The sequence below is a fragment of the Delphinus delphis genome, chromosome 8 (assembly GCF_949987515.2).
Source record: "Delphinus delphis chromosome 8, mDelDel1.2, whole genome shotgun sequence".
Lineage (NCBI taxonomy): Eukaryota > Metazoa > Chordata > Mammalia > Artiodactyla > Delphinidae > Delphinus > Delphinus delphis.
Genome location: NC_082690.1, coordinates 23,714,659 through 23,786,747, shown reverse-complemented (window position 1 = coordinate 23,786,747; position 72,089 = coordinate 23,714,659). Strand labels below are relative to the sequence as shown.

Below are 72,089 nucleotides of genomic sequence, written 5' to 3'. Positions count from 1 at the left end.
ATGCAGGATAATCTCCCTATTTCAAGGGCTTTAGCTTAATCATATCGTAACGTCTTTGTCATTTAAAGTAACATTCATAGGTTCTGGGGATTAGGACATGGACATATCTTTGGGAGTCGTTATTTATCCTACTACAGGGAGAAAAGATAAAAGCATATGGTCAGTCCACTGTATGTAATGCGGATTCTTTCTATGCTTTCTTTCAGTACCTTTAGATTTTCTTTTGTACATTTACCTCTTTGATCCAGTTGGAATTTGTTTCAGAATGGAGCTTCCCTGTTATCCCAAACACTAGTTATTAAATATTTTTTCTTTCCCCCTTAGAGAGGAAACAGAGGTGAGTAGCTCTTAAGAGAAAAAAAAATAAAACACTCACATTTATTTTTCTGTATTATTTTTCTGTATTTTTCTGTATTTATTTTTCTGTATTTCTCCCAAACAACAGTGGGAGAATGGTGTGGGGTAGGAAATGATACCCTTAGCTTCCTTCTGGCTTCCTAGCCTCACAAGGAACAATAACAATACCCTTTGAGGCCTGCAAGCCTGTCCCTGCAAAACATGTAGTGGGTGGTAAGAAGACAAAGGAAACCAGGTCCCTAGTCTGACTTCCCAGGAACCACAGGCTTGGCTGCTCCCCAACCTGAACCTGAACAAGTGCAAAATGTTCACATTTTCATCCCATTTCTGACACATCCTGGGGCAAATAGCCAATTGCCTCCATAGGGGTTTTTGTGTAGGCTATGAATAAGGATTTTTGTAACTCTGTCTTCTTTTAACTTATTTAAGGAAAGTTTAGAGTATGCCAGGAATAATTGTTTTCTTTTAAAGCCCTGTAATTTAGTTCCTTTCTGGACTTTGTATGTATGAGTCTCATTTTGCAGCAGTGCCAGGAGATGCAAATAGAATATTATTTCTGAAAACTTGAGATTTTAAGCTGGGTCTTTTATTTCTATTTGTTAGTTTTAGTCTTAATTGTGACATTCATATTATTAAAAGAATAACAGATTCATATCACATTTTTGTTCCAAGTACTAATGCAACAAGTTGCTTCTCAATTTCACACTATTTCTTTTATATATGGGTTATATGAAAGAAATAAGGAGGTTGCCCTCCCCATCAGGGCAAGTTTCCTCTCTCTCACTCACACATACACACATATTTCTGGGATCCCAGATCTTTCTCTATAGGTGATACAGATTTTGGGGCATTCTAATTTTTTTATTTGTTTTTTTACTTTTCATACCTTCTCAGTACCCCTCTTTGTCTAAGTTTGACTGTTTTTTACATGTCCTACACCCGATCATCCTTCTTGTAATAGTACAGCAACTCAGTCTAATTCTGTATCTCTGTTTAGAGTGTGCCCAGAGAGCGAAGAAGGGATGTGGTGAGTTGAAAGGAAGCATGAGCTACAGACAAAGAAAGAAGAAGAGGGAGGTATGGTGAGAAGGGATAGTGGCCCTTAAAGAAGATCTTGGATCTTCTCCTTTGAAATTTGAACCCAATATCAGAAAGCACATTTGATTTTGAAATGTATGGAATGTATGGGGTGCCTAGCACATGAGCAAATGTCAGAGCAGTAATAAAAGTTAGGGCCACAGCCACTTTTCTTGCATCTCCTATTTTTTTCCTTGGCTTTTTGTGAAAACCTTGGCATAATGCACTATTGCTTAGTTTACAAACTACTTATTTATTTATGAAAGCTGCTAAGGTGAGAGCAGAGGTTTTAGAATCAGAAAGACTTAGTTATAATTCTTAGCTTTGCTATGTGCCCTTGGTCAAATTATGAACCTATTAAAGCTTTAGCTTTTTCATAGTGAATGTTTATCTCATGAGAGATAAAGGAGAAAATGTAAGTAAAAGCCTTAGTATAGTGCTTGGCACTTGAACCAGTCCAGAATATCAGTTAATTCATTCAACAAATATTTATAGAAGGTTTCCTGTGTGCTGGACTGTCTGCTGGGTGCTAAGGATGCTGTGGGAAATGGAACAGATGAGGTCCCTGACCTCATGGAGCTTATATTCTAACAGAAGAGGCAGATAGTAAACATGCAAACAAATAAATGAAATAATTACTGGTGTGTGACTGGGAACAGCAGAGAGGACCTGTGTTAGCTGAGGAAGTCACAGAAGGCTTCACCATAGCCTGAGGGGTGAGAATGAACCAGTGGACCCAAGAGTTGTTTAAGGCAGGGAAACTGAATCACTGGTTAGAGATTGGGTTCTACTCGCTGTCAGAGGCCATCAGGGCAAGGTTCCTCCTTGCTTTCTTATGGCATTTGTCCTTCTATAACCCTGGACACTGAGAATAGGCTCAGACTGTGCCTGTGACTTTCCTTTCTCATTTATCTTCTTATCCAACTGAAATTCAGTAGCCAATCATTATAATCACCTCCTTGAATATACCCTAACCTCCCTTTTCCATCTCATGGTACTTTATTCCCTTGGCCCACCCCAACCTTGTTAAATCCAGGTATCAACCCTATGCCCTTGTCTGCCCCCATTGAGTGTAGCAGAAGAACAGCATGCAACCTCATTGACTGGTCTCACTTTACATTCCTGGAGGCCCTTATGCAGCCCAGGAATCTTATGAAATTTCCCTGGTTCTCTCCCCTACTCTCCTCACAGGTTGATGAAGAGATAGGATGGAGCATTATGATCCCTGCCCTCCCCCACCAGCTGGATAAGAGAGGGACAGGCCTATGATTCCAAGCTCTTTTAGCCCCAGCTCCCCTTCCTGCCACTCTTTCTTCACCAACACCATGTCATCTCACTCCCCAAAGCACAGCTCCCCTCTCTTCAGAAATGTATTCTTATTCAGTCACACCCACAAAATCTGTTCAAAGAGTCAAGGGGGAAGGTGACTCTTGGTGGTTGACAGGAGCTTACAGCAAAGGAGTGCAGGTACATAAGACAGGGTCATTTTTTACTAATTGCGTCGTTAATCTTGAACTAATTATCAATTTCTGCCTCTGAGGTTTGCTGTCAGGAAGATCTATGGGAGACCATCTTAAAAGTGGTAGAGTACTAAGTGCATCCACAAACTATAATCCAATATTTGTAATTCAATAGATTTTATTAGCATCACAATGTTCACATTTTGAATAAACTTTATGTATCTGGTTATTAATCAGTCAGTAATGGGAATCACAAGACTTCTTTTACACTTTTTTTCTTTCTTTCCTTCTAGTACACATGTGTTTACCATAAAACCACATCCCTATGGCTTTAATTTTAATACAAGGACTAGCCCTATAATTTTAATATAAGTACTAATTTTTTATTTCTAATCCAAAGAGTGTCACAAATCCACCTCCATCCCATCTCGGTTCCTAAAGTTCAAAGTTTTGCACACTTGCAAAAACAAACCCTTGGTGTTCAAATTAAAATCAGATTTGTTTTCTTTCCATTGCACATTGCTTTTCCCTGCTATATACTCTATGAGTTCATTGAGTTCATTTCAGGCTCCTTCCCCTCCCCCCACACCAACCGACTGGAGAGAGCCCTGGCTGGATGCCTAATGGGCTCTTAGGGGCTGGAATCCACAGTAGATTCCCCATTCTAATCTCTCTGTGAGATTACAAAATCTGCCAAAAATTGTGTCTTTTCTACTCTGGCTCCATCTATTGGACGAAAATGACCAATGCTGCCTAAATTTCCCCATTATGGCTTTGTCTGCAGTCTTCAAATTAAGCAGAACTCTACTACATCTTCCCTTAACATTATACTTAAATGTGACTCTGTGAAGCTCTATTCTTGGACAGAAGGAGTTTAAATAGTTTTTGATCGTACCTCCTGGACACATTTTCTTCTTTGGAGGAAAGTTCCAGCGTTCCTTAAGAGTAAATACTTACTTTGGTTAGTGGGAGCTTATGGAAGCTGGAAACTTCCATTCATTTTCAGCGATCCTTGTTTACTATTTTCAATATGTAAAGGTTCCCTTTCTGGAAGATCTTCTGCTGATAATTGCTACCTCTATTAGAATCACAGGAACTGACCTGGGTCTTGAGTTCTAAGTGAACACATTGCTTATATAGCTTTCTAGTCCCTTTGCCTTCCTTATCTCAGGGAAATCTGGTCCACCATGTTATCTACATATTTCTAACCTTGGAATTGCATTTCTGGCGGTTTCACTTTACTTCTACTCTCAAGTCCAAGGATAAATATCTTTAGTTCATTAATTCTTTCAGCTAATATTTACTGACTGCCTACTATGAAAAAACATTGATTTATTTAAATAAGAGTATTAATATACTCATTGGGAGTATATTAAAATTGCTACCTTCTTGGTGGGGAGCAAAAGGAACACTTCTACACTATTAGTGGGAATGTAAATTGGTACACCCACCAACTATGGAGAACAGTATGGAGGTTCCTTTAAAAACTAAAAATAGAGCTACCATATGATCCTGCAATCCCACTCCTGGGCATATATCCAGAGAAAACCATAATTCAAAAAGATACATGTACCTCAATGTTCATAGCACTATTTACAATAGCCAGGACATGGAAGCAAACTAAATGTCCATCAGCAGATGAATGGATAAAGAAGATGTGGTATATATATGAATATTACTCAGCCATGAAATAGAATGAAATAATGCCATTTGCAGCAACATGGATGGACCTAGAGATGATCACACTAAGTGAAGTAAGCCAGACAAAGACAAATATCATATGATACCACTTATATGTGGAATCTAAAAAGTGATACAAAATGAACTTATTTCCAAAACAGAAAGAGACTCACAGACATAGAAAACAAATTTATGGTTACCAAAGGGGAAAGAGGGGTGGGGGGAGGGATAAATTAGGAGGTTGGGATTAACATATACACATACCACATATATAATAGATAACCAAAATGGACCTGCTGTATAGCACAAGGAACTATCCTCAATATTTCATAATAACCTATAAGAGAAATGAATCTGAAAAGGAATATATATATATATATATATATATATATATATCACTGTGCAGTACACCTGAAACTAACATGATATTGTAAATTAACTATACTTCAATTAAAAAATTAAATTAAATTTAAAAAATTAAGTTGCTACCCTCCTGAAGAGTATATTCTACGAGATGGGGAAGGGTGGGTATGGAGACCAACAGTAAATAAGCAAGTAAACATAAAGAATGTGAGATAGCAAATAAGTGCTGTAGAAAACAGTAAAGCAAGGGAGAGGAGATAAGGAGTACGGGGTGGTAGGCAGTTGCTATTCTGTGATTTTCAAGGACCTCACTAAAAATGTAATATTTGAAAAGGTACCTAAAGAAAGTGAGTGAGTGAGGCAGGTAGTTATCTGCAGGAAAACATTTTGGGCAGAAGGAACAGCAAGTGAAAGGCCCTGAGGTAGAAGACCTGAGTGGCTGGAACAGAACAGGTGAGGGGTAGGAAATAAGATCAGGAGGGAGCAGACCAGGTGGGGTCTTATAAGCCACTGTAAGGCTCTTACTCCTGCACTGAATGAAATGGGAATCCATTTGAGTATTTTGAGCAGAGGAATGACATGATCCGACTTAAATTTTTAATAAAACTTGTGTTGAGAAGAAACTACAGGGATAGCAAATGTATAAGGAGAGATACAATAGGGGGATATTACAATAATCCAGGCAAGAAAGGATGGTGGCTTGCTACCAGGGTGGTAGCAGCTGAAGCATAAGAAGTGGGCTAATTTTAAAACATCCTAAGGATAGAGCTGACAGGATTTGCTGGTGGATTGACTGGATGAGGAGTAAGGCCTCAAGGATGGCTACAAGGTTTTTAGCCTGAGAAAAGCAGAGGACAGAGTTTCCATTAGTTGAGACAGAGAAGACTAGGAAGAGGAAATTTTTCTCATGGAGATGATTCAGAAGTCAGTAATGTGATTTAGCATATGTTAATTTGAGAGGCCTTTTAGACATTCAAGTAGAGATGTCAAGTAAGTAGTTAGAAAATCAGGTTTGGAATCCTGACTAGAGGCCTGAGCTGGAGGTATACATTTATGCTTGTGTGTGTGTGTGTGTGTGTGTGTGTGTGTGTGTGTGTGTGTGTGTGTGTATTTATTTATTTATTTAGCTCACGCAGCTTGCAGTATCTTAGTTCCCTGACCAGGGGTTGAACTGGGTCCCTGGCAGTGAGAGCACCAAGTCCTAACCACTGGACCACCAGGGAATTCCTTATAGATACACTTTTAATGTCAGGAGCCTGCATGAGATCACCCAGCAGAAAGAGGACAAATAGAAGGTTTGAGGACTGATCTCAGGGGCACTCCAACATTTAGGGTTGGGGACATGAGGACAAACCAGCAAGGGAGACTGAGAGGGAGCAGAACCAAGAAATATGTCCTTAACATCCACATGTAAATCAATGAAGTTAGAACACTCCCTTACACCTTCCACAAAAATAAACTCAAAATGGTTTAAAGACCTAAATATAAGACATGACTCCATAAAACTCCTAGAAAAGAACATAGGTAAAACATTCTCTGACATAAATTGTAGCAATGTTTTCTTAGGTCAGTCTCCCAAGGTAAGAGAAATAAAAGCAAAAATAAACAAATGGGACTTAAAAGCTTTTGCTCAGCAAAGGAAATTATCAACAAAATGAAAAGACAGCCTACGGAATGGGACAAAATATTTGTAAACAATGTGACTGACAAGGGCTTAATTTCCAAAATATACAAATAGCTCATACAGCTCAATATCAAAAAAGCAAACAACCCAACAAAAAAAATGGGCAGAAGACCTAAATAGACATTTCTCCAAAGGAGAAATACAGATGGCCAATAGGTACATGAAAAGTTGCTCAACATCACTAATTATCAGAGAAATGCAAATCAAAACTTCAATGAGGCAGCACCTCACACTGGTCAGAATGGCCATCATCAAAAAGTCTACAAATAGGGCTTCCCTGGTGGTGCAGTGGTTGAGAGTCCGCCTGCCAATGCAGGGAACACGGGTTCGTGCCCCGGTCCGTGAAGATCCCACATGCCGTGGAGCGGCTGGACCCGTGAACCATGGTCACTGAGCCTACGCGTCCGGAGCCTGTGCTCCGCAACGGGAGAGGCCACAACAGCGAGAGGCCCGCATACCGCAAAAAAAAAAAAAAAAAAAGTCTACAAATAATAAATGCTGGAGAGGGTGTGGAGAAAAAGGAATCCTCCTACACTGTTGGTGGGAATGTAAATTGGTGCAGCCACTATGGAGAACAATATGGAGGTTCCTTAAAAAGCAAAAATAGAGTTGCCATATGATCCAGCAATCCCACTCCTGGTCATGCATCTGGAGAAAACTCTAATTCGAAACACACCCCACTGTGCATAGCAGCACTAGTTACAACAGCCAAGACGTGGAAGCAACGTAAGTGACCATCAACATAAGAATGGATAAAGAAGATATGATATATATATATACAATGGAATACTACTCACTTATATATATAATGGAATACTAGTCAGCCATAAAAAGAATGAAATAATGCATTTGCATTATTTCCACATGAATGGACCTAGAGATTATCATACTAAGTGAAGTAAGCCAAATATATGATATCACATCATGTGGAATCTAAAACATAAATGATACAAATGAACTTATTTACAAAACAGAAACAGACTCCCAGACATAGAAAACAAATGTATGGTTACCAAAGGGGTAAGGGGGTGGGGGGAGGAACAAAATAGGAGTTTGGGATAACAGATACACACTACTATATATAAAATAAATAACAACAAGGTCCTACTGTATAGCACAGGGAACTATATTCAATACCTTGTAGTAACCTATAATGGCAAAGAATCTGAAAAAGAATATAAACATATATATATAACTGAATCACTTTGCTGTACACCAGAAACTAACACAACATTGTAAATCAACTACTATACTTCAGTTTAAAAAAATGTGTCCTTGGGACTTCCCTGGTGGTCCAGTGGTTAAGACCCCATGCTTCCACTGCAGGGGGTGCGGGTTCAATCCCTGGTCAGGGAACTAAGATCTTGTATGCTCCCGTGTGGCGCGGCAAAAAAAAAAAAAAAAAAAAATTAAAAATTTAAAAATGAGTCCTTAAAGACGAGGGGAGGAAGCATTTGTAGAGGGGAAAAGTAATTAACATGACAAATGCTGCTGGTCGATCAGAGAGGGCTGAAAATTGACCATGATATTTACCACGAGGAAGTCATTGATTACCTTGATTCAGGCAATCTCAGTGAAGTGATGAAGTGGAAGTCTGACTTTAATGGTTTGAATAGAGAACGGGAGAAGAGAAAAGGAACACAGAATACACATAACTCTTTTAAGGAATTTTTCTGTAAAAGGGAAGAGAGAAATAGAACAGTAGATGGAGGGAGATGTGTTTTTAAACCAACTCCATGGAGGCATATTTTATATACAATATAATATAAAATAAAATGCTTACATTTTAAGTATACTCTTCTATGAGTTTTGATAAATATACACAAACTAGTTATCTCCACTACAATGAACATATGGGATATTTGCGTCACCTCAGAAAGTTCCTTCACACTTCCTGCTGTCAGCACTTCCTCATCCTCAAACCCAGGCAACCACTGATCAGATTTTTATCACCACTGATTTTGCGTCCATTCTAGACTTAATATCCTGGAATCATACAATATGCAATCTTTTGTGTTTGGCTTCTTTCTCTTCTTTCTCCCTGTTGTGTTTATCAGCAAATCATTCCTTTTTTTATTGCTGACTTGTATTCTATTGATGGACATAACATGATTCGGTTATCTATTTACTTGCTGATGGGATATTGGAGTTGTTTATAAATTATATAAAAATATATACTTATAATGTATATATGAGTATAGTATATACAGAAGCAAAAAAAATTGTAACTATGTGGTGGTGGATGTTAACTAGACTTATTGTGGTGATCATTTTGCAATACATACAAATATAGAATCATTGTTATACACTTGGATGTTAATTTCTTCACATTTTTATAATACAAAGACATTTTATTGAATTCTGCACATGTGCAGAAATTGTAAACATGTAAACATTTATATATAATATGTATACTTTTATAAAAATAATATATATCATTTATGTGTATATAATTCATTGTATCATTTATACATAAATAATTTTTACATACTTGTATTTATATATATTATACATTTAATCTTGTCTGGATTAAATCAGCTTCTTTATGTGAGAAAAACCTTTTCTAACCACCAATTGGATGTCAATGAATATAATGTTAGCATACACAAAATAATTAATATTTATTTATAATCTGTTAGATCCTATGATGACAACAAAATAAAATCTGATTGCATACAAGAGATTTTTTCCTTTGCTCCCATCCAAATACATCAAGTTATCTTTTCTTTTTTCTACAAAGGCTCATATTGACTGAGCAAGCCAAAGTAGAAAAACTGCTGTAATGAGAGGAAAACGAAGTGCATTGAATCTAAGGATTATATAGGGATGGAAAGAGTATGAGAATTTTAAGTGAGAAAAGCTAGATTGAGTTCTTGACCCACCACTTCTTAACTATGCGTCCTTGGGCAAGATACTCAACCATTCTCCCAAATCCCAGTTTCTCATCTGTAAAATAAAAGCAATAACAGAAATAACATTCAGGGAGCACATGTTAGGTGCCAAGCTAGCGCTTCATGTGCATTACTCCATTTACTCTTCACATCAACCCTTTCAGGTGGGTACTGTTATAGTCTCAATCTGCAAATGAGGAAGCTGAGGCTTGAGAAGTTAAATAATTTGTCCAAGATCTCACAGCGAGTAAGCGATGAGGCAGAGATTCAAAGTTTGATTCCAGAGCCCACAATCTTAACTATTACACTATACTACCTTACCATAATAATATAATGTGATAATCAAACTAGTTAATGTATGTTAAAACGCTTAAGTTACTTGGCACGTGTTATTTTCACCTCATTAGAGGGGGTATCATTAATCAATAGAGAGCATCAAGATATAAAGAAATGAGCCCTGAGATTGTTAATCAGGGGCCCTGGGATTGTCCGTAAATCAGAGCAGTGGTTGTGGCAACACCGCTTAACACTTCCAGCCTCAGTTTGATTAATCTGTAAAAATGATTAGGTAACATTTAGCTCTTTCTAGCTAGAAAATTATGTCGCTTTGTCATTTTATGACTTTCTGGACCTAGCTTTCTCTCATCTGATGGTTCTAAGTTTTCTTCTCGGAGACTTTGTTGCGTTTTCCTCCCTTGTTCACACCTCCTGAATGCCTTGAGTTCATATACAAGATTTTCAAAACATATAACATGCTTAGAAATATTTGTGAACAATGGAATGACAAATCTTTTTTTCCTTTGGAAAGTTTTGCTTATTTTGTTTTGTTTTGCGAAGGTAATGCATTTTCACTGTCCAAAAGTCAAAACCCTATCACAAGTCATACACTGAGGAGTTTTGCTCTCCACCCTGACCCTGTCTACCCTTTTTCCCCTGCCTCCATTTCTTACTTTCTGATTCATCCTTCCAGTGATTATCTATCTATGCAAGTTCAAGCAATATGAGTATAAATATCCCTATTTTCTCCCCCTTTTACACAAAAAATGATGCATTATATTGAGTGTTCCACACTTTGCCTTTTTCTCTTAACAATGTACCTTGGAAGTTACCTTACATCAATACACACAAAGAGCTTCCTTTACTTTATTAATTTTTTTACTTGTGTATTATTCAATTGTGGGACAATACCATCATTTATTTAGCTAATCTCCTAATGAAGGACACTTGAAGGGCATTTCTAATATTTTGCTATTACAGACTATGCTGCAAATGAATAAAACTGTACACATATCATTTCATATTATACACAGCTGTATCTGTAGGACAAATTCCCAGAAGTGGAATTCCTGGGTTTTAGAGTAAATGAGTTTGTAACTTTTATAAATATTATCATATTGCCCTGCATAGAAGTCAGACCACTTTACACACCAGCTAGGAATATATCAGAGTGTCTACTTCCCCACAGATTTGCCAACATCGTGCTGTCAAACATTGGATTTTTAAGAAATCTGACAGGGAAAATGGTATGCAGAGTGAGTTTAATTTGCATGAAGATGTAGCTTTTAAAAAAGAGTTGGAACCGTGGTGGGGTGGGGATGGTGGTGTGATTGGGCAATTGGGATTGACGTGTATACGCTGATATGTATAAAATTGATGACTAATAAGAACCTGCAGTATAAACAAACAAACAAACAAACAACTAATACTAAACTTCCTTTGGGTTATTTGTATGGAAATATGTTAATATAAATGTTTCAGACATTACATGAAATTTCTAAAAATCTTATATGTTCTGGTATAATGTTATAAGTCATAATTCTAGTTATTACTTTAAAATGTATACCTCAGAAATAACTAAATTTCCTTGTCAATTGCTATGAACTTTCGTAAAATCTTTAACCGTGGTCATTTTTAAGTCTTTTGTCATTTACAGACAGTTCTGGGTGTACTCTGATGCTTTTGCAAATATGTTCCTATAAAAGGGTTTCATCCTCAAGGAATTCATGGAAAAGACTTTGACAAGTACAGGTTTCTGGTAACTGACTGTACTGCTGAACTGAATGGATAAGCATTTTCAGAACTCTAATGGAAAACTGATGAACTCATAAAAGTGCTAACAAAAGATCGAATTGAAAAAAAATTACATGGGACTGAGTGAACTGATGAGGATGATTATAATTTTTGTGACTTTCTGTTTGAATAAAAAAAAAGATAAGTACTAGAGATGTAATGTACAACATGATAAATATAATTAACAGTGCTGTATGTTATATATGAAAGTTAAGAGAGTAAACCCTAAGAGTTCTTATCACACACACACAAAAAAAAGAGTTGGGAAGTTGAAATGCTGGTCAAAATTCAAGGTAAATTTTGGTAGAAAGGGATTCTTCAAAGCAGACCCTAAGTCTAAAGCTTTGCAGCAGACTAATACGTAAAACTGACTTTGGAACAAAACAAAAATATTTTTCAGTAACTCAAAGATTCATGTCAAGGAAGTTCATGGAAATTTGGCAACTGCTCTGTAGTTACTCAATCTTAATCCAGAAAGATCAAATGCTGCATTCCTGCAGACTGGCCTTGAGCTCTCCCGCAGCCCTGTTAACTGAATTTTTTTTATTGTTGGGTTCTAGTATGGCCTGCATATTAGTAACTCCAAATTAATAACTGCTTATTAATAAACTCCAAAGGCAAAATAATACACATATAATGTCTTGAACAGATATCATAGAGCAAAAATGGCACAAATGATGAAAAATAGAACTGAAGGAAATCCCTTTTGTTAGTGAGTCAATCTCTCCCTCTCCTTCCCCCTTCCTCTCTCTTTCTCTCTCTCTCTCTCTCTCTCTCTCACACACACACACACACACACACACACACACACACACACACACAATCCCAGCAGAAGCATTTCTTTCAGAATCAAAGAAACAGAAATGTGTAGATTCTGTTCTACTTTTCCCCTTGACTCCAAGGGAGGAAAGGAATAAATCCATTTTGGGGGGTAGAATGTAATGTAAAATATGTAGTGTTTCTGCTATGTTTGTATGTTATAGAAACTACTGTACTGAAGGTCATCTAGTATCATTTCTTTTGGTAACACTTCACACCTCATTTAATTTAACTACAAATTATGCCTCATCTTATTCATCAAAATAAAATGGTAATAATGCTGATAGCCACCTCATAGGGTTTTTGGTGAAGATTTAAAAAGTCTAACATGTAAAGTGAGTGCTTGGCACAGAGTTAAGCATTCAGTAAATATTAGCTGTTATCATATTTACTTTTTGTTAGTAAGAAATTTCATGTGACCGTAGAATCTTTGGACATGGTATCCATGGAAGGCATAATATGCATTGCTTTTATATATTTAGGAAAGTCTTGAAAACTTAATGCACAGTGGTCAAAATTGACACAGAAAGTGAGAGTGATGATGGAAAGCGTCCTGCAATGGTTAGTGTTAATGCTAAACTTGTTTGATTTTTAAACTCAAGTGTGAGAGGCAAAATAATGGCCCACATAGATGTTCATGCCCTAATACTTGGAACCCATGAAAATGTTCACTTATATGTCAAAAGAGTTTTTGCAGATGTTATTTTGGATAGGACCCTTGAAAATGATTATCCTGTATCATCCAGATGGGCCCAAACTAATCATGAGTCCTTAAAAGAGAGAACCTGCTGTGGTCAGAGGGAGAGATACGATGATGGAAAAAGGGTCAGAGAGAAGTGATGTGAGATCTCACCCAGCAGACCAGCTGTTGTTGGCTCTAAAAAATAGAAGTGAGCTAATGGAACACAGGAGGCCCCTAAAACTGGGAAAGGCAAGGAAGCAGACTCTGTCCTTGAGCATCCAGAAAGGAACAAGGCCCTGCCCACACCTTGATTTTAGCCCAGTGAGTCCCAGTTTGGATCCATCCTATAGAACTGTGAGATAGTCAATTTGTTAGAGCAGCAAACGAGAACTAATAAACTGTCTACTGAAAAAACTGCACAACATGAGAGCTGTGAGCTTCAGTTTTATTTGGGGACTTACTGAGGACTATAGCCCAGGAGATGCCTCTCAAATAGCTCTGAGGAGCTGCTCCAGAGAGGCTGGGGGTGGGGAGGTCAGTAGATCTGTGATTTTGGAGAAGAGGTATGTGCAATCAAGCACACATTTTGGTAGAAGGTTACTGTTAGTATGAGGAACAGGTCTCTCAGTTAATGATTTTAGTGCTTTTCTAAGTATGGGAAGATGCAAGAATATGGGTTCCTGAGATTTTCTCCTAAAAGTATCTAACTATCTGAGGGCCTGTTCTGCCAGTTTTCCCAGAGCACAGAGGGCCTCATCGCTGGTCTTCACCCTGAGTTCTTTCCAGGGCGTGCGGCAAGTCAGTGAGTGCAGTGGCTAATGACTCAATTCTTGTAGAAATGGGTGGCGAGTGACATTCCTTAGTTGGCAACACCAAGGTAGCAATCTTTTGCAAGGACATAGAACTTAGGTACATTTATTACATGTTTTGTACTAAAAAAAGTTTAAATGAAACATGCCATGAATAAGTAAACAGCACCAAAACTATACATTCCGCTGGCTTGAACTCTAGATGAATTAGGTACACAATATGCCAGTTTGCTGTTCTACATTTGAGATGGCTTAGCCCAGGCCTGAGGCTGAAGACTTTTGAGGTGTTGGCAATAAAGTCGAATCACTGGTATTTCAGGGCGATGTTGAATCCATCTCTGTTGGGACATTCAGACATACATTTATAAACGCACTGGGTGGTTTTATCATACTTGGTGAAATTACATCTTTTGGAAACTCTTTTGGCAAGAAATAGTTTGGCCCACATTTCAGAAATTTAAAATATAGCATACCCTACATTTCTAAAATTGTAGAATTGAAGGACTTTCAGATCATTTTGTGTGACAAAACTTAATGAAAATAAATTAACATTGTGCAGTTCACCTTTTACAATAGCAATAGTGTGAATGAAGACTACTGATGTTTGTTACTGACTCGCAGTGCAATATGGTCTTGAAAAAAAATATGCCAACATTGAAATATCAGAATTTTATAAATCTCCGGGGTAACTTACATATAAATCCATTTGGAAAGTTTCTTTCTATCTTCTGATGTACTTACACTGTAGAACAAAAATATGTAAAAGACACAGTCTAACATTTCAACTATATTGTGTTCTCTATATCATTTTTTTGAAACTTACTGACACTTTATTACCTAGTACATTGCCAAGTTTATAAGTGCTCTCTCTGAACTTATCGGAAAATTGGATTACTTAAGTACAGGTTACTACATGTCTGAAATTTATTATATTCTTTTTTTTTTTTTTTGCGGTACGCGGACCTCTCACTGTTGGGGCCTCCCCCGTTGCGGAGAACAGACTCTGGACGTGCAGGCCCACCGGCCATGGCTCACGGGCACAGCCGCTCTGCGGCATGTGGGATCTTCCCGGACCAGGGCACGAACCCGTGTCCCCTGCATAGGCAGGTGGACTCTCAACCACTGCGCCACCAGGGAAGCCCCTGAAATTTATTATATTCTTATTGATAGTTTGATCTATTACTGAAAGAGGTATGTTAAAAGAGTCTCCAATATGATTGCATATTTTTCCATTTCCATGAAATTCTGTTTTATAAATAATACGTATATATACATATATATATCACATATACATAGGCTATGTTACGTTTGGACTCACAAGATATTTCAGGTTAATTTAAATGTTTAGCATTAGATAGTGGTCCCATTTATATTTTATAATGCAATTTTCCCCTGAAAGTCCATTTAATCAAACAGCAATACAGCAAATTAACTTCCTTTGAATTATTTTTACCTAGTATTTGTTTTTCTATTCTTTTGTCTTTAACCTTTTTGTTTTCATGATTTTGATGAGTCTCTTCTAAATGTGGTAGAGTGAGAATTTTTGCTTCCTAAATGAAAGTCTGCCTTTTATATTGGTGTATTTAATCATTTTGATATATTGGAATTTATTTTCAAGATTTCATTTTACTCTTTTAAAACACGTGCCTTTTAAATGCTTTCCCCCTCCTTTTATTCATTCTTTTGGAGCTTAAATGATGTACTTGTCAGGATAGAGGCCAAACTGCAAGAATAACAAAAAGACTTTAAAATAAGTACCTTAAAGAGCGTAAATGTTGACTTCTCTCTCATGGAACATTTCAGAAGTGGGCCAGGATGGGGGTAGGGGTGGGGGAGGCGCTGCCACATCAACATAGGTAGGCAACTCTACTACCTGAGGTCCTTCAGGTACTCAGGCTGGTAGATTGGTTCTGTCATTCTGCTATCTTTAATGCTTAATTTCCATTTTTTTTGCATCTCATGTGATCACTCTGGTTGTTGCCATTTTCTAGCCTGTGGAAAAGGAAAATAGAGAAGGCTTCCTTATAAAAAGTTTATCTGTTTTCACACATCATTTCCACTTGCAAACAACTAGCAAAAACTGTAATAGGGAAACAACTAGCTGAAAATGAAGCTGAGAAATGTGGCCTCTGGCTGGTAACTCATGTGCTCAGCTAAGATTCAGGGTACTCTGTTCCTAAAAGGAACAAAGGGAAAAAGGATTCTGCCAATAACACTTTGGCTCATTACTCCTTTCCTGCTTTATATGATATATTCATCCAGTAATAGAAATAGTTCTATCTTGCTTTTATTTTTATCCTTTGATGAGATCATAGTTACTGTTACAATCAAGTGTTATTTAGATTTACCCATACGGTTGCTAATTTTTTTGCTTATCATTTCTCCTTGCACCTTAGTCCTTCCTTTTGGGTTCAATTTTACTATTCTTGAAGAACATTGTGTTGTCTATTGCTGCATAACAAATTACTCTAATATGTAATGGATTGAAACACCTATTATCTCACAGTTTCTGGATGTCAGAATCTGGTGCGGCTTTGCCGTGACCTCTGCTTCAGGGTCTCTCCCAGGCTGCAATCAACGTGTCAATGGGGGATGTGGTCATCTGAAGGCTCAACTGAGGAGGTATCTGTTTCCACCTCACTCAATTGTTTGTTGACAGGATTCAGTTCTTCGAGGGTGGGCAATTGGACTAAAGTCTTGGTTCCTTGCTGGCTGTTTGCCAGAGGCCACCCTCTGTTCTTTGCCCTGTGAGCCTCTCCAACGTGGCAGCTTCTTCATCATGTCATGTAAGCATAAGGGCAATAGAGGAAGAAAGCCAGCAAGACAGCAGTCACAGTCTTTTATAACCTAATACCGGAAGTGACATCCCATCACTTTTGCTGTATTTATTTGTTAGAAGCAAATCACTCAGTCCAGCCCACCCTCAAGAGGAGTGGATTATACCTAGGCATGAATCCCAACAGGTGGGGATCAGTGGGAGCCAGGTCAGAAGTTGCCTGCTACAAACATCCTCTTTATGAGTTCTTTTAGTGAGAGTCTTAGGGCAATAGCTCTATCAATTGTTGTTGACTTAAAAATGTCTTTATTTCAGCCTCATCTATTTCTTCTGGGACTTCAAATAGAAGTATGTCAGACCCCTTGATATTGTAACACAGGCCAATGCTGCCATGTTCTTTTTTTTCTCCCCCAGTCTTTTTTTATCTTTGGATGTCATTTTGGGAGTTTATATTGCTGTGTTTTCAGGCTCACTGATCTTTGCTTGTGCAATGTTATTGATTTCTAACCTTTGTACATTTAGACATTTCAAAACACGCTTCCAGATGGCTCACCATCAAAGAATAAACAGAGTAGAAATTTGAAAATATTTAAACTAAACAATAAAGAAAGTATTTTGTTTCAAACTCTGTATGCAGCCAAACATAGAACTTAGGAAATTTTAAATAGAGGACTTTAAATACTTCTTTAAAAAACAAAATTGAAAATTAGTGAGATTGTATCTAGATCAGGAAGTTAGGAAAAGAACAAACAAGTAAATCTAAGGAACTTAGAATGAAGGAAATTATAAATATAAATGAATAAATAAAATTAGAAAACAAAGATACAGGTGAGATCAATGCCAAAGTTGTTATTTGAAAAGCCTAATAAAATCAACTTTTGGCAGAATTATTCAAAGAATATAGGGAGATGACCCAGAAAATAATACGTGAAATACAAAAAACAGTATACCTATAGATATATCAGAGGTTTTTTTAAAGATAAGTAAATAATAGGAAAATTTTATGCTAATAAGTGTTGCAAATTAGGTAAAATACACCATTTGCTAGAGATTTATAACTTTCTAAACCAGCTTTTGAATAAATAGAAAACACGAATAAACCTGTAAGTATGACAGATAAATAAAGGGAGGCAATCAAGCATTTATTCCGCTTTTCCTATACAGGCTCTGTTTCAGGATATCTGAATAGAAGATGAGGGCAAGTCTGTCTTTGCAGAAGTGGCCTAGGTAATCAATGAAGAAGGATTGGTAGAATTAGAACACCAGCATTTTGCATGCGCAAGTGAACTGTTCATCAGGAGTGGCTAAGATCACAAAAAGAGACAACCAACTCTTAACATTTGAGGGGCATGTTTAAAAGTTTAGAAGTACCTAAAAAGTAAATTTAACAAAGAAATGGGACCTAAAACTGAGTAACCACTTGGTTCAAGTTCTTATTTGCATATAATGATTTAATTGTAACCAATGTCAGAGGTATTTAATGATTTAATTATAAGCAATGACAGAGGGATTTATAGTGTTGTGAGGTTCACAAAAGTTGTGTTATGTCAGAGAATGGTTCTTGCAAGGGCTGAACTGAGTCCTGGAGGCTGCCTACACTTTAGCCAGGTACAGGCAGAGGAGTACATAACATAATGCAGGGGAGAAAGGCATGAGGCAGGATGAATGGGTGGTGGAAAGAGCTTGAGGGACATTGTGGGTCCAGCTGAGCAGTTTGTTTTATTTTACTAATAAATGGTCATTTCAATGGCGATGGAATATCACACAATGATGATAGAATGTCATTCAAGGATTTCATCCAGAAAGTGAAAATAAAGGAAACCTTATTTGAGATGGAGTTGGGAAGCCCTGAAGGGGGAGCTCTCACACACCACCATTCATTGCCCTTTGCAGACTCCATCAGGAAGGAGCATACCCTTCACTCTCTAACAGGAAGTAGCTTACTTTACACACCTCAGCAGGAGAAAAGATGATTTTTCTCCTTGCCCAGCCAATGGGAAACCACTACACTTCAGCCAATGAAAAGCTGCCACCACCCTGAATTCTCATTGGCCTCCAATGAACTTTTGTTCAAAACAGCCCCTCCCAACTTCCTCCTCTCCTCTATAAAAGCAAGCCCCTTTTCTCTATTCTCTGACCTTGCCTGTAGTATGCCATAGCTTGCACGTCCTGAGTTGCAATTCCTCTTCTATTCCTGAATAAACTCATTTTGCTAGTTGAATAACTGGCTATTTTATTTTAAGGCTGACAAAAGTAACTTGATCACATCAATATTTTAATAGGATTGGCCTACTGGCAATATGAAGCATGCTTTAGAGCAAGATAAGATTGCAGGAAGGAAGGTCAATTAAAACAAAGATGGCAATTTATTTAAATATCAGTGATTTAATTTAAGTTAGAAAACCCACCAATATCATCAGCCATATTAATAAATCACCTGGGAGTGGAATGAGTAATTTCTTAGAGTGAATATATGTATATATATATATAATTAAATATAATAAAAATAATAAAATGGTCATTTCTTGTGCTTATGTTCTGGACTTGGGACCAGGAAGACCTAGACTTAAATTTTGGATTCACAATTTAATAGCAGTATAATTCTAAGAAAGTCACAACCACTGTGCACCTCAGTAGGTTCATCTTTAAAATAAGATGGCAGGGATTGTTTTGTTCACTGCTGTGTCTCCAGCACTAGCATAGTGATTTAAACACTGCTAATGTCAATAAATATTTACTGATTAAAGGCATGTCTACTCTACAGAGTTGCTGTGCTAATGAAATGAGATAAAAATTGTGAAAGTTTCTAGAACAAATAACTCTAAAATTTATATGGAATCACAAAAGTCCCAGAATTGCCAAAGCAATCCTGAGGAAAAAAGAACAAAACTGGAGGCATAACCCTTCCAGACCTCACACTATACTACAAAGCTACAGTAATCAAAACATCATGGTATTGGCTCAAAACAGACATATAGATCAATGGAAGAGAATAGGCACCTGGAAATAAACCCACACACCTTTGGTCAATTAATCTATGACAAAGGAAGCAAGAATATACAATGGAGAAAACACAATCTTTTCAATAAGTGTTGGGAAAGCGGGACAGCTACATGTAAATCAATGAAATTAGAACACTTTGTCACACCATACACAAAAATAAACTCAAAATGGATTAAAGACCTAAATGTAAGGCCAGACACTATCAAACTCTTAGAGGAAAACATAGGCAGAACACTCTATGACATAAATCACAGCAAGATCCTTTTTGACCCACCTCCTAGAGAAATGGAAATAAAAACAAAAATAAACAAATGGGATCTAATGAAACTCAAAAGCTTTTGCACAACAAAGGAAACCATAAACAAGACCAAAAGACAACCCTAAGAATGGGAGAAAATATTTGCAAATGAAGTAACTGACAAAGGATTAATCTCCAAAATTTACAAGCAGCTCATGCAGCTCAATATCAAGAAAACAAACAACCCAACCCAAAAATGGGCAGAAGACCTAAATAGACATTTCTCCAAAGAAGATATACAGATTGCCAACAAACACATGAAAGAATACTCAACATCATTAATCATAAGAGAAATGCAAATCAAAACTACAATGAGATATCATCTCCCACCGGTCAGAATGGCCATCATCAAAAAATCTAGAAACAATAAATGCTGGAGAGGGTGTGGAGAAAAGGGAACCCTTCTACACTGTTGGTGGGAATGTAAATTGGTGCAGCCAGTATGGAAAACAGTATGGAGGTTCCTTAAAAAACTAAAAATAGAGCTACCATATGACCCAGCGATCCGCTCCTGAGTGTATATCTGGAAAAGATGAAAACTCGAATTCAAAAATATACATGTACCCCAATGTTCACAGCAGCACTATTTACAACAGCCAAGACATGGTAACAACCAAAGTGCCCATCAGACAACTGGTTTAAGAAGATGTGGTTATCATATATACAATAGAATATTACTCAGCCATAAAAAAGAATGAAATATTGCCATCTGTGGCAACATGGATGGACCTAGAGATTATTATACTCAGTGAAGTAAGTCAGACAGAGAAAGACAAGTATTATATGATATCACTTATATGTGGAATTTAAAAAGTAATACCAATGAATCTATATACAAAACAGAAACAGACTCACAGACATAGAAAAAAAACTTATGGTTACCAAAGGGGAAAGGGAGGGTGGGAGGGATAAATTAGGAGTATGGGATTAACAGATACAAACTACTATACATAAAATCGATAAGCAAAAAGGATTTACTGTGTAGCAAAAGGAACTATATTCAATATCTTGTAATAACATATAATGGAAAATAATCTGAAAAACTATATATAACTGAATCACTTTGCTGTATACCTGAAACAATCACAATTTTGTAAATCAAATATACTTTAATTTTAAAAAATTGTGAAAGTTCTTAACACAGTTCTTAACAAAGATACTATTAAATGGCTGCTTTGTGTCAGGAACTATGCCAGCTGCTGGGGATATGAAGATGAATAAGACAGCCTTCCTACTCTTGGGAGTTTCAGTCTAAAGGAGCTACACAAAGTATTTGTGATGGAGCACAAGGTACTGTGAAGCTCAGAGTAGGTGCTCTATAAACATTGAACCTAAATTTTATAACACTTTACAGTTTACAAAGCACTTTCATGAACACTATCCTATTTGAAACAATGGGTACCATAAATTTTACAAGAATAAACAAAGGTCTTAGGCATTCAGCAGAGGGAGGGATGATCTTTTGTGATGAGTAAGCATGACTTCATGGGAAAGATGGAATTTTAGTTGAGTTTCAGAATACAGATGGATTTTGACAGGAGTGAAAGATGGAAGGGTGGGAGTTTCATAAGACAGAGAAATACGCAAGCAAAAGCTTGTCCTCCGTAATTCTGTATCCCTTTTTTATCTGTGTTCACAAACCATATGTTTATAAATTCCCTCTGGAATACTGCCGAATCTTGATATCTGGAATTTTTGGAATCTACCCTTACTGGCCTTTGAAAATCTGGAAAACCTTTTTTTATTCATCTTTAATTTTCATGCACGTGATTCATGAATTCTGATGATTACTAATGGAAATTACATGACAGTATTCATTTATTCACAAATACTTATTGAAACCTTGATAAGCTCAAGGCCTTGTCCCTGGCAGTGCGGGGCCTACTAAGATGAACTATGTATACAAGCAACTACCCCACAAAGCAGAGAGCTGTAAGTGCCCTAACGGAGCTGAAGCTGGATTTACACTAGGAGGGCTGAGAGGAGAGGGATCATCTGCAGCGGGTTTTTTTGGTTTGTTTTTTTTATCCAGTTCTCCTCCTACAAGTCATTCATCTGACTTTGGAGATTTGACCTTATAAAAAAAGGATTAAATGTTCTTTTACAACCTCCTCTTCCGGATTACTTGCAGGGTTTGTTGCGACGGGTTCAACTCGAACGTCTTTCTCTTTACCAGAAGACTGAGGCAATTTAGGAGCCGAATGACTGCCGACTCTGCCCTCAGGTTCAGAACTCACCATACATTGTCTCGAGGGACTTTACTCAGGCCTGTACTTTCTTGTTCTGAATATTCTTTAAAGTATCTTTTATTGTGTTTAGCATATTTGCAATATCCAGCTGACTTTAGCCTTTGAAGAGTAGCCTTAGGCAGGAAGGCCCAGGAAAAGTTATGGCTCTTTGTGACGCACTATCCCATCCTGCCTGTCAGTTTTTCTAACCCTCAGGATGGCCCTGAAGGATGGAACATCTTATCCATGTAAAACTGTTATGGAGATTCTGACCCTCTAAAAGAAAAATTTATCCAAGGTCTCAGAGCTCAGAAGTGGTGGACCTTGGATTTGAACATCGCTATTTCTGACCTTAAAGCCCATGCTTTTCCCACCACAACCTATTAACCGTGATAAAGTGTATTTTAAAATTAATCTTCCTGGTTTTTTAAAATTCTTTAAAAAATCTCAGTTCCTGTTCAGGCTCATGGATCTCAGGTGCTCAAGAGCATCTATTTGCCATTCAAAGCCTAGGATCATTATCTGCCTTCTTCGGTATCCTTGTTTATTCATTACCGTGATCATTTATAACTTTATAGTCATAGTTATTCTCCTGGGTGTCTGCTTATTGGCTTTCTGAAATTTCCCACTGTCCTTGTTGACAATGGCTAGAATTCCCTTTTATCATAGTTTTTGAACTCCAAGATGACAATCTCCCATTTTTTTTTTCTTAATGGGCAGGAGGAGGAGGGAAGCGCAGGACAAAAGAAAGTGGTTTAGTTAACTGGGGATTGTTTTACTGTATCTTTCCGTCAGACGTTCAGCTAAAATTTATTGTTCCTGCTTGGCAACTCCAGAAGGTAACAAAGCAGCAAGGTCATCAATACAAAACCTGGTCAGTAGGTAGAACAACAAGGCGCGTAGCCCCGCCTCTATAGCCACGCCCTGGAGGCGGGGCCGCACTCGCGGCCCGCAAGACTTATAGGTCAGCCGGAAGACGCGCGAGGCCTTGGCGGTGCACTGAGCAGGCCCTCGCCGGGACCCCGGGCGTCAGGCAGGCGCAGCGTCAGCCCGCCCCCAGTCTTGGAGCCTCCCTCTCGTGGCGGCTGCAGTGCGGCCTGCGTTGCCTCCCGTAGTTATCCGACCGGCTATGGCCGCTCGTCTCCTGCGTGTCGCTTCCGCCGCCCTCGGCGACACAGCCGGCCGGTGGCTGCTCCTCGCCGGACCCCGCGCCGGAGCCGGCGGTCTCCGGGGGAGCCGGGGGCAGGGCGGGAGCGCCAGGCCGGGCCTGGGCGGCGGCGCAGCTGCGGCGACGCGGACGCTGAGCGTGTCGGCGCGCGCGCGGAGAAGGTGAGGCGCAGGGGGAGCGTGGGCGTTGGGTCCCTGGCAGAACGGCCGCGCTCCTTCCGCCTGCTTTCCGGTTCCGTCTGCTTCTCCCGGCGACGGCGTGCGGGTCACACGCCCGGCCCCACCCACCTCTTGCTCCACCTTCTCCGTGTCCCCGGCAGGTCGCTCGGTATGGTCACGGCCTCCTTTCCTTACGCTGCCAAGTTGCCTTTCAGATCCACTGACGCCTGGCGGGGAATGGAGGCCCGGTACCCCCGATCTCCTTGTCCCAGTGCCTCCTGTGCCCTCAGGAAAACCGGGCACTTTGCTGCCGCTGGTTCTCCGTGCGGTTTGGCGAGGATCTAACCTTTGCTATGCTAGAAACCGCGGTGACCTTCGTAAGATGCGCCCTGTTCGTGTCCTGGCCTGCAGTTTCTTATCGTGCCTTCCTCCTGCTAGGTCAGGACGTTCTGTCTCCAAGTCCGTGTCCATTTAGGATACACCTGCTCTGTCCCCGAGCTTCCCTGTTTGCTCTCTTCTGGTTGCTGTCGGGGTAAAAGCCCCAGCGTTGGACTGGCAAGGCCGGGGTTTAAACTGGGCTTTGACACTTACTGTCCAGTTTGTCTAACGTCAGTGGAGGATAATAATCGTGTCGGCCTCACAGGATTATTTGAAGAACAAATGAGAGCATACAGGTAATGCAGGGAGTCTTGTGTCTGGCCAGTATCGAGGATTCAGTAGATCCCACCTGTTAGCATCAGCTGCCTCCTAGGCTCACAGCGTTGTGTTTTGTATTAAGTGTCGAAAGAGGTGAGAGAAAATTTGCCCAAAATATGTTGCAGTCTTATATTCTTGGGCAGATTCGTTTCTCAAAGACAGAATCCCCTTAGATATAATAGAGAGAAAATTTCCTCATGATTTCAGAGTATAGCACTGTGTTGGTGCCTTATATAATGCAGGCCTCGGAACAGCTCTTTGACTCCCTTGCTGTTGTGTAGCAGCAAGAAGGAGCTGCAGGGAGAAAGGGCTGGATTTGTATTCCTCTCTAGTTTCTTCTTCATGAGGTTCCTGAGAATAGGGTGGAGGAGTTACTCATCTTTCCTCCTGTAATCCCATAATATAGTGGGTGCTCAATACATTTTTGTTGCATGAACTGTGAGGGAGATAATGGGGAAGGCAAGCAGGGGTTATTTGTCCGTTTCCGTTACACTTTCCTATCTTTGACCTTCCTCTGCCTGAATGCCTTGTTTTCTGCATTGTATGCTTTCTTGAAAATTTGTGTATAAATTGGGACATATGTTGAACATATTTGTGTAACTAGTATTTAAAGGAACATGATTGCTTTTGTAAATGGGAATTATATCCCCCAAACTTACTGTTTGAATTGGTACATCAAGTTGTCTTAAAGGGAAGCACATCTGTCTGCTCCCTTATAAACCTGCTTTCCCCCTCATTGGCACGGTTTCCATTGGTGCCCTGTGCTTCCTATCACAGACTTTGGAGCTACAACTAGGTTTTCTGACTCTTATTATCTAAGACTTATGCTATCCAATATGGTCACTATTAACCACATGTAGTCATTTAAGTTTAAGATAATTAAAGTTAAATAAAATTAAAGAATCATTTTCCCAGTTCCACTGGCCACATTTCAAGTACTGGATAAACACACATGGCTAGAAGCTACTGTCTGGGACATCACAGCTATAGAATATCTCTGTTATTGCACAAAGTTTGGACAGAACAGTCTAGAAGCTGTAGTTCTGACTTTGAAATTTAACATTTAGATAAGCTTTCAGTAATTGAGAGTCGAAAAACTCCTTTTACTTCAAAATACCCTGATATAGTACTTTATATTTTGTGGTGATTTAGGTTGTAAAGGGCTTTCACATGTATTATTTCCCTTGACTCTTAAGAAAATCCTGAGATAGGTGAGGTAGATAAACGAGAATAAAAATTTATATTAAGTAGCATGCAAAACTAGGACTAGAACTCACATAGTTTTTGTTTGTTTTTTGAGCACCATTAGAGTTGATAATTCTTTAGCCCATAGGGTCATTTGGAAGAGTTAAGGTGGCTATGGAAGTGGGGAGCCCTAGACGGGGCCCTTGGACCAACTACCCCAGGCTACCCCACATAGTGAAAGGGTGGGCATCAGCAGCCATAACTCCTCTCCCTATTAGAAGTCTGTTAAGAGCTTTACCGCAGCAGCCCCTGGAGAGCTTTGTCAAAATATCTGCTGTGGTTGAGCAGAATAAATGGCGGTGCATAAAGGGTAAACAAGTGAAGAAAATAGTTGTTTGTGGTGCTGGCTAACTCATTGATGATAGAGGATTTAGAAGGATCCTAATTATTTCCCAGTGCATGAAATCTTATCCTTTTTGGAAACAGCTAGAAGCTTTTAGCTAGTTCTTAGAATTGGGGAAGAAAACTATAGAAACCCCACAAATACCACTTGTTAATAGTGAATGGATAAAGTTACCTGGATAAAGTGCATGTGTATAATGCTTTAAGGAACAAAATATTTCCACAAACTTTCTCTCCTTTAATTCTCTCAGCAGCTGGGTGAAGTCACTGTTATTGCCATTTTACCCATGGTCACCTAATGAGTATACATATGTCAGAACCAGGGCTAGAATCTACCTTTTCTGACTCTTACATCTTATATTCCATACTTTCTCATCTGCAAAATTACTTGTTCTCTCTCATTTCTGCTTCTTCTCCTGTTCTTTGATAAACCTGTTATTACTCTTACTCTGCAGTTTTTTTCTGGGGCTGTACACCTTTTTTAATATGTAGCAGCAGTTCAGGCTCCTTAACAACAAAAGGACTTTTAAATAAAAGTTATCAATCAGTGTTTGTTGAGCTCTACAGTATGTTAGGAATTTTGCATATGTTGTCCAAACTATGAGATAAATGTTACCCTGATTTTACAGAAGAGGAGTCTGATGTCAGAGTTGCAATTTCTTGGCTGTAGCTCATCTCTAGAGTGCTGCAGAAGAGCAGCAGTGCCCAAACCTCCGGCCTTCAGTAGTGTGTATAAATGATGGAATTCTTTCTGCTGCACTTCTTGTACCTTAGGCTACCAGGCATTTTTTGATGTCAAATCTCTAGGCTTCTGCAGGGCTCAGACCCATATTTCCATCAGGCTTCTGGACATTTGCATCTGTTTATTATTAAATCAAACAGGTTTAAAGTTGAACTCATTTCCAATCTTCCCCAAAGCTCCTTCTCCTCCTAAGTTAAACTTAAGTTAAACTGTACTCCCTCATTGTCCGAGCTAGAAATTTCAACATTATTTCTTCCCTCTCCAAAAGTTTTTAATTCTGCCTCCTGAATATCTCTCAGTATCTCTCAAATCAGTGTCTCCTACGTCCCTACTTTGTTTATGACCTCCAGTGTGGTCTCCCTGCCTCCAGAGTGTCTTCATTCCTAGTCATTTTTCTTCGAAAAAATAGCAGTTGCCTAGTTGAAAATCACGAATGTTTGGGAATACTTGCTTTAAAGCATTTGTTGCTACGAAAAGAAGTCAGAGAGCACATGCCCATTTAAGGAACATTCTCTCTCTCTTTCTCTCTCTCTCTCACACACACACACATACACACACACACACACACACACACACACACACAATTCTGATCAAAATTTTTAATTACTAGGATCCTCATTTTTCAGCATTGAGTTATCAAGGACGACATTATCTGATAAGGCCTCAGCTGCCTTGTTTGGGAAATGAGATGATGGACTTGGTAATTTGCAAGATATTTATAGCTCTGAAATTATGTAGTTCTAGGTTTTACTTAAACTAAGCAATGTTTTCTTTGATGGACTATTACCATCTATTGGCAGTAGTGAAAATTACAACTAATTCGTTTAAGCTGAAGTACATCTTTTCAATTGTGAGGTAAAAATTTAAATAACCAGTAGTGGAGGATAAGTATTTAGTTGATAATATGATTTCTTTTTTTTTTTTTTTTTTGCGGTACACGGGCCTCTCACTGTTGTGGCCTCTCCCGTTGCGGAGCACAGGCTCCGCACTCGCAGGCTCAGCGGCCACGGCTCAAGGGCCCAGCCACGCCGCGGCACGTGGGATCTTCCCAGACCCGGGCACGAACCCGTGTCCCCTGCATCGGCAGGCGGACTCTCAACCACTGCGCCACCCGGGAAGCCCAATAGTAATATGATTTCTTTTCCCAAAGTTTGGACTGATGTTTGTGAGAAGGGTAAGAAATTTAAGTTAGTTAGCTAACTGATAACTAGCTGATAGATATCCTATAGTAATGAAACATGTAAGGAGATATTATATTTATTTTCTGACATATTCAAGCAAAGAAGACCCTTTTTCTAGTCCCTTTGTTTTTCGAGTACACTATATGGACCAAAATGAGATGTTCAAATACTCAGAAAACTATCAAACTGCTGGCTCTCAGTGACCGTACTTATCGGACACTTGCATAACAATTGCCTTATCAATAGCAGAATGATTTGTTTTTAAAGCTCTCCACAACCGTCACCTAGTCTTTTAGGGACACATTCATAGAGACATTGTTTTTCAGAGAGCTATGTGAGAGCAAAGCAAACTTCACGAGTGACAATGATTGCTAAGCATTTCATGTAACTGTGACCTGAGAGTGAGCACTGGGGAGACACATACTGCAGGTGGCCTTGATAGTGATGTACTTGCTATTTCCTTTAAGGTGGCAGAGCTTCCCTCCTGGTAGGTGGGTAGATAGATATGCCTGTGATTTGTGGTGTCTCCTTCCCAAATAAACTTGGGAAAGAAAAAACCATAAAGGAGGATATTTGCATGCACACAGGCACACACACAACCTATTTTTTGACGTTACAGGTTCTTAGAACAATTATTTTAAAGTATCTTTTGAAATTATTAAAAATAATAAAGGACTGCTTCCTTTTCCAGCTCAGAAGATAAAATAACAGTCCACTTTATAAACCGTGATGGTGAAACATTAACAAGCAAAGGAAAAGTTGGTGACACTCTACTAGATATTGTGGTTGAAAATAATCTTGATATTGATGGTTTTGGTGAGTATGGAACATACTTTAAAATTTATAAGTGAAACTGTTGAATAGGTTTCAGCTTTGTTTTTTCGAAGAATTTTAACTAGAGTATGCTAAGTGAAATATTAAAATTCAGGATGTGTTAGTGTTATATTCTCACCTATAAAGAATAAGTGACACTGTGTTTCTCTTCTTTGAACATTAATTAGCTATATGCCCCAAAGTCTGTTGCTTCATTACCTTATTGATTATGTGTGCAATGCAAAGCTGGGAGTAGGAAGTGGAATTGAAAGATACCAGGTTGAGATAATAAATGTCATATCAGTGGGTAGTTAAATCATTTTAACTTAGTCTTTTTTTAAACTTTTTAGTTTGAAATAATCTTTGACTTATAGAAAAGTTGCAAAAATAGTACAGAGAGTTTCTGTATAATCTTCACTCAGCTTCCCCTACTGTTAACAATTTATATAACCATAATACAATAATCAAAACACAGAAATTAACATTGGTTCAATAACTAAAAAACTACAGATTTATAGAATTTTGCTAGCTTTTCCACTAATATCTCTGTTTTGGGATTCAATCCAGGATCCCACATTGCATTTAGTTATCATATCTCCTTAGTCTCCTTCAGTCTGACATTTCCTCAGTCTTGTTTTTCATGACCTTGATACTTTTGAAAAGTACTGGTAAGTATTTTGTAAAATGTTCCTCAATTTGGGTTTGACTGGTGCTTTCTTTTTCTTTTTAATTTAATTTTTTAAAAATTATTTTATTTATTTATTTATGTATGTCTGCACCATGTGGCTTATGGCATCTTAGTTCCCAACCGGAGATTGAACCTGGGCCCTTGACAGTGAAAGCATCGAGTCCTAACCACTGGACTGCCAGGGAATTCCCAGACTGGTGTTTTCTTAATTACATTGAGCTTATGCATTCTTTTTATTTTAAGTGAGTTTTATTTTACTTACTACTTTCTTATTTTATTTTATTTTTATTGAGATATAATCGATATGTTAGTTCCAGGTATACAACATAATGGTTTGATATTTGTATACACTGTGAAGTGATCACCTGAATAGTAAGTCTAGTTAGCATTCATCACCATACGTAGTCTTGAATGTCATCTCACCTTCCTAGAAAGGGTACTTAATCTACCTCTTACTAGAGAAGGAAGTGTTTTGTTTAGAAAGTTTTCATTTCTAGGCTTTTGACCATATTCCTTAACCACTCACACAAAGCCCATGTCCTGGAAGCTGACATCTTAGAGCTCAGGGATACCCTGTATATCACTTGTCAGTTTTGCTCGAGCATTCTCTCTATCTAGAATGGTGGTTCTTTAAGAGGGTTCCATCAGTGTCACTTGGGAAATGCACATTCTCAGGCCCCACTCCAGATCTACTGATTCAGAAAGTCTGGGGTGTGGCCCAGAAATGTGTGTTTTAACAAGCCCTCCATGTGATTCGGTTGCATGTTTAAGTTTGAGAACCATTGGTCTGCAATCAGGTCCAGGGAGCATATCTGACTATTCTTCCTTCAAGGCACTGTTCACATTGCATTTTTTTTTTTTTTTTTTTGCGGTACGCGGGCCTCTCACTGCTGTGGCCTCTCCCGTTGCAGAGCACAGGCTCCGGACGCGCAGGCTCAGCGGCCATGGCTCACGGGCCCAGCCGCTCTGCGGCATGTGGGATCTTCCCGGGCCGGGGCACGAACCCGCGTCCCCTGCATCGGCAGGCGGACTCTCAACCACTGTGCCACCAGGGAAGCCCCACATTGCACTTTTAAGAACACTTTTCAGATCAGAATTATTTCTCCTCCTCCATTTTCCCATGATATATTAAATATACTTCTCTATGTTAATATTCATCTCAGTTTTCCTTTTTAGAGGGAATATCTCTTTCCTTTATTAGAGTTTGTACTTTTGGAAGACTGTTATCACTCAGGTAACCAGAGTTGGCAGTCAGTAATATTTGCTGAATTTCTCAATCTAATGTCAGTTTCAGGGATAACTGTAACAACTACCATTTGAGTGCATACTACATCCCAGCATATGTTACCTATTATTGTAATAACTCTAAGAGGTAGATTTTTTTTTTAACTTCCACTTTATAGATGAAGAAACTAAAGTTCAGAGAAATTAGTGTTCCCTGGGTCATACAGGTAGCAAGTAAGAAGGCTAAGATTCAAACCTAAGTCTCTCTAACGCCTAAACCTCTGCTTTTTCCTTTATGCCTTTTTCTCTAAGAAGCATCTTTCCTTTGTGAACACTTGTTATAGAAATTAGGTGATGAAATAGTTGATATAGTTCTAGTTTTAAGGAATTTTTTACTCTAATGCAGTGGTTCTTGGCTAGGACTGAGTTTCAGAATTCTGCAGAACTTTAAAAAGTGTTACGTCCTTGATGGTAAGGGAGAAAGGGAAGTTGTGCAGGTATCCTTTTAAAAAGCTCCACGTGGTTCAGATCCATACCATGGTTAAGAACAGCTAATGTATGGAAAAGAACCCATTGATAATTTATATATATATTCTATAAAATTTATATATAATTGATCTCCCTCATGAGTTCATATTCAGCAACACTTTTGACTAAGCTGTGTTTCTCTGAATTATTCTCTCACAAATGAAAAGTAGTACATTGCACAGTAATTGAGAATAGACTCTGGAATTAGACAAATTGTGGTTCATAAACCAACATTGTCACTTACTAGCCATGAGACCTGGAGCAAGCTACTTTACGTCTGTATGCCTCAGTTTCCTCTTCTGTAAAATAGGATTGTAATAGTTCTAACCTCATAGGGTTGTTAAAGATTAAATAGGGTATTGGAAGTGAAGTGCTTAGCATAGTGGCTACGTTGGTAAGAACAGTAGGATTTGTGGCATTTTAACTTGCCCTATTCGCCTCTCTTCTCCCCAGTTCAACAGTAGCCTTAAAAACCAGCAACCTTGTGGCCACTGGAGGGGCAAACTGGTTTGAGTTCCTCAGAAGGTCCCATCTCCAGAACGTTGTCACTTGTCTTGCAGCTTCTCAGAAAAGCTCCGTTCCAGGGAGTTCTTATTTGACCTGCCTCAGAGATTGCTCTGTGGGGAGTCTCTGTCCCTAGGACTTCCATCTAAAATAATTACCTGCAGTCGTTGAACACTGTGCTGCCTGAGGCTGTGATGCCACTTGGAGCAAACAAGAGCTTGGCCAAAAATCTAAAAGGAAGATCTGGGGAACGAGATGTCTGTAGTGGGCTTTGAAATGCTTCAGGGATCTAGAAGGCCACACACAAATGCAGGACTGTGTTTGTGCCCAGGAAAGACCCGACAGGGCCCCAGTCTCTCATCTCTGGCTGACTTTGAGGTCCCATGCAGGTGAAGGCCAAGACAGACATGTAGACTGCTTGAACGCTGAAGGTGCGCCTAATCACGCACTGAGCTCCTCAGCAAAGGGTAGAAGCCATATTGGTTCAGAGCACTGAAGGAAACCTCCATCCAGTCATCTAGCTGACCACGAAGCTCACTGAGTGGAGACATTGGTGGTCACGTGCTACAGGGAATACAGACCTCAGAGTTAGTCTGGGAAAGTCACTGGAGAAACAAATAGCAGCAACAACAAACCCAGGGGAGACAGTGGTGATCTGAATTCCAGAGTTACCATATTATATTACTTAGAATGTCCACTTGGCAATAAAAAAATTCAAGACACCCAAAGAAACAGGAAAGTATGGTCCATACTCAGAAAAAAAAAAAAAAGCAGTCAATAGAGACTGTCCCCAAGGAGGCCCAGGTATTAGACTTACTAGACAAAGATGTTAAATCAGCTGTTATAAAAGTTCAGAGAGCTTAAGGAAAGTATGTGGAGATATTCTTGGGCCTTTGCACATCTGTGTATGTGGACCCTGTTACCACTCTGTATAAGGGTATGTAAAAGAAATAGTGAACTTTGTTCCTGCCCTTGAGAAAGCTGATCTCTTCTGCTCTGGGAAGGCTAATGTGGAGGCTGTGAACCGGTAAATCTCTTTCTGTAAATTTCTCCACAGATTCCATCTCAGCTTTAGGAAAGGACATGTATACTAGGCTGTTTACTGCAAAGATGTTTGTAACAGCGAAAGATTTGAAAGAAGCAAATGCCCATCAATAGAGGACTGATCTATGTAGTCCTACTAGGGGATACTATATGGCTGTGTTTAAAAAAGAAAAAAAATCTCTGAAAGGAGTCTTAAAAACAAATATCAGTGATTACCTGTTGATAGGAGGGAGGCAGAGGGGAGACTTTAAGTGCCATGGTGTATTTAATCCATCTCTTTCTTTGGACATTTAGGTGGCTTCCAGTTTTCAACTATTGTAAATAACCTTAAGGTGAACATCCCCAGAAATACCTTTCTGTGTTTATGTTCTGTAATTTTCTTGCATTAAATTCCTGGAGATGGAATTACTTAGTAAAGCTTGTTTTATAAATTGTTTGCTCAAACTGTTTGCCTGTTTTTCAGATGAGGTATTATTTTCAGCTGTTAGGAAAGGCTCTTTAAATGTGCAAAAAAAAAAAAAAAGAAAATTAATTTTAAACATTTATTTGAAAGGCTTTTAACTTCTTTTTTACATGAAGCTACATTCAGTAGCTACATAAAGTATTTTACATTACTTTATTTATAGTAGATAATTTCCATAAGTTGCTTTCCATTACTTTGAAATAAAAGTATAAGTATTTTGACCTTAATACTTGAAAGTATCTTTAAAATTTTTAAAAAGTATTTTTCTTTAATTTTTAAAAGGTATATATTGTAGTACACTGTTTTTCAAACTGCAGGTTGTAACCATTTGTGGGTCATATAATCAACTTAATAGCTTTCAACTAGAATTTAAAGTAATTAAAAAGAACATGTAAAAACACACCATCTTTTGTATTATTCCATGAAATGATTGTTTAGCTATTTTACAAAGTATATGTATACTAGGTTGTGATGTAAAATAGAACTCAAAATTAAAACATTCTTTTTGGAAGCCATTGGTTAGAATGATTAAGAATGGAGTCTTCCTGCCTTGATTTGTTCCCCAGCTCTGTCACTTTGCCAGCTTTGTGACCTTGGGTTAGGTCTCTAACCCCTTCATACCTCGTCTCCTTTAGGGTAAAATGGGAATAATGTTAGTATCTACCTCGTAAGGTTCCTGTAAAGATCCAGTGAGTTTATCTAAGCAAGGCTAAATAGGTGTTAGCTATTTTTGTTAACATAGTTATTACTACAGGCTCATTGTTCATTATAACAAATTTAAGAAGTACATTAAAAAAATCAGAACTTCCTATAGTTTTTACTTTTCTTTTGGGGGGGAGATTTTTTTTTCTTGAATTTTAGAATTTTATTTTATTTATCTTTTTATACAGCAGGTTCTTATTAGTTATCCATTTTATACATAATAGTGTATATATGTCAATCCCAGTCTCCCAATTCATCACACCATCACACCCATCCCCTACCGCTTTCCCCCTTTGGTGTCCATACGTTTGTTCTCTACATCTGTGTCTCAATTTCTGCCCTGCAAACCGGTTCATCTGTACCATTTTTCTAGGTTACAAATATAGGCATTAATATACAATATTTTTCTCTTTCTGACTTCACTCTGTATGACAGTGTCTAGATTCATCCACATCTCTACAAATGACCCAATTTCCTTCCTTTTTATGGCTGAGTAATATTCCATTGTATATATGTAACACATCTTCTTTATCCATTCATCTCTCGATGGGCATTTAGGTTGTTTCCATGACCTGGCTATTGTAAATAGTGCTGCAGTGAACACTGGGGTGCATGTGTCTTTTTGAATTATGGTTTTCTCTGTATATAGACCCAGTAGTGGGATTGCTGGGTCATATGGTAATTCTATTTTTAGTTTTTTAAGGAACCTCCATACTGTTCTCCATAGTGGCTGTATCAATTTACATTCCCACCACAGTGCAAGAGGGTTCCCTTTTCTCCACACCCTCTCCAGCATTTGTTGTTTGTAGATTTTCTGATGATGCCCATTCTAACTGGTGTGAGGTGATACCTCATTGTAGTTTTGATTTGCTTTTCTCTAATAATTTGTGATGTTGAGCAGCTATTCATGTGCTTCTTGGCGATCTGTATGTCTTCTTTGGAGAAATGTCTGTTTAGGTCTTCTGCCCATTTTTTGATTGGGTTGTTTGTTTTTTTAATATTGAGCTGCATGAGCTGTTTATATATTTTGGAGATGAATCCTTTGTCCATTGAAACATTTGCAAATATTTTCGCTCATTCTGAGGTTGTATTTTCCTCTTGTTTGTAGTTTCCTTTGCTTTGCAAAACTTTTAAGTTTCATTAGGTCCATTTTTGTTTATTTTTAGTTTTATTTCCATTACTCTAGGAGGTGAATCAAAAAAGATCTTGCTGTGATTTATGTCAAAGAGTGTTCTTCCTATGTTTTCCTCTAAGAGTTTGATAGTTTCTGTCCTTACATTTAGGTCTTTAATCCATTTTGAGCTTATTTTTGTGTATGGTATTAGGGAGTGATCTAATCTCATACTTTTACATGTACCTGTCCAGTTTTCCCAGCACCACTTATTGAAGAGGTTGTCCTTTCTCCACTGTACATTCCTGCCTCCTTTATTAAAGATAAGGTGACCATATGTGCGTGGGTTTATCTCTGGGCTTTCCATCCTGTTCCATTGATCTGTATTTCTATTTTCCTACCAGTACCATATTGTCTTGATTACTGTAGCTTTGTAGTATAGTCTGAAGTCAGGGAGTCTGATTCCTCCAGCTCCGATTTTTTCCCCTCAAGACTGCTTTGGCTACTCGGGTCTTTTGTGCCTCCATACAGATTTTAAGGTTTTTTGTTCTAGTTCTGTAAAAAATACCATTGGTAATTTGATAGGGATTGCATTGAATCTGTAGATTGCTTTGGGTAGTGTAGTCATTTTCACAGTACTGATTCTTCCAATCCAAGAATATGGTATATCTCTCCATCTGTTTGTATCATCTTTAATTTCTTTCATCAGTGTCTTATAGTTTTCTGTATACAGGTCTTTTGTCTCCCTAGGTAGGTTTATTCCTAGGTATTTTATTCTTTTTGTTACAGTGGTAAATGGGAGTGTCTCCTTAATTTCTCTTTCAGATTTTTCATCATTAGTGTATAGAAATGCAAGAGATTTCTGTGCATTAATTTTGTATCCTGCAACTTTACCAAATTCATTGATTAGCTCTAGTAGTTTTCTGGTGGCATCTTTAAGATTCTCTATGTATAGTATCATGTCATCTGCAAACAGTGACAGTTTTACTTCTTCTTTTCCAATTTGCATTCCTTTTATTTCTTTTTCTTCTCTGATTGCCATGACTAGGACTTCCAAAATTAAGTTGAATAATAGTGGTGAGAGTGGATATCCTTGTCTTGTTCTTGATCTTAGAGGAAATGCTTTCAGTTTTTCACCAGTGAGAATGACGTTTGCTGTGAGTTTGTCATATATGGCCTTTATTATTTTGAGGTAGGTTCCCTCTATGCCCACTTTCTGGAGAGTTTTTATCATAATGGGTGTTGAATTTTGTCAAAAGCTTTTTCTGTATCTATTGAGATGATCATATGGTTTTTCTTCTTCAATTTGTTAATATGGTGTATCACATTGATTGATTTGCATATATTAAAGAATCCTTGCATCCCTGGGATAAATCCCTCTTGATCATGGTGTATGATCCTTTTAATGTGTTGTTGGAATCGGTTTGCTACTATTTTGAGGATTTTTGCATCTATATTCATCAGTGATATTGGTCTGTAATTTTCTTTTTTTGTAGTATCTTTGTCTGGTTTTGGGATCAGGGGGATGGTGGCCTCATAGAATGAGTTTGGGAGTGTTCCTTCCTCTGCAATTTTTTGGAAGAGTTTGAGAAGGATGGGTGTTAGCTCTTCTCTAAATGTTTGATAGAAATCACCTGTGAAGCCATCTGGCCCTGGGCTTTTGTTTCTTGGAAGATTTTTAATCACAGTTTCAATTTCATTCCTTGTGATTGGTTTGTTCATATTTTCTATTTCTTCCTGGTTCAGTCATGGAAGTATATACCCTTCTAAGAATTTGTCCATTTCTTCCAGGTTGTCCGTTTTATTGGCATAGAGTTGCTTGTAGTAATCTCTTAGGATGCTTTGTATTTCTGCGGTGTCTGTTGTAACTTCTCCTTTTTCATTTCTAATTTTATTGATTTGAGTCCTCTCCCTCTTTTTCTTGATGAGTCTGGCTAATGGTTTATCAGATTTTGTTTATCTTCTCAAAGAATCAGCTTTTAGCTTTATTGATCTTTGCTATTGTTTTCTTTGTTTCTATTTCATTTATTTCTGCTTTGATCTTTATGATTTCTTTCTTTCTGCTAACTTTGGGTTTTGTTTGTTCTTCTTTCTCTAGTTCCTTTAGGTGTAAGGGTAGATTGTTTATTTGAGATTTTTCTTTTTTCTTGAGGTAGGCTTGTATTGCTATAAACTTCCCTCTTAGAACTGCTTTTGCTGCATCCCATAGGTTTTGAATAGTCATGTTTTCATTGTCATTTTTCTCTAGGTATTTTTTGATTTTTCTTTGATTTCTTCAGTGATCTCTTGGTTATTTAGTAACGTATTTTTTAGCCTCCATGTGTTTGTGTTTTTTACACTTTTTCCCTTTAATTCATTTCTAATCTTATAGAGTTGTGGTCAGAAAAGATGCTTGATATGATTTCAGTTTCCTTAAATTTACTGAGGCTAGATTTGTGACGCACGATGTGATCTATCCTGGAGAATGTTTCGTGTGCACTTGAGAAGAAAGTGTAATCTGCTGTTTTTGGATGGAACATCCTATAAATATCAATTAGATCTATCTGGTCTATTGTATCATTTAAAGTTTCTGTTTCCTTATTAATTTTCTGTTTGGATGATCTTTCCATTGGTATAAGTGAGGTGTTAAAGTCCCCCACTATTACTGTGTTACTGTCGATTTCCTTTTTTATAGCTGTTAGCAGTTGCCTTATGTATTGAGGTGCTCCTATGTTGGGTGCATATATATTTATAATTGTTATATCTTCTTCTTGGATTGATCCCTTGATCATTATGTAGTGTCCTTACTTGTCTCTTGTAGCATTCTTTATTTTAAAGTCTATTTTGTCTGATATGAGTATTGCTGCTCCAGCTTTCTTTTGATTTCCATTTGCATGGAATATATTTTCCATCCCCTCACTTTCAGTCTGTATGTGTCCCTAGGTCTGAAGTGGGTCTCTTGTAGACAGCATATATATGGGTCTTGTTTTTGTATCCATTCAACGAGCCTGTGTCTTTTGGTTGGAGCATTTAATCAATGCACGTTTAAGGCAGTTATTGATAAGTGTGTTCCTATTACCATTTTCGTAATTGTTTTGGGTTTGTTTTTGTAGGTCCTTCTCTTGTGTTTCCCACTTAGAGAAGTTCCTTTAGCATATGTTGTAGAGCTGGTTTGGTGGTGCTGAATTCTCTTAGCTTTTGCTAAGAGAAAGCTTTTGATTTCTGTAAAGCTTTTGATTTCTCCATCAAATCTGAATGAGATCCTTGACAGGTAGTTTAATCTTGGTAGTAGGTTCTTCCCTTTCATCAGTTTAAGTATATCATGCCACTCCCTTCTGGCTTGTAGAGTTTCTGCTGAGACATCAGCTGTTAACCTCATGGGAGTTCCCTTGTATGTTATTTGTCATTTTTCCCTTGCTGCTTTCAATAATTTTTCTTTGTCTTTAATTTTTGCCAATTGGATTATTGTGTGTCTTGGCATGTTTCTCCTTGCATTTATCCTGTATGGGACTCTCTGCCTTTCCTGGAGTTGAGTGGCTGTTTCCTTTCCCATGTTAGGGAAGTTTTCAATTATAATCTCTTCAAATATATTCTCATGTCCTTTCTCTCTTTCTTCTCCTTCTGGGACCCCTATAATGCGAACATTGTTGCATTTCATGTTGTCCCAGAGGTCTCCTAGGCTGTCTTCATTTCTTTTCATTCTTTTTTCTTTATTCTGTTCCGCAGCAGTGAATTCCACCGTTCTGTCTTCCAGGTCACTTATCTGTTCTTCTGCCTCAGTTATTCTGCTATTGATTCCTTCTAGTGTAGTTTTCATTTCACTTCTTGTATTGTTCATCTCTGTTTGTTTGTTCTTTAATTCTTCTAGGTCTTTGTTTAACACTTCTTGCATCTTCTTGATCTTTGCCTCCATTCTTTTTCCGAGTTCCTGGATCATCTTCACTCTCATTATTCTGAATTCTTTTTCTGGAAGGTTGCCTATCCACTTCAGTTAGCTGTTTTTCTGGGGTTTTATCTTCTTCCTTCATCTGGTACATAGCTGTCTGCCTTTTCATGTTGTCTATCTTTCTGTGAATGTGGTTTCTGTTCCATAGGCTGCAGGATTGTAGTTCTTCTTGCTTGTCCCTATAGTCTTATCACACAGAGATAACCACTAACAGAATCTTTTTCCCCTGATGCCCCAGAAATACAGAAAATTTAATGCCAATACAATCTTCAGTAGTTTGATAAGATTTCTGCATTCATTTATACAGACTTAGAAGAGAAACTTTAAAGATCAAGGATCCTAATGTGTCCAGAAATTTTGGCATGTAAATACACATTTGAGATAAGCTAAAATAGGTTCACAAAAGATAGAGTTAAAATACTCAGCCACTTTCTAGAAAAAAGATGAGAGAAATGCAGTCAAGAAGTCTGAAATATTATGTTTATGAAGAAGAGGTTGTGATAACAACATTATAGGGGCAACTATTTAATTCATTTCTAAAGTTGAATACAGGACACCCTTTACATATTGCCTTTGTTATAGTCATGCTCATAGGTGAACACCATATGCAGACGAGGGTGGCCAAGTACAGAGTGTCTGTACAGTTTCTCCCTGGATGATCTTATCCCTTCTGTGACCTTAAATCCCATCCAGATGCTCATAGACTCTTTTTTTTTTGTATAAAATTTACTTTATTTAACATCTGTTTTGGCATATAATTGCCTTACAATGGTGTGTTAGTTTCTGCTTTATAACAAAGTGAATCAGTTATACATATACATATGTCCCCATATCTCTTCCCTCTTGCATCTCCTTCCCTCCCACCCTCCCTATCCCACCCCTCTAGGTGGTCACAAAGCACCGAGCTGATCTCCCTGTGCTATGCAGCTGCTTCCCGCTAGCTAGCTGTTTTACGTTTAGTAGTGTACATATGTCCATGCCACTCTCTCACTTTGTCCCAGCTTACCCTTCCCCCTGCCCGTATCCTCAAGTCCATTCTGTAGTAGGTCTGCAACTTTATTCCCATCTTGCCCCTAGGTTCTTCATGACAATTTTTTTTTTTTTTAGATTCCATATATATGTTAGCATACGGTATTTGTTTTTCTCTTTCTGACTTACTTCACTCTGTACAACAGTCTCTAGGTCCATCCACCTCACTACGAATACTTCAGTTTCGTTTCTTTTTATGGCTGAGTAATATTCCATTCTATATATGTGCCACATCTTTATTCATTCATCTGTTGATGGACACTTAGGTAGCTTCCATATCCTGGCTATTGTAAATAGAGCTGCAATGAACATTTTGGTACATGACTCTTTTTGAATTATGGTTTTCTCAGGATATATGCCCAGTAGTGGGATTGCTTGGTCGTATGGTAGTTCTCTTTTTAGTTTTTTAAGGAACGTCCATACTGTTCTCTGTAGTGGCTTTATCAATTTACATTCCCACCAACAGTGCAAGAGGGTTCCCTTTTCTCCACACCCTCTTCAGCATTTATTGTTTGTAGTATTTTTGATGATGGCCATTCTGACTGGTGTGCAGATGCTCATAGACTCTTAAGTTTACATTGTTAGCTCAACCATTCCTCTGAGCCCTGGACTTATAGATTCAACTTCCTACTTTATGTCTTTTCTTGGAAATTGCACAGGCATTTAAACAAGTCAACATATTTAAACAGATTTTGATTCTTTCCCCCCCACTGAAACTTATCTTTCTGAGAATCTTTTCTGCCAGTAGCGAGCATCACTCAGGTGCTCCAGCCTGAAACTGGAGAGCGTCTTTTATTCTTTCTTCTTCCCTATCCTCTACCTTCAGTCCACCAGCAGCTCCTGTCAGATGTGCTCCATGTATGTCTCCAATGTGTCCTGTGTTCACCATCCCTGCAGTCACTACTTGGGGCTGGCTAGTTACTATGTTCCAGGAACTGCACTACTCTGCTTCTGCTCTTGAGCCCAGCAGCTAGGGTGATTCATCATAATGCACATCAGACAGGTTCCTTGATTTAAAGCCATGAATAACTTTTCATTTAGGTTAAAATGCACATTCCTTACCCTAGCCTAAAAGGTTTTGCATTAATGGCCCCATCTGCCTTTCTTCCTCTTCCCCATTTCTCATTGTTCTTTCTCTCAGTTTGGCCACACTGGCCTTTTATCAAGAGCTGAACTCACCCAGAATTTCTAGCTTGGAGACTTTGTTCATGCTTTGCATTTTCTTCTGCCTGGGACACTTCCCTCTCACTCCACCCTGAATATCCTGTATGTGTTTGCTGGTCTCAGTTTATCTTATATTGTAATACTTCCTTACTGGGTCTTTGCCCAACCACCCAGTCCAAAATGTTCTTTCATTACCCTGAACCTGTTATTCTCCATCGCAGCATCCTGTTCATTTTTTTCATGGCATTTATCACAACCTGTTAATTGTATATTTGTTTACTTGTACATTTTTCTCCTAAGAGACTGTGATGAAGTATAAAATCATCCTTGTTTTATTTATATATGAAGTGAAGTAGTGAATGGACAAGTGAGTAAAAAGGGACAATTGTAAATTTTGGAAGCAATAAATTTATGAACATTCCTTTCCAACTTTTAAGTTAATGTAGATTTTTTAGATGATCTTTAAGTTTTCAGAGTATATTATAGTATTCTGTCACTAGGGGGCAGTTACACCTCTCTGATCAAATTTACCTAGTTTATTACCTCAGACTTTGTTTTTTTCTTAAATATTATGTATTTCCTTCATGGGTCTGTTTGGAGGGAAATTATTCAAATTGGGTGACCCTGATAATGATCATATAAATCTCTATTTGTATTATGTTTATTGACTCCTTATTAACATACTGTATTTCCAGCTCTGGTGGATCAAGGTTTACTCTAGAAAATTAGGTTTTATATTTTTATATAGTTTCATATTTTTAATATATAATATTTCCACATAGCTATCCCTTGGAGTTTTGTTTGGGAAAGGGGTTAGGCAGTCTGTCTTGTCAGCGTCATTACAGATCTCCAAATTATCTTAGTATGGTTACACACACAAACGAAACAATCTTTTCCTGGTGGAAAACTCTCAAATTACATGAAAGGAGCAATAGTCTGCAGATAGCTAATTTTCTTTGGGAATAGTTTTATGGCAGGAATTTCTAAGCTTTTGTGCAAAACCTTAGTATCGGTCTTTTTTAAAAAAAAAAACACCTCAGTTCAGAGTTTTATTCATCATCAACCTTGAAATTAGCCAGTAACCATGTCTTACTTATTCTTTTTTTTTTTTTTTTTTGCGGTACGTGGGCCTCTCACTGTGGAGCACAGGCTCCGGATGCACAGGCTCAGCAGTCATGACTCATGGGCCTAGCCGCTCCGCGGCATGTGGGATCTTCCTGGACCATCGGCAGGCGGACTCTCAACCACTACGCCACCAGGGAAGCCCCATGCCTTACTTATTCTTAATGTAATTTTTAAATTATGCAAATTTGAAATTGTACAGTTTAACAATATTAAGGTTCTTACTCCAGTAAAATCAGAAATACTGTGAAAACCAAACCTTTTGTCAAGAATCCCATAATTTCAAGCTGGCAGGCTGTGCGAATTATAAATTTTATATTTGCTTCCATGCCTTTTACAATTGTAAACAAATACCTGTCAGCCTTTGTCAGTATCATGTGAACTGTGCTGTTTCCAGACATCTGATGTCTGTGTGATTTCTGTTGACTGTAGTGCCGATATTTTAAACTGTGGTTATAATTTAATATCATTTTAAAGCCTATGACAGTTTCAGCCAAGCATTCATTACGTGTTAATGCCGAAAAATGCATCCGAAAGCGAGTTATTTTGGGACACAAGTTAAATATGACAGAATGCAATGAAGAAAGCCAAAAACCTATCATGATTTGTATTACTGTTAATTTAGGAGACAGAACTGAATCATTAGCCAGAATGCCAGCAATATTAAAGCAGCAGTAAACTGTACATACCTTTAAGTTCATGACAGTTGTTGTGTAACTAAGCAAGGATGATGGATAAAATGCTGGCATCAGGGGCTAATACGGCTGTAATGTGTCCCTAAGTCAGTTCAGATTATCGTCTGTTGTAAGCCATGGAGTATCTTTGATTATTTGAAATGTGGACATAGTAATGGAAAAAGTTTCACTTCAAATGTTTGTTCTAAGTATATTTTGCAACAAAAATATGATATGAGGATTATAGATTTACGAACTATAAGAACCCACTCCTTACTTTACATTTTGTTTCATTGAAAATATAATTCGAATTATGAGACTTCAACAATTTCAAAATCTTTGAGAATGTATTCCTCATAAAATGTGATCACTTTATGTTTAATATATGTGTATGTATCTCTATTTACATATGTATATACACACATATGTACACATTTCCCCTATTAATTTACTCTTATGTAACCAACCACTTATAAAGACACTAAAAGCTGACAGCTGTCAGTGCTGCTTTGGGGCTGTATATAAGCATAAGTCACATAACTTTTGCACTTTCAATCCCCAACTCTCCACATGTATTATTATATCGGTGTACCCATATTTTGATCAGCTATCAGTTTTAGATTGAAGGTTCTATAGTTGTTGCTTTTGTATCCTTTTTCCTTTGGTAGGTTGCCTCCCACTGTGTGTTTTGTATAGTTGTTCCCTGTGTATGTGATAAGCATAAAAAACAACAAACACTTCCCATTTTAGGGATAGGTTTTGTTTACCAAATCCATTTTCAGGTCAACTAGTTGGCATTTGGAATTTGTTTTCCGATGGAAATACTGTTATACATGGTGGCTAAATTTTTCGGGCCAACCCACAGAACCTGTTTCTTCACAACTAACTTAATCACCATTTATAGCCTGGCTTCTATGAGAAAATGCATTGCAACTTCTAACTTTTAATACCAGATCAAGAACTCCTTAACTCCTTGGGCCCACCTACTGCACACACACAATGCACACACCCCACATACACTATGGGGACTCCACTTTGCAGTCTGGCATTGGGAATATATATACTGCTGATTTTCAATGCAGATAATTTCATGTTAGATAGGAGCCTGGGAATTCTGTGATGCTGAAAAGGAGTTAGAAGATGAGGCCCAACAGGAATCTCATCCACTTTGTTCTTGCCTATAGCCTTTGGGTTGTGGCTCTAGTGGAGTTGGGAGCAGCAGGGACGTTCAATAACGATGTGAACTCTGTTCAAATGGGATATAGAATTGGTGGCAGCTCCCGTGTTTTAACTGAAAACAAGTGGGCAGCTGTGGTGCAAAATCAGATGCTGATAAAGGATATCTATGAAAAGCCTACAGCTAACGTCATGCTTAATGCTGAAGAATGAAACGTCTTTCTCTTAAGATTAGGAACAAGGCAAGGATGTCTGTTCTCACCACCCTACTAACATCATGCTGGAAGTCTTTGTGTAATGAAGCAAAAAAAGAAAAAGAGGACTTCCCTGGTGGCACAGTGGTTAAGTATCCACCTGCCAATGCAGGGGACACAGGTTTGATCCCTGGTCCAGGAAGATCCCACATGCTGTGGAGCAGCTAAGCCCGTGTGCCACAACTACTGAGCCTGCACTCTAGAGCCTGCGAGCCACAACTAGTGAGCCCATGCGCCACAACTGCTGAAGCCCGCGTGCCCTAGAGCCTGCGTGCCACAACCACTGAGCCCACCGCAACTGCTGAAGCCCGTGTGCTCTAGGGCCTGTGTGCCACAGCTGCTGAGCCCGTGTGCTACAACTTCTGAAGCCCGCACACCTAGAGCCCGTGCTCCACAACAAGAGAAGCCACCACAATGAGAAGCCTGCGTACCGCAGTGAAGAGTAGCCCCTGCTCACTGCAACTAGAGAAAGCCCGCGCGCAGCAATGAAAACCCAATGCAGCCAAAAATAAATAAAATTTTTAAAAATAAGTAAAATAAAATAAAAATAAAATAATGAAAAAATAAAAAAATTAAAAGGCATACAGGTTGAAAAGAAAACTGTCTTGTTTTTAGATGATTATTTACATAGAAAATCACAAGGAATCTATTAAAAAAATCTTAGAACTAAGTGAGTTTAGCAAGGTCCTAGGATACAAGGTCAACACACAAAAATCAATTGTATTTCTGTGTACCAGCGATGAACAGTTGGAAACCAAAAAAATTTTTAAAAGAACATTTACAAAAAAAAGAACATTTACAATAGCTCCTCAAAATGAAATTTTTAGGTTTAAATCTAATAAAATATGTATAGCATCAATATCCTGAAAGTTATATAACTCTGATGAAAGAGAGCAAAGACCTAAGTGGTAGAGAGACATACTGTATTCATGGATTGGAAGACAACATAGTAAAGATGTTGATTTTAGATTTATAGATGATGTATAGATTTAATACATTTCCTATTAAAATCTCAGCAGGATTTTTTCTAGATACAGACAAGCTGATTCTAAACTTTTTACAGAAAAACAAATGAACTAGAATAGCCAAACAATTTTAGAAGAGAAAGATAAAGCTGGAAGACATATGTATAGTACAGATCTTAAAACTTGATGCTACAGTAATCAAGACAGTGTAATATTAGCAAAAACATAGACATGTAGATGAGTGAAATAGAATTAAGAGTTAAGTGGTAGACCCATTAAAAATATATCTAGTTGAGTTCTTTTTTTTGGAAGAGCTTTACCGAGATATAATTTACATACCATACAGTTAACTCATTGAAAGTATACGTTGTTTTTTAGTATATTCAGAGAGTTGTGCAGCCATCACCACGGTTTTGTTTTATTTATTTTATAGCTTTATTGAGATATAATTGACAACTAACATTGTATAAGTTTAAGGTGTACAACGTGATGGTTTGATACACATCTCAGTTGCAAAATGAGTACAGTAGGGTTAACCTCACATCATTCCTTTTTTGTGTGTGTGTGGTTAAAACATTTAATATTACTCTCAGCAAATTTCAAGTGTATAATACAGTATTATATCTGTAGTCACCATGTTTTACAGTAGATCCTCAGACCCTATTCATCTTATAGCTGAAAGTTTACACCCTTTGACCATCGTCCCCATCTCCTTTAGCCCCCACCACTACTCTCTGTTTCTATGAGTTTGACTTTTTTAGATTCCACATATAAGTGGTGTCATACACTGTTTTGTCTATCTCTGTCTTATTTATTTCACTTAGCATAATCCCCTCAAGGTCTATTTATGTTTCACAAATGGCAGGATTTTCTTCTATTTTATTGCTGAATAGCATTCCATTGTGTGTGTATCTGTACACACACACACACACACCCCCCACATCTTATTCATTCATCCATGGACATACACTTGGGTTGTCTCCATATCTTGGCTATTGTGAATAATGCTGCAGTGAACATGGGAGTGCAGATATTTCTTTGACATAGTTATTTCATTTCCTTTAAATGTATGCCTAGAAATTGGATTGCTAGGTCATATGGTAGTTCTATTTTTAATTTTTTGAGAAACCTCCATACTGTATTACATTGTGGCTATACTCTTCAGATCTTCTGCCCATTTTTAAATTGGGATGTTTGGTTTTTTTGATGTTGATTTGTATAAGCTGCTTATATATTTTGGAGATTAATCCCTTATTGGTCGTATCATTTGCAGATATTTTCTCCCATTCAGTAGATTGTCTTTTCAATTTGTCAGTGGTTTTCTTTGCTATATGCAAAAGCTTTTAAGTTTAATTAGGTTCCATTTGTTTATTTTTGCTTTTATTTCCTTTGCTTTATGAGACAGATTTAAAAAGTATTGCTGTGGTGTCAAAGAGTGTTCTGTTTTCTTCTGGGAGTTTTATGGTTTCAGGTCTTACAGTTAGGTCTTTAATCCATTTTGAGTTTATTTTTGTATATGGTGTTAGAGAATGTTCTAATTTCATTCTTTTACATGTAGTATCCAGTTTTCCCAGCACCATTTACTGAAGAAACTGTCTTTTCTCCGTTGTATATTCTTCTTTGTCATAGATTAATTGACCATAGGTGTGTGGGTTTGTTTCTGGGCTCTCTATTCTGTTCCATTAATCTATGTGTCTGTGTTTATGCCAGTACTATACTGTTTTGGTTACTATAGCTTTGTAGTATAGTCTGAGTCAGGGAGATTGATATGTCCAGTTCTGTTCTTCTTTCTCAAGTTATTTTGGCTCTTTGGGATCTTTTGTGTTTCCATACAAATTAAAAAAAATTTTGTTCTAGTTTTGTGAAAAATGCCACTGCTAATTTGACAGGGATTGCATTGAATCTGTAGATTGCCTTGGGTAGTATGGTCATTTTAACAATATTAATTCTTCGAACCCATGAACACAGTGTATGTTTCCATCTGTTCGTGTTGTCTTTACTTTCTTTGATCAGTGTCTTACAGTTTTCTGAGTACAGATCTTTTACCTCCTTAGGTACATTTACCCCTAGGTATTTTATTCTTTTTGATGCGATTGTAAATGGAATTGTTTTTCTTAATTTGTCTTTGTGGTTCGTTGTTACTGTATAGAAATGCAGGCTGTGACTCCAAAGGCACAGCAACACAGGGGAGTTTCTTTTGGATGACGAACCTATTTTGTATCCTGGTTATGGTAGTGGGTACACAAACTTATACATGCGTTAAGATTCATAGACCTGTATACCAAAAAGGCAAAAGTCAGATGCTTATTAATTGAGGAGCGCCCTCTAATTACCAGACCAGGAAACAAATAAATTGGCAGAAATACCCATCATGAAATCATGAGATGAAAAAAAAACAAAAACGGAGTAACTTTTTCTTAAAGTTTTCTTCTCACAGTTTTAGGCTCACTTTTAAAATCTTTTTTCCTCCTAATACCTTTTCAGAGACATGTCTTCACTGTTCTCTAATTTTTTTCTTCTTTTTTATAGAACATATAGTTTAAATATAAGGAAAAAAAAACCCTCCAAAAAACTGCTCAGATTGTCTTGTTATTTTGGAGTTTTGCAGGATTGACTATTTCTTCTTATAAGTACTATCCACAGGGTTTGTAAATCTTTGCTCCACAATTTTTTCTGTAGTGATACTTGTACCACTATATGACCATATGTGTCTCTGGTTCAGTGGTAGCCATCTTATGCATGCTGAGTTGATTCATTCTGAGTTTTAAAGTTTCTATTATATTTGAGTTTCTTCCTAGTACAAAGAATAAGAAAAACATACCTGTTGACAACTTGTGATAGAAAAAGTTTGAAAAGAACTGTAAAATAAGGAATCCTGAGCATGGTGCGTTTATCTAAAGAATAAATATGGGACTAGAATGTATAATAGAAACTTGAGTGTAGGAACCAAAAGTTAATCTTCTGTATATATTCAACATTTGTCAAATTCTTACTAGAATACTCTCTTCAGCTCTGAACTTGGCAACTTAAGCAAGATGTGGAAATAATTGGCAAGGTTCCTGAGAGGAGCAATGAAAACTATTAGAGAATGAAAATAAAGCCTTTAAGAGAAGGTTAAAAGAATTGAGGTTTCCTAGGGAAGAAAGTGAAGAGCTGGAACACGGATGGTAACTCTTCATTTTGACTGACCAGGTGGCAAAAAAAAAGGAATGTCCTAAATTTTCTGGAGGGATTTATTAGCATGTGAACTTTACTCTGCATTCCGAGATGATTGAGACCATATTGTATGCACTCGCTTCTTCCCTGGGCTTTTCTCATGTCACACTTTCTGGTTCTCTCTCTAGCATTTGACACATTTGTATTTTGACTCCTTTTCTTGGAGGGGGTGGGTCTCTCCTTGACTCAGTTTCTTATCTTTCTTTTCCTCTTTTTCCCCCTCCTCCTTGGTGAAATCTCATGACTTTTGCTTCTGTCTTGTTCATGTCAAATCCATCCTTTACACACAGGCACCAGCAAGAGCTATCCAAAATAAACATACCATGTCACTTTCCTACTCAGAATCCTTTAGAATCTTCCCGTAACTTCAACAGCAACCACTGTCCTTCAGGGTCTGGATCCAGGAGAGGGGCAGTGAAGTGACGGGTGCTCATAACCCCTGGCCAGAAACATCTCTGTCAACCCACCCACTACGAGCATGCTAGTTTACCCACCGTGTCAGGAAACAGGGAGTGCGCTTATAGGACAGCTCAAGCTCCTTAGGAGAGCATGAGAGACCTCCATGCTTGGTCCCCTGTCTGCCTCTATAGCCCCTAGCACCGCATCCTACCCTGGACTGTGAGTTTTGTTTTTCTTGCATATTCTGTTACACATGGCTTGCAGTTCTCAGGATTTGTCTTTTTTTAATAATAAAAATATGAAGGGAGTTATAAGCTTTTTAAATTAGGAGCGTTGCTTGGTATATTTTATAAGGAGGTTTTACATACTTTTTAAGACAAAAGATGCTGGATTTCCTGAATTTTGTCCCATAGTATCTTCAGAGCGATTTGCCATTTTAGTTTTGAGTTTGTCTGGATTGGGTATTGATGAGATAAAAACAGAAAACAAAGTTAGTATATATTTATTGAATACTAGGGAACAAATCCATTAAGAACTGTAATTCTTCTTTGTGGAGTCATAAAATGTTAGCGAGAACAGGCCCTTAGATATCATCTGCTTCAGTCTCTCATGGTACAGATGAGAAGAAAACTGAGGCCCTTGAGAGGCTTGCCCAGGACATAGCAGACAGTATGGCAGATTCATCTAGAGCCCAGATGGCCTCAGGGTTGTACTACACCAGTTCTCCTTTTACTGCAGGGGTTTCCTCCCTCCCTCTCCCTCCCTTCCTTCCTCTCTCTCCCTCCCTCCCTCCTTCCCTCTCTTTCTTTCTTCCTACCTACCTACCTATCTGTATTTTTTTAAGCAGAGGAAGCTTACTTCTTTTTAAGTAAAATATATCCATTTACCTTTTTCTGTGAAATGCCTCATATTTATACAAAAGTAGAAAAGGAAAGTGCTTGTTCAAATAACCAATTGGTGTGGGTATATATTTGTGTATTACATAAATGTACTGAATATATGTATATATATGTTTATATATTTAGTATTCACATAAGGTGAATTAGATTATTGAGTGGCAGGAATTCATAGTTGATTCATTTAACTTCTTGGGTTTAATTCTTACTCTTACATTTAAAAAAGTTGAATGACTCTTAAGTTTTCTTATAACTTCCAAATCATAATAATTACCAACACTTGAATAGTTCTTATTCTCTACCAGTCAGTTGTGGTTGCAAGTACATATGTTAAGTACACACTTATATGTAATTCTTGCAACTATTATGTGAGGTTGGTACAGTTACTATTGAGGAAATTAAGGCAGGAGGGTGTAGTGGCCCAAGGTGATGCCATTAGTAAAATGTGGAGCTGGGATTGAAGCCAGGGAATCTGGCTCTACAGTCCATGCTTATGGCTCCTGTACATCACTATATGGTGTCTGTGCTTTATCTTGTTACTGCTTTGAATGAGATTTAATAAAAATGAATGTTTAAGGAAGCCTGTCTCTTCTTTCTTGATGTTTTAAAAAATAAAATATGAGTAACAAATGTTTAACTTATAAAAGAACAACGCTTTTTAAAATGATAAATTCATTCTGAGGAAAATTAAGAAGTTCACTAATTATTGATAGCAGTTTTATTAGTATTTTATATAGTGTTTATTGACCAAAAGAATCTAAATCAAACTGAAGTTACTCCTAGGACTCTATAATCTTTACAGTTGTATAGTGGCTTTAAAAAATATTATTCAGAAACAAACCAGAATAACTTTTTTAGGTAGAATTTAATGAGAACATGATTCTGGATGATTCTGTTTTGTCAGGTCCTCTTCTGGATGCTGTATTTTAAGAAAAGCCCAACCAGACTGCGGGAAGGGATTGAGAACTATGTCATTACGTAAGAAAAATTTTGAGGGCCTGGTTACGCTCAGCCTGGAGAAGAAAGAACATTCTCAAATATATGAACAGCTGTTGTTTAGAAGGATTCACTAACTAAACTCATAGAAACAGAGAATAGAAAAGTGATTTCCAGAGGCTTGGGGGAGGTTGGGAAATAGGGAGGTGAATAGGTAAAAGGGTACAAAATTTCAGCTCTGAGATGATTAAGGACTGAGGATCTAATGTAAATCATGGTGACTGCAGTGATAACACTGTATTGCTGAGAGAGTAGAACTTACATGTTCTCACTAAAAATAAATAAGTAAATATATGAGGTTACAGATGTGTTAACTAAATGAGAGGAGTCCTTTCACAGTGTCTACGTATATCAAATCATCACGATGTATGCTTTAAATATCTTACAATTTTATTTGTCAGTTACACCTCGGTAGAGCCAGAGAGAAAAAACAGATTTGACTTCATGGGATAGAATTGGAGCAGTAGGTGGAAAGTTACAGAGTGACAGACTTTTAGCTCAGTAGAAGCTGAGTGTGAAATTGGCTGGCTTAAGCAGTGAGGATTTCTTTGTCAGGAAGTTTTCAAGCAAAAGCTGGGTAACCCCTGGGAAAAGGATTTTGCAGAGCAGATTCATAGTTTAGTTGGACTAGGTGACTTTTCAGTTCCCTTTTCACAGTCCTTGGCATATTAATATGCACTCAATAAATAACTGTTAAATTAGTGACTTTTAAAAACATGGAACGGGAGAAATATTCTCTATTTTAAACCAGTGTGACTCTCTTTTTTTAATGTACAAAGAACTCTTTTAAAATTAATTAATTTTTGGCTGCGTTGGGTCTTAGTTGCTGCACGTGGGCTTTCTCTAGTTGCATCGAGCAATCTTCATTGCGGTGTGCGGGCTTCTCATTGCGGTGGCTTCTCTTGTTGCAGAGCACTGGCTCTAGGTGTGCGGGCTTCAGTAGTTGTGGCACATGGGCTCAGTAGTTGTGGCTCGTGGGCTCTAGAACTCAGGCTTAGTAGTTGTGGCACACAGACTTAGTTGCTCCACAGCATGTGGGATCTTCCTGGACCAGGGGTCAAACCCGTGTCCCCTGCATTGGCAGGTGGATTCCTTACCACTGTGCCACCAGGGAAGTCCCAAACCAATGTGACTCTTAAAGTGACTTATTTGATTCTGTCCTGATTATAAGGAGAGATTGAGAGGGAAAAATATTTAACTTTAGATGTCAGTTTGGTTACTTTCTGGTTCCTCTTATATACTGCGAGGCATTATAAATTGTGTTGCGCTCTCCAGGAAACAGTAAGTAACTTGCATAGCTGTTATATAAATCATTACTATATAAGTTTAAAATGCATACATTTTTGTATGTATGCATATCTGAGTTTATTAACTTGTAAGCTCTTTGGTATTAGGATTTGTATTTTTATGTTTCCCCTCACAGCATCTAGTTCATACCTTTTAAAAATAATATTTGAAAGTGATTTCAAACTGTGTGTGTGTGTGTGTGTGTGTGTGTGTGTGTGTGTGTGTGTGTGTGTTGGGTATGGGGGGGTTGTCCCTAATTCTTATTCAGAAATAAAGTCCTATCATTGATGTATGCTAATGCTGATTTTTAAATTTAGAAATTATTTAATTAATTCAAGTCAATTTTGAATTGTGTTGAATGTAGAGGGGAGCATATTCAATGTTTGTTGCTTTTGTAGGTGCATGTGAGGGAACCTTGGCTTGCTCCACCTGTCACCTCATCTTTGAACAGCACATATTTGAGAAATTAGAAGCAATCAGTGATGAGGAGAATGACATGCTTGATCTGGCATATGGACTAACAGATAGGTAAGATTTTTGGACCACTTCTGTTGTAATAATAATATAGGAGGATAAAAGTTTTATTAGTTCATGTCTGTCTCTGACCAGAGACATGTAATATGCATGCATGTGATAGGGTCTCCCAGTGTAGACAGATAACAGTCACAGACTTTGAATATCAAATATGTGACATTTCTCTTATGTATTCTACAGTTTAACCCTTATGAAACTTTTAACAAAAGTAAAAAAAAAATAATTGGAAGTATTAGAAGCATAAGTTCTAGATCCTAATAAATCTTCTTTCATCTATTTTTATTCCAGGAATTAATATTTATCACAGTTTAATGAGTTGGGATTAAATTTAATGCTTTTTATGGTATTCTTGAAGGACAGATTTGATAATTGAAAGAAATTATAATGGAAAATTTTACCTACTTGAGAGAATACAATTTTTAAAAGAACTTAATATATAATAGTAATTATGTTAAAATGAATACTTCTGTTTCTAACTGTACATTAAAGTAAATTAATCAGAGCTTATTCTTGTTATTAATAAGTAGAATTACTCTTAAAAGTGGTAACATTTATAGTAGCAAGAGATATCAAGTGATACCTTATTTTTTTTTTAATTATCTAGTCTTTTGGTTTGAGTTAGGGAAGATAGGTAGTTAATTTACTGTTTCAAGGGACAAGATAACAAGAGTTTATTTAATTAAGGTTGGCTTTGGTGTTTAACTGTAATTTGGTGGCCCTAATGAAAAATAGTTAAAAAAAATAAGAAATAATAGTAATAATAATAGCTTTATTTTATGTGTATCATGTAACCACAATTTTATTAGATCCTTAAGATAAACCCTCTTATCTAATAATCCTCAAAAAGTTTTTAGGTCATTGGTATTTATTGTGACTGCCATCTGCCTGTCTCCCCTCACATCTTCAGGTGCCACATTCTCTATCAACACCTCCTTTTTTTTTCCTAAAGGATAACACACAGAATACACTCAATGTTGTGTTAATTTGGTTCTGAAAATTGTTTCTTTCAATGTGAGGGGTAAATCATAGCTAACTGCTTGCCCTTTTATTCAGGTGAAATTTGTAGGCGCATGTAACAGATAATATTCTGAATGAAAAGAAAAAGAAATGAGAGGAAATGGAGAGCTACATTTAGGAGAGATCCATGAGTGTGAGAAGATACAAGAGACCTATTGTAAATGTAAACTAGCCAAGAACTTTGATAATAAAATTCAGAAGTTTTAGAACAAGATAATGGAAAGCAGGAAATAGCTTTTATGGCATTTTATAGCTGATATTCTTAAGTACACAGAATTTTAGTAGAAATGCTTTGTGGGGAAAGAGTATAATGCTTTTCACAGGTAGGATTTAGAAAACACTGACATATTTGGAATGAAAATAATTTTGTTCAAAGATAGTAACTGCGTGTAAACTTCTATTTCTAGGGTTCCATATACTTCCAAACAAAGAAACAAGGAAACTCAGTCTTTAGTTCTTAGGTTTATTTTATTTATTTACTTACTTACTTACTTATTTGGCTGCACCAGGTCTTAGTTGAGGCACGTGGGATCTTCATTGCCACATACGGGATCTTCATTGCAGCATGTGGGATCTTTAGTTGCAGCATGTGGGATCTTTAGTTGTGGCTTGCAAATTCTTAGTTGTGGCATCCATGTGGGATCTAGTTCCCTGACCAGGGATCAAACCCGGGCCCTCTGCATTGGGAGCGTGGACTCTTAACCACTTGACCACCAGGGCAGTCCCATAGGTTTATTTTTAAAATTAAGTGCTATGTAAATGTCTATAATTTTTAAGATAAAACAGCATCATTTTAATGTTTACTTTAGGGTGTACTTAACCTTGATTAATGATGGCTTGTTGATACACGGGTGCATATGGCACTTATTTTACTGGTTACATGTCTCCTTTTCCCCATTAGAGCAGGGGCCATGTCTTATTTCATCATTGTGTCTCCAGTGCCTGATTCACAAAAGGCGTCACCAACTGTTTTTGGAATTAGTGGTTGGTAGAGAGATTCAGGAATTATCTGTGAATCTATTTTTGATGGTTGTCATTGCTCCCTGCTACCAGTTTCCATGGATAATCTACACAGAGGCCTCAGTTTCCATATTTGTAAAATGAGGATAATAATAGTACCTACCTCATAGGGTTGTTGTGTCGTGTCAACTAATAAATGTACGTGAAGCTCCTTGAACAGTGTCTGGTGAAGAAAGCATTCATTAAATGATTGTTGTTGGCATTCTGACTATAATAATATTAATTCAAATGCCGGAAACTTACTATAATGCCTAAAAACTTAACAAAGATTATTTCTAACCTTCAGAGTTAGGCAGTATTATCACCATTTTATAGAACAAAGCTTAGTTCTTGTGGATTTGCTCAAGGCCACACAGCTAGAGAATGACAGAGCCCTGGTTTGAATCAGTTATGTTAGACCCCAAAACCCTTGGTTTTTTACTATTTGAAGCTTCTTCTCTGCATTGAAAACCGAACTTTAGAATTAAAGTTAACGTAACACCTAGTATATTTCCACTGTCAGGTGTATATGGAGAAAATGTCTTCAAGGTTTGCACAAGTGTGAGATTTTGTAGGATTAATAGTGAAATCAAGGAAGACTTGCTGTCCGTCTCCTTCTGTAGAAGTGTAAGACACTTTCTACACTGGTAGACCCTAGAGCCAGAGACCTTCCAGGAGGAAGTAGGGGAGTGAGAACAGCCACAGTGCCACTGCCTTATCTTCTAGGGTTATAGAACCAGCAAGGGCTTTCGGTGCCACCCCTCCCTGTGTTCCCCCACACAGTTCTTGTTCTTCTGTTACTACACTTACTTTATTCTGCCCTGTATCACTGGTAGCTCTTTCTGTCCTGTTCCCCTTACTAAAAGTTCCTTGAAGGCTAGCATTACCCTACTCATCTTTGTATGGACACCAAGAGTAACCAATAGTCTCTCTAGGGCTCACCGCAGTCCTAATGAATTTGTCTAAATTGGCTTGCCTTATTTTTTCTCTTGCAGACAGAGCTTAATGCATAATTGAATATTGTCAGGGCTGTTTCTATTCAACAAATAGGAATTATTGGTAAAAGGGGATTTTTTTCTATCAGCCATCAATATTTCCCATGGCAGTAGTACTTACTCCTTACTCAGAAACCTCCCAGTGGTCCCTCATTGCTCACCAGTAAAAACCTGAACCCCTTCACTGGTGTTCAGAGCTGTCCATGGCCTGGCCACCTTTCTAGCCCATCACTCCCCTGTCCTCGTCTGGCCTGCACAGCAGCCAGGCCAAAAACCCATATTGCCTCAAACATGCCTTGAATCCCTATTAGCTTTGCCTCAAATGCCTTTCTCCTCTTAAGTTCTAGCCAGCCTTCAAAGCCCATTAGAAACACCATCTCCCCCATCAGAAGTCAGTGCTTTCTCCTCAGCCCTTTCAGCTTTCTCTCTCTGTGGCATTTGTCAGAGTCTCTCATGTTAATTATCTGCAAATGTGTCCCAGCTCTTCTATTTGATTGAAAGTTCATGCCTTAATACTGATATTAGCAACTAATCCTTATGGCAGTCCTATGAGGAGCCCACTTATTATCCATGTTTAGGATGAGGTTGGGAAACTAATATTTGGCATGGTTAAGAAAGTTGCTTGTGAACACGTCATGTTCAGTGCTGGATTCTGTACCACTGGTCTGTTTGGCTCTAACCCCTGCATCCCTGGCACCCAGCATGTAAGAGGTGTTCAGTAAGGATCGAAGTGAGTTGCTGTTCTTTTGCAAACCCACTGACATTTAGTTCTGTGCCTTTTGATGCTCAGCAGGTGCTTGCTGAATATGTTGACAAAACCAAGACCTACATACCACATTCCATCAAATTGAAGGCAGTTTGATTATAAGACTAATATAGTATTTATTTTTATGTGCCATTAAGAAGGAAAAAGCTCTGCTGATTAAAATATGGTGTAAAATGATCTTATCACTTAACGTTTTATGCATATTGAAAGAGCTATTTATACTTAGATTTAGAACTATTTAGACAGATTTGTACATCACTGTTTTAAAAGGAAAATATAAATAAAATTGGTCACAATACTGAAAAAAATAAAAGAAAATGGAATTACAGTTATTCTTCCAATGACAAATATTTACTTTCCTAATATCAATTTATGCTGGGTCTCTGTATTGTTAATTTTTGTTTTGTAATCTTTTTGGACTTATTTTGAATGGTAATGAAATTCAACACATAATATTAACATACTTCCCATTACTCAATTGAAGAGACACCTCTGATGTGACTGCTACCTCACAGTGTAGCTGTGATTGTAAGATGGCATTGATTTTAAGATGCATTTGGTTTCAGAGATGTTAAAATTGTGGCAAAAATATGCATCTGATAATTGATGACTTACATCTATGTGTTTATTCCAAATTTCTTGTTTTAAAGGCTTTAAAAAGTGTAGCTTTCTTTCATAGACTGTATGGTTTTAATTATCTGGGAATTGATTAGTCATTCTCTTGGCATTGCTAAAACCTCAGTTCTCTCCTCCACTGTTGTGCCTTCTCATCATTTCATTGCTTGTCAGTCCTGTCACCAAAAAAGCAGTAGTTCCAGTGAAACAATTAGTAGAAAGATTAAAATGAAGCTTTGGCGTATCACACTTTTTGTTTTTCATATTTACATTCTGTTATCCTCTAGTTGAAAGGGTTGGATGTATCTTTTTCTACTTAACGGAAATTTAAAAGGTAAATAAATCCCTATGCTTTGGGTAAGAAAAGGTCCTGGTAACTGCATTGCTTTGTGAATAATATATACTTAATACTAAATCATACTCCCCCCCTTTTTATACAGATCGCGGTTGGGCTGCCAAATCTGTTTGACAAAGGCTATGGACAATATGACTGTTCGAGTACCTGATGCTGTGTCTGATGCCAGAGAGTCCATTGATATGGGCATGAACTCCTCTAAGCGAGAATAAATAGGAATATTTTCACAACATTTTACCTATTTTTATAATTATTATTTCTTAATGTAATTAAATGAGAACATGGATGAATGCATTTATTATTATGACTAGATTTATTACTTTAATTCACCTTGTGTAACTGCTGAATTTTGTAGTTCTGAAAGAATGTCATCTTTATTTTGATTAAATTATAAAAACAAATCAAATATTAGAAAGTAGTTAATATGATAAAACCTTATATATTTTACCTGTGTTTGATTAGCAACATTAGCAAAATGTTTTCACATAAATCTTATGCCTACTTACCTACAAAATAGGTTAAAAAAAGGTATCATTATCTCTGTTAGACGTGGTGGAGGCAGAGGTGTAAAATGGCTTGTCTAGGGCCATACAACAAATTAGAAGGTCAGTATTAGAACTGTATCTTGTTATTACAAGTTATGTGTTGAGATCGGAAGTGGAGAAATTAGGAATATCATAGCTGTAGTTAAATGTGAATGTGTATGGATGTGTATTTAATTGCTCAGTAAGCTGATTAATTTCAAAGATAGGTATGACCTTATAAATCATTAGTCCAAAATTTTGATTCAGTGAAAGCACAGGTAATGTGCTGAGCAACGACTGAGCACAGGTAATGGAGTGCTGTCAAAGATGTTTGGTGTCAGTTCTGACTGAACTGGAGAAATAAACTAAAAATTACATGTCTTTATTTTTTTATCCTAATCAGAATGGCCTGTCTTTGTAATCTTTTAAAAATAATGCCTGTGACAGAATGGACATCTTATGGATTAGGTTTTCTCTGTCCTGAGCTGCAGAAGGAAGCGAGTGGGCTGCCATCCTCTCGGTGAGAACAGAGCCTCACAGTGTGCACTGAGCACGATGGGCACAGTCCTGGAAGGGGGTGGGCTCGAACACCTCAGATCACTGTCTGTGCATGGCAGACCTTTGTACTTTATCTATACTGTGAATACACTGGTAAATGATAATAAAGGGGTACAAAGTATGCTCTTGGAAGTATAATAAAACATTAGTTTGGACTAATGGTGGGAAAGGGCAGAAAAAACTAGTTAAAAGTGAATTATAAAGTTGAGTTAGCTTCAGGTACATCTGTGCACTTTGAGCATTTGCACAAATATTTGTCAAGTATGGTGTTGGACCTACAACGTTGTGTTATGTCCATTGGGGTACAGAGATGAACACGATCAGGAATGCCCTCAGGGAGCTCACCTTTTTTTTTTTTTTTTTTTGCGGTACACGGGCCTCTCACTGTTGTGGCCTCTCCCTTTGCGGAGCACAGGCTCCGGACGTGCAGGCCCAGCGACCATGGCTCACGGGCCTAGACGCTTCGCGGCATGTGGGATCTTCCCGGACCTGGGCACGATCCCGTGTCCCCTGCATCGGCAGGCGGACTCTCAACCACCGCGCCACCAGGGAAGCCCCGGGAGCTCACCTTTTATTAGGAAAAGATAAAATATATGTATGCACAAATCATTTGCTTCAACTAAACTGACCAATTTGCCAAATAGAATACTTTTAAACTAATTAACATGTATAAAGTGATTAAGGAAGAACTCAGGGCTTCTAATGTTCATTTGACACTTGATAACCATCGAGTGCCTTCTTTGTGGAGAGTGTTCCACTGTTAGAGTACTTCAAAACAATCTGACCTCTTAGTTAGCTTCCATATTCTCCTCGTATTCTTGCATGGATTCCCTAAATTCTCCTTTCCAGAGCACTTTAATGATGGCATCCAGCTTAAGACTCTAAACTTTAGTCTAACTGTCTCAGATTTCAAATTAAGAGAGCTTCTTATTAATGAAGTTTAATTGTATTACTTAAATAAAACCTACTAAACTTACTAAGTGGAGCATATGTCCTATAATTGTTTTGTATAAAAGTTATTTTTTCAGTTTCAAAAAAAAATCCATGTTTGATGTGTGTGCGTTCTAGGTAATGTTATTCAGTTATCTATTGCTGCAATTTTATTGTCTCTGTTTCTATGGGTCAGGAATTCAGAGAGTGCAGAGCAGGGGTGGCTCATCTCTGCTTCACAATGTCTGTGGCCTAAGCTAGAGGACTTCAGGGCCAGGTGCTGGAATCATCTGAAGGCTTATGATTTCCTCATGTGACTAGCAAGTTGATGCTGGTATCAGCTGGGGGTCTAGCAGGGGCTGTTGACTGAAACACCCGTGTATGGCCCCTGCACGTGGCCTGGGCTTCCTCACAACATGGTGGCTGGCTTCTGAGTGCCAGTGCCCTAAGAGAGCGTATAAGCATTGCTAGGCAGAAGCTGACCGTCACACAGTATCACTTCTGCCCGTTTTTTTCATTAGAAGTGAGGCATCAAGTCTGACCCATCATTTGAATTGAGGGGTGTCAAAGAATTTGCAGACATGTTTTAAAGCCATCACAGTAACCGTTATTTTCAGATTAATTTACTGGCACATCATTGCCTGTGAAAACGGGCCTTTTACTAACAGTGTTCTAAACTTTTGAAGAGGGGTAGGATTTTATTCTTGTATTGTGTTTCAGAAGGTTCTTGTGTCTTCTTTGTTATGACGGTTCATTTGTTTTATTCTCTGACTCCTTGCAGTTTTCTTGACAGTTGATTTAAATCAGAGGGAAGAGTGGTGGGTTTCCTTTCAATGCTGTATAATTTTGGTTTACATCTCTCTGTCATTTTTGTCATCAAGAAAGGCATCTTCCTTTGGTATAGTACTCCATATAATTGTTGGTTACATGCTAATACTTAATGTTGTATTTGGTTTTCACAGATAAAACCAGCCTGTAATTATATAAGTAATTCAGAATTGCTGAATTTGTTTTTCTTTTTAAGTGAACCATTCTAAAAATTTCCAAAACCTTTTGCTTAACTTTCAGTGTGAAAATACTGTCTAATTTTTGTCTTAAAGGACTGCTTTCCTGTTTTTAAATTTAAGTATCATATGGTGATCCATGTGATTTTTTATAATGGTCATTCAGCAATAGAATAATTACGTTTCACTTGGAAAAATGTTTTCTAAGGGAAATTTAGATTCAGTATATGTTTTCCCATCTTTTCTTTTTCTTCCTTTTTACAACTCTTTTAATTGCTTTCCTTTTTTTAAACTACTTGAAATTTTGTGGTAAACCGCATTTTGGGATCAGAATTTCTTAAATGGCTTTCTTATTTATAGGATAATATCACTCTAAATGAAAAGACAAATAATTGTATTACATTTCTAAAAATAGCCTGTGAAACTTTATTCTAAGTGTAAACCATTCAGAGATGTTCAAACATTACACATAAACTTTGTTTCCTATTGGAGAAACATTTAAGAATAGAAGTATGATCTTGGTTAAGCAACAACAGGATTCCTTTAATATGTCAACACATCACATGATATCAAGTTATTTTTATCAGATTTTCTTCTGTTTAAAAGTTTCTAGAAGCTGAAAAATTAGAAAACCAGCTGGCGGGAGGAAGGCATGATCACTTGCAGACAGAAATAAATGTGGCTCTAACAACAGAAATAAGAAGTTAAAAGATAATTTAAGTCTACCAGAAGCAACTTAAGAGAGAAGTTGGTGGGAAAGATCTTTACAGTGAGAGGCATTACCTCTCCAAAAACTGTTAGTAATAACCTAATCAATGTCTTATTCCTCTTTCCTTTTGACTCCCATTTGCTTATCTTATTATCTGGATGTATTATTTGTCATTTAATTTTTAGACTTGATTTGGTAATAATTTATAAAATTAAGCAGAGCCATTGTGCCTTTCTGGCTTCCTTTGTCTGCTAATCATTTCTGAAGCCATTAACACTCAGTTTGATTTACCCCAGTGAGTTTCACTGCTCCCTCATCTTTCCCAGTCTTCTGTCTCAGACTGTCCTTTTTAGTATTTGTTACATGTGGCACTTCCTACATTTTTCTCCTGATAGGTTAAGCTTTTTAAGAGTAAAGATTAGGTTTTGTTCAACTTTGTAACTGCAGTTTCTTTTGTGGTATTTAGCCCACAGTAGGTATATAATACATAGTTGAATTAATCAAAACCTGGTCTTATGCTTCTAGCATTTTGCTCTTTGGTAGTCACCTGCTATTGATGAGATTACATTCAGCCTGTGCCTGAACCTTAACTCTTAACAGGAGTCCGGATACATACGAGTGTTTTCTTGAGATGTCAGGTAGTCTGCACTATATATATATATATATATATATATATATATATATATATATATATATTTTTTTTTTTTTTTTTTTTTTTTTTTTTTCGGTACGCGGACCTCTCACTGTTGTGGCCTCTCCTGTTGCGGAGCACAGGCTCCGGACATGCAGGCTCAGCGGCCATGGCTCACGGGCCCAGACGCTCCACGGCATGTGGGATCTTCCCGGACCAGGTCACGAACCCATGTCCCCTGCATCAGCAGGCAGACTCTCAACCACTGCGCCACCAGGGAAGCCCTGTCTCCACTGTATTTAAAAGGACAGTGTTCAACTTGCCATCTTTTTAATTTTTTTTCTTTACTGAAGTATAGTTCATGTGCAATATAATGTAAGTTACAGGTGTACAATGTAGTGATTCACAATTCTAAAGCTTATAGTCCATTTATAGTTATAATAAAATACTGGCTATATTCCCTGTGTTGTATAATATATCCTTGTAGCTTATACATAATAGTTTGTACCACTTAATCCACTACCCTTATCTTGCCTCTCCCCACTTCCCTCTCTCCACTGGTAACCACTAGTTTGTTCTCTGTATCTGTGAGTTTGTTTCTTTTTTTGTTATATTCACTAGTTTGTTGTATTTTTTGGATTTCAAATGTAAGTGATACCGTACAGTATTTGTCTGTCTGACTTACTTCACTTAGCATGGGATCCTCCAAGTCCGTCCATGTTGTTGTTGTAAATGGCAAAATTTGACTTAAATCATTGCAAAACTTTTTGGATCCATCTCCTAAAGCAAAAGAAATAAAAGGAAAAATAAACGGGGGCTTCCCTGGTGGCGCAGTGGTTGAGAGTCGCCTGCCAATGCAGGGGACGCGGGTTCGTGCCCTGGTCCGAGAAGATGCCACATGCCGTGGAGAGGCTGGGTCCATGAGCCATGGCCTCTGAGCCTGCGCATCCGGAGCCTGTGCTCCGCAACGGGAGAGGCCACAACAGTGAGAGGCCCGCGTACCGCAAAAACAAAAATAAAAACAAATGGAACCTAATTAAACTTAAAAGCTTTTGCACAGCAAAGGAAACCATCGACAAAATGATAAGACACCCTACTGAATGGGAGAAAATATTTGCAAATGATACGACTGCTAAGGGGTTAATATCCAAAACATATGAACACCCTCTACACATCAACATCAAAAAAAACAATTCAATTAAAAAATGGGCAGAAGACATGAATAGCCATTTTTCCAAAGAGGACTTGCACATGGCCAACAGGCACACGAAAAGATGCTCAACATTGCTAATCAGGGAAATTCAAATCAAAACCACAATGAGATATCACCTCACACCTGTCAGAATGGCTATCAGCAAAAAGAACACAACAAATGTCAGCAAGGATGTGGAGAAAAGGGAACCCTTATACAGTGTTGGTGGTGCAGCCACTGTGGAAAACAGTGTGGAGGTTTCTCAAAAAAGTAAAATTAGAACTACCATACGATCCAGCAATCCCACTCCTGGGCATATAACCAGAAAAGATGAAAACTCTTAATTCAAAAAGATACGTGTACCCCTGTGTTCATAGCAGCATTATTTATAATAGCCAAGGTATGGAAGCAACCAAAATGCCCATCAATAGATGAATGGATAAGGAAGATGTAGTGTACATATACAATGGAATGCCACTCAGCCATAGAAAGAATGAAATTTTGTCTTTTTCTTTTAACATCTTGGCTGAAACAGTTTTTGAATGAGCTGAATGCAGGTCCATCTGCCGGGTCTTACATCTTGTAGATCACTAGTTCCTGAAGTCTGAGTGCTGAGGTCCTACAGGTGGTACATGGACTCCATCCCTTTGAATCATGTGACACTGTTACGACCACGCCTGCAAATCAGTGCTTCTTCATCTTGGAAGTGTCTGGCATCCTGTATTTCTGATAGCGCTCAGCAAGTTCTCATTGGCATTATGTTTCCTGTTGGTCCTGATGGGCATTCTTCAGGGCTGGGGCAAAGGGGTAGGGAGTCACAGAATCTTACCAAACTAAGCAAGTTGAAGACATGTTGAAAAACACTCAGTAATTTTGTTTTAATGTTCTTTAATAGAGCCTTTGTTTTGTAACAGAAGTCCGAAGTCTGAATGAGCCTTAGAGGGCAAAGTAAGCTCTCTTATGTAGTGCGGGAAGAGTACTACAAAAGTTATCATTTTGGGTACGTTTTAAAAAAATTATCTAAAACTTGGAAATAAAGCAAAAAAATTACTGCAGTCTCTTCAAAGTTGTACTTAGAGGATTGCCTAACTGAGCCACCTAAGGATCATCTGATGTTCTGGGGCAGGGGAGTTGACAAACTATCCTGTGGGTCAAATCAAGCCCATCTCCTGTTTTATGTAAATGATGGCTTATGGCAACATAGCCATTCTCATGCATTATTTATTGCCTATTGCTGTTTTGATGCTACAACAACAGAGTTGAGTAGTTGCCACAGGGACTAAATGGCCTATAACGCCTTAAGTATTTGTTCTCTGGCCATATACAGTAAAAGTTTGCTGACTTCTGCTCCAGAGGAGGTAACTTTAACTTGGTACTTACTATTGACTAGGACCCGGTCCCTCTGAAGTTAGGTGTTAAGTAACTTAGAGAAGCTTGATAAGTTGCAAAGGATTTGTTTGCTAAAAACGGTAACTCCAAGAGTTACGGTTTTCTTGCCTTGTAAGGCATTATCCAGTTTTGTATCTATCTCTGCAGTCTTACTACAGCATTCTTTTTCTCCTCTGTGCATGCGTGTGTGTGTGTGTGTGTGTGTATCAGTTTCTTATGTCTTTGAACCAGCCTTGTCATTCTGCTGATCCCCTTGCTAATGAGTTAAATCTTTGACATGTGATCACTATATATTTGTATGAGAGTTCTTTATAATTTATAGAAAATTGTACAGTGACCGCTGGAGGCCTGGCTATGCCTCCTCATGAATGTTCCATCTTGAGATAGTCACTTAACCCTACTGAGTCTCTGGTTACATATCTGTTAAGTAGAAATGATGATACCCATACTTCAGCCAAACTACTCTCTCATCCGGATAGTAATATCCACTGGACAAAGTTTAGTAATTATTTAAATTCAAAAATGATGCATGTAATCACCTTTGTCAACTGGAAAGCACTGTGTGGTTTTTGGTTGTTGCTTCTTGACAAAATTTAACCCTTAGGTATTAAAACGTAGAATTCCTATTATGTATGAATTGCAAACTGAGACTTGATTATTTGACTTTTATATTCAGAATAGTTATTTTTAAAAAGCAGATGTATAAAGGGATTAATTTTAAACTTAACTACCCATCTGATAAATGCAATAAATATGGAAGTGCTTTATTATATTTTATGTTAGAGACATATTCCATTGATAAACACATATATTAAATTCTCAAGAAGTAGTTATGAGTTGAAAATTTCTAGGCTGTAATAACTACAAAAGGAAGCAAATAAGAATACAGCTGTGTATGTGGTCTGGAAATAACTCTGCCTTTTTCTTGATAGAAAAAGCAAGGAGCAACTTCCAATAAAAGTGAAAGAAGGGAAGGACGTGTTGTTGAAAGTGGAAATATAAATTGGTTTTTTAAATCGTTCTGAGGAACCTAGGGGCAGGACAGGAATAAAGACGCAGCTGTAGAGAATGGACTTGGCACGGGGAGGGGGAAGGGTAAGCTGGGACCAAGTGAGAGAGTGGCATTGACATATATACACTACCAAATGTAAAATAGATAGCTAGTGGGAAGCAGCCGCATAGCACAGGTAGATCAGCTCGGTGCTCTGTGACCAACTAGAGGGGTGGGATAGGGAGGGTGGGAGAGAGACGCAAGAGGGAGAGGATGTGGGGATATATGTATATGTATAGCTGATTCACTTTGTTATACAGCAGCAACTAACACAACATTGTAAAGCAATTATACTCCAATAAAGTTGTTAAAAAATTTGTTTGGTTTTTAGAGCAACATCAATTCTTTCAAACCACGTAGTTCCTCATAATACTGAAATACAAATTGCTGTATGGAAACCTGTTTTAAAAGGGGTAACAGCACTACCGTGTTCAGCTTACTCCCCACCCACTAAATTGGGATATACGTAAGAGTTTTAATATAGTTTTTAAATCAAGCTCAAAAAATTTTTGTTACATATTTCTTGACAGCCCAATCTAATTTTTAAAAGTATGATCATTGGATAGATCTTGCATGATAGGTAAACCATTCTTCAAACAAAAGCTAAAACACTTTGGGGAAATTTTTGTAATTCTGTTTGTTATAGGGAGTACCATGCTCTGGCTGCTCAGTTTTGAGCTGGGTCCTGGCAACCAAGTGAACTTGCCAGTCAGATTCTCATGTATACAATAATTTCAGGTGATGAGATCTACTTAAGATCAGATTTCAAGACCATGGCTCCATAGCTCCTGTGGTGTTTTTTTTAAAAAATTCAGGCTCTTTTATTCATTGTTACATTCCAAATGGCTTGAGGGGAGTATCTGATGCATAACAGGTGGTCAATCAATATTGGTTGAATTTATTGAATGAAGCTCCTCTGAAAGGACCTACTTCCTTTGCCCACCCCTGTGCCCCGAAAGGTTTCTGGGGTAAAAATAGGAGGGGCTTGAGAGGAGAAAATCTCGGGTTAGAGTTTTGGACTAAATAAATGCGATTATGTTAAATGAGTTCGCTAAACCAAACAGAAAAGCAAAAAGGTTATATACCATCAACAGCTTTTGAGGTTAAAGTCTTGGGTTATAGCTCTTATCAGGATGATGAGGAGACAAACTCTCAAGTGTTTTTTTTTAGTCTTTATTACTTTTGCCAAATAGTTGAACTCTTCAGGAGGACAGAATGATTATTTGTTTTCAGGATGCTGCCAGAAGTAAAAAACTGAAAATAAAGTGTTCATATACCCAGCAGGGGCATGGACATACTTTGCCCTGGCAACCAGCTCTACTAGCTTCTACTGTGTGTCCTGGGGTGCCCTGCCTGGCGATCACACCTTTAGGGTATGGAGGCTTCTTTTCTAGTAGAGGACGAAGAGAGGGCGGTAGGAAGCTGACTTCCCTGGCTTTTCCTTTCGCCACCAGGGACTAAAACGTTTGTCTAACAATTACAGCAGCTCTCAGCCAGCCGGCTGGTTACCTTTGTGTAGTCATCATGCGCAGTCTTGGAGCTCTGCCATAGCCCCAGTGAAACCCCATCCCCTGCAGGTGAGAGCCTCATCTTGATGTGGTTAATGTGCACACCTCAAAACATCCATCCTCAAGCTCAGAATTCATGCCAAGCAGCAGGATAACAGAATTTATCACAACGCATTAGATTGTGAAACCACCTGTTGGCACTCATGTGTCTCCATTATTACACAACATTTTTTTTTTTGGCTGCACCTTGCAGCACGTGGGATCTTAGTTCCCCAACTAGGGATTGAACCTGTGCCCCATGCTTTGGGAGAACAGAGTCTTAATCACTGGTCCGCCAGGGAAGTGCCACACAAGTTTTTTTTATATATATATATAAATTTATTTAATTTTTGGCTGCCTTGGGTCTTCGTTTCTGCATGTGGACTTTCTCTAGTTGTGGCGAGAAGGGGCTACTCTTCTTTGCAGTGCACGGGCTTCTCATTGGGGTGGCTTCTCTTGTTGTGGAGCACGGGCTCTAGGCACGTGGGCTTCCGTAGTTGTGGGGTGCGGGCTCAGTAGTTGTGGCGCATGGGCTTAGTTGCTCTGCAGCATGTGGGATCTTCCAGGACCAGGGCTCGAACCCGTGTCCCCTGCATTGGCAGGCGGATTCTTCACCACTGCGCCACCAGGGAAGTCCCCATACAAGTTTTTATGCCACAAGTCCAATCTTGTGGACTGACTACAGCCTTCCAAACTAAAAGCTGTTTGGGGAGAGAGCAAAGGAAAAACTGAACAGGAAATAAGAAAGTCAGCAGTCATCAACTAATGCAACTGCACAGAAAAGTTGAAAAATATTTTACGTGTTTTCAAGATGTTTGTAGATATTAAAGAGCCAAACCATCTGGGTGAAACATTCCATTGCTCTCATTTTTTGTAGGGGCATTAATTTTGAACTGGAAAAATCTCACCCCTGCCCAAGTTAACATACTTTGTACTTATCACCTCATCCCAAACTCCCAAACATGTTAAATTCTAATTCATAATAAAACTTAGAAGTACATGGCTATTAATGCTTCTCTTTTAAACATTTGACCATGAGGTTTGAGAAGGAGGGGAATCCCTCCCCGTCCTACTCCCACCTCCTGCCAAGATATTAATTCCACACTAGCTCCTTCTCTCCAGCCCGTCCTGCCCCTCCCCACTTCATGTCTTTTTTTTTTTTTTTTTTTAATAAGCTCCTTAAAGCCCTCTGATCTGATTCTTTGGGGTGCTCTGCCTACCCCGACTCCTACCTGACCCTACCTTGTCTCTTTCCTCCTCTTTGTTAGTGCCCATTATGTTCTCCTTTACTAAGGTAACTTCCATGTCTAACCCAATATTAGCACCAAGTACTTGGCTGGAGAGAGCTTATTGGTAGGACTCATTAGTCTTGAAAGAATTTTTCAATTTGATCACCTGATAAACCCAGACTGCAGATGAGGGTCTATGATTTTGACTAAGGTGGAGACATTTAAGAATGTTTAGGGTCAGTTTCTGAAGTCTCAGAAGTTACCTGTAGGCTCCCCTACACATGAGGGCACATGAGGTCATGGCCTGTCTAGGGAGGATGAGGACAGGAGGGTGGCGGTAGCTGCTATTTCACTCCAGCCAGTTGTTGCCCCGTCGGAAGGCAGGCCAGTATTTTCAGATTTCTTTTCTCCAAGAGAAGCTGGGACCCATATTTTCACGTGAATTCTCCTGACTGTGACATGTTTGCAAGGATTTTAAGTTGTTTTAGCCTTTGTTTTTAATATTATATGGGATAAATAAAACAGCAATGAGCAGATAAAGTGGGCTGCCACCTTGCAACCTCTGGTCTAAGAATCCCTGGGAAGTGAGTCAGTTGGGTCCTAACTATTAGTACTTACATTATACTCAAAAAGGTCTGAAATGTCAACGTGGGTCTCTTTCAGTGAATCTGATTTTCGAGGAGCCTCAAAGTTGATTCGCTTGCTAAGGGATCTCCAGTGTTAGGAGACTTGCCAGACCTGGGGTGAGCCTGCAGACTGACCATGGGCTGGAGTGGATCACCCAGCCTCTCTAGGTATTCTGCCTGATTCTAAGAAGGCCTCCAGGCTACGGGGGCTTCTGAAGGGTCTGTATCCTCTCCTGTCATCATATGGAAAGGGCTAGATGTGTCATCCAAGATCTCACCAAGTCTTGCTTTCATAGACCTAAGAAACCTTCCACAAGCCTGGATTAAAACTATCCTCCATTAGGATGATCAGTCTGCAAGCAAATCGGATCGTTTCGTGTTCCACAGGTGAAGTCCAGGCCCCTGCATATAGCATGTAAGAGACTCTGAGCCTCATAGCTTATGCTCTAGTAGCACAAACTCCCTGAATACATCATGCAGTTTCATAACTGCATTTAGACTGATCCCTGGAGCACCCTCCTGCCCCTTCCTGTCCTGGCTAACTCTTGATCCTCTTGTAGATGTCTCTGGGAAGTCTTCTCTGGATTCCCAGCTGGGGTTAAATTCCCCCTTTCTGGGCACCCCCCACCCAGGGTATTTGCCATATTAGAATGTGCTGAGGCCGGCTGTTGGTGTTTGTCTGCCACTAAGCCCCATCCTGTGTATCATAGTGCCCAGAACATGGTGCCTGACTCACACTCATCCGTCAATAGATGCTTTTTCTGAAGTGTTGGACGGCAGGGAGTGGGTGCCTTCATGCTAGGGGGATAAGCCATGTGAACACTAAAGACAAAACCAAAAAGCCATAAAGTCCTAAACATCCCAGACTCAGCAAGGAGTTCTAGTATGAATAAAGAAGCCCTGGTAACATGGCTTGTTCCTGGTTTGGACATGTTCTTTGTCTTGGAGTCCTTTAAACGTGTTTCATAGTTACTTATGGTTAAGTTTTGTTCTCGTCTTTTTCATGTTTTGGAAGGGCAGAGACTTTTGATCTAACAAGGTGTGTGACCTTGAAAGAGAAAGGAAGGGAAGGAGAAAGGAAGATAATATCCATTTATTCATTTAGCAAATATTTATTGAGCATCTACTAGGTGCTGGGGATTCAGCAAGGACAAAAACCAAGCAAACGAAAAAAACCAAATTCCTGTCCTCACAGCTTACTTTCCAGGGCAGGGGTAGGATAGAAAATAAGTGAAAATATAGGATATTTTAGATGGCAGTAAGTGCTTTGGGGAACAGCAAAGCAGAGGAGAGATAAAGGCATTGAGGTGGGGAGAGTGAAGAGCTGAATTTTAAGTGGGGTGGTCCCTGAGGTGGAGAGCATGCCAGCGAGGTGGACGGGCCCGAGAGCAGCAGGGGCCGGGGAGGACCAGGACGGGTTAAAAGGTCAGTGAGTGAAGGTGCCTTTCCAGAGGGAGCAGGCCCTGGAGGCTGGCATGGACTCGGCTTTATTGCTGTGGGATGGAAGCCGCAGGAGGGTTTTGAGAAAAGAAGTGTGATGTTCTGACTCATCATATGCCCAGCTTTCTGTGCTAGGTGTTCACATAAACGACCCCATTTAATCTTGTAAAGCACCCTGCAAGGTACGTGGTAGTGTAATCATTTTGTAGGCGAGAGCTTGTAGGACCTTTTTCAAAGTCAAACATGCAGTAAGTGGGCGAGTCAGGGAGACCTGACCTCTGTGTAAGCCCTGGATTCATCCTCTGCAAATTAGGAATGATTTCTGTAAACCCTATGCAGTTATTGTGAAAATCAAATGCTGATGTATATATAGGGCCTAGCAAAGTTCTTGAGGAACACAATGAATGCTAATTTCCTTCTTTGTCCCAAGGTCGCACTCAAAATTAAGAACAAAGTCATGCTAGATAAAAGGCCTCCACATTCAGAGAGCCTGAAGCGGGCACATGCATGCACTTCATAGATCTTAGTTTCCTTCTCTCTCCTTTTCCCCTCCTGTCTATGGGTTCAGTTTCCATATCTATCTATGACGCCTGTTGGACTGCTCTCTAAGGCATTTCCAGTTAGAAAGTTCTTTATTGGTTCTACATTGTCTGAGAGGTTTATTACACCCCCTCAGCAACCAGTGGAGGCGTGTGCACACTGTGGGAGCTCCATCCGTCTGCATGGGTGATTGGAGATGGGCGATGATGGGATGGGCAGGCTAAATGCCAATGTTGCCCTCAAGTTTGATTGGGTCAGTGGTCTTCCCAGCGGGGCATGTCTGAGTGCCCCCAAGGAAGATCTTAGAGTTTCTGAAAATGAATGCAAAATACAAAATGTCACTGCTTCCCAAACGATGCTGGGGTGATTCTGCCTCTCGTATGTCATCCTTATTACTTTATAATTACCTTCTGCCCTTTACTGACTCTGACAGTTGTGAGTCTTTAAAAAAGATTCCAGAATATTACCGTTATGCAGTTGCTTAGAAACAGGGCCTAAAATACATCTGGCTTTAATAGAAGAGCTAAAATGAGTTTTCATTTTTTGGCATTGTCTCTCTTTTCTCTGTTCTCTCCTCCCCACCCCCACCCTTATTTGGTATCAACCATGAATTGCAGTAGAATTTCTCACTAATCCTTTCTGAACTGTCTGAAGCCAAGATATTTAACATCGAGAGCACTTTTCCATCATGGGAAGCTTTAGCAACACTAACTTGGTATTAGGAAACCTAATCCCGAACCCACTTACGCACAGCATGTATAAAATCTGTATTGTCAAATCTCTCACCACTCTCTCTCTGAGGAAGCTTTTGCCAGCACTCCTTGAGAATGCTAGAAGGAGGAGGTATTTGTCTCTTCATCAAGGCTTGTTCTATTATAGTTTGCCAGATGGTTACAAACATAGTTTTCTGACCCATAGAAATTTCTATTCACCGCTCCAACCTCTCTTCCAGGATTCATCCTCTCTGCCTTCTACTCCTTTTATGATTGCAATATTCAGTCAGGCTATAGCTAGTGCACATTGCAAACACAAACCCTAATAAAAAGAAAAGAAAAAAACAACAGTGAAAACAAGGAACAATATATTCTATTGCTTCTATATCTGCTGTTTGATTTCTGCCTGTGGGAATATACTGCTCTGCAGTGATGCTGCTGGTGGCAAAGGTCACACACAGCCTCATCAGGTCATGAGGTCTAGAATTCTGCAGACAGGGTCAGTGTACCAACCCCTGCTTGCCCTGCAGACACTTAGGAAGATTCAAGGGTGTGCACTTCTGCAAGGGGGAGGGGCGGAGGTAGGGAGATGAGGATTCATTTTGTTAAGAACTGGTCTAGAATTGGCTCTCATTGACCAATATCACCTCCAGGCTGTTTCCAAATTTGTTTGGTCATAAGAACCACCTGAGGGCTTGTTAGAAGGCCTCAGTCAGAGCCTCTCCTCTAAGACTCTGATGCAGCAGACCTGTTGTAGAACTTGAAAGGCAGCTTTTAACAAGCACCTGGGTGATTCTTATCGGCACATTTAGGAAA

General features: G+C 38.4%; 1 protein-coding gene across 2 annotated transcripts; it reads left to right on the top strand.

Moving 5' to 3' along the window:
* Positions 1-23,122: 23,122 nt before the first annotated feature.
* On the top strand, positions 23,123-58,113 carry FDX1 (ferredoxin 1). 2 transcript variants are annotated; one of them, XM_060017986.1, is made up of 4 exons: positions 23,144-23,526; positions 28,421-28,545; positions 52,308-52,437; positions 57,276-58,113. In XM_060017986.1, exons 1-4 carry the CDS (start codon positions 23,327-23,329, stop codon positions 57,400-57,402), a joined length of 582 nt encoding a protein of 193 aa, XP_059873969.1. In that variant the 5' UTR covers positions 23,144-23,326; the 3' UTR covers positions 57,403-58,113. The 2 variants fall into 2 exon arrangements, with proteins under 2 accessions (XP_059873970.1, XP_059873969.1); XM_060017987.2 differs by lacking the exons at positions 52,308-52,437; positions 57,276-58,113 and adding an exon at positions 42,074-51,610 and having other exon boundaries at positions 23,123-23,526.
* The last annotated feature ends 13,976 nt before the right edge of the window (positions 58,114-72,089 follow it).

Excerpts from the sequence above, each read along its gene's own strand:
- FDX1 (XM_060017986.1), top strand. The coding sequence starts at position 23,327 with ATGGCCGCTCGTCTCCTGCGTGTCGCTTCCGCCGCCCTCGGCGACACA. Across the intron at positions 28,546-52,307 it reads TCTTGATATTGATGGTTTTG|GTGCATGTGAGGGAACCTTG; the intron begins GTGAGTATGGAA and ends TTGCTTTTGTAG. Across the intron at positions 52,438-57,275 it reads GCATATGGACTAACAGATAG|ATCGCGGTTGGGCTGCCAAA; the intron begins GTAAGATTTTTG and ends CTTTTTATACAG.